This window comes from Asterias amurensis, chromosome 17, assembly GCF_032118995.1.
Source record: "Asterias amurensis chromosome 17, ASM3211899v1".
Lineage (NCBI taxonomy): Eukaryota > Metazoa > Echinodermata > Asteroidea > Forcipulatida > Asteriidae > Asterias > Asterias amurensis.
This window is the reverse complement of record NC_092664.1, coordinates 3,369,317-3,420,127: the sequence shown is the minus strand read 5'-3', so window position 1 is coordinate 3,420,127 and position 50,811 is coordinate 3,369,317. Positions and strand designations below refer to the sequence as shown.

The following is a 50,811-nucleotide window of genomic DNA, read 5'->3' as shown; positions in this document are numbered from 1 at the left end:
CAAAGGGGCCAACACAATGGAAACAAAAACAGACCGCCCATCAAAATGCCACTGCCTAATATTCTAATAACTGACCATGACCTACAATTTTAGTAGACTGTTAGACTGTTCAATTTTAGTAGACTGTTAGACTGTTCAATAAAGACAATGGACATTATCAATAATTGGTAACTGTCAAAAACCAGTCTTCTCACTTGGTGTATCTCAACCTAAAATGCATAAAAAAAACTGTGAAAATTTGAACTAAATTGGTGGTCGAAGTTGTGAGATAATAATGGAAGGAAAAAAAAGCCTTGTCACACGAAGTTGTGTACTTTCAGATGCTTGAATTCGAGACCTCAACTTCTAAATCTGAGATCTCGAAATCAGATTCATTGAAAGTTACTTTTTTTCTCGAGAACTACGTACTACAATGGGAGCCGTTTCTCACAATCAACAGCTCCCATTGTTTTTTTTTAAGTAAGTTTTATGCTAACAATTATTTTGAGTAATTACCAATAGCGTCTGTAAGTAGATCGGCGTATGAAGAAAAAACAGACATGAAAGCGCAACTAAGACATGGGATGGATGCCAAGGTGTTCCCACGACTTGAGCTACGATAAAAGTTTGCTGAGAAGCAATGGGAGCTGGTGCTCACAGGGGCATTCAACGCCTGCAAGACGTTCCGAACTCCAGGGTCACACAATCGTCACAAGGTACATTAGATGAAATGGAATGAGACGCATCAGACGTTTATTTTGCACTACGTAGAAAGAAAGTGCCACGGAAAAACAAACAATGTATTTTGTAAAGAGGCTTGGAGCGAACCAAGGAGTGAAGAAGGCTTGAAGCAGCTGCACACGAGAGGGATGTGCATGTAATTCTGGCATTGTGACAAGTAATTCTGACAACTGGTGACACTAGCAATAATTGACGTCTAGCCTTAACACAAACCTTGACCGTCATCAACATATTGCGCAAGAGTTAACTGATAAATGAGGTGCATGGTGGTCTAGCTAGCGATCAAACTTCATCACTTAGACCGGCATGCACCGCATTCCACGCGATAAGGTTCTTTGTGTGTTTGGCTGATTTGGCAGCAGGGATTTGATTATTTCGATTTGTTTGGCCTGGGTTTGGTGGCCACAGGCTAATGGGTTGTCGGGGTAAATTGTTTTCCGCTTCCAGGTTTCTGAAACATGTTCCAACTCTTCCGGCCTGGTTAATGAGAGATTTTGTAACACTAGGTGGCAGCAGACTTACCAGGGTAGTTTCCATTGTTTACGTAGCTCTGAGCAAGCACAATGAACAAGAACAATGGGTTTACCTGGTAAGTCTGCTGCACCCAAAAGGTTTCGTGTGGGTTACCGCGGTCTTTATTCTAGGATGGAGATTGTTTACATTTTGATGTTCAGGATGCAGTGATGGGAGAATTTATGCTGCGACGGCGCACTGAGCCCAAACATAAAATTTCACATATTATGATCCTGAAAAAGCATGGAGCCTCCATTTTTAAACTGGAGTATGAAGAATATTGTAATTAAGCCCTGCATTTAAAGTACAATGCAGACAATGACAATTGCAATGTATTTAAATGGAGCTACATGCTAACCATATACTTGTGAAAAAAATGACAATGTTTTAATGATTTTAAAATGGGGAACTGTTTTAAAAAGCACAAGTGCCCATCCGTTCGGAGGACCGAACTGCGCGAACAAGCCAAGCACATGGAAGAAGCTGCAAATCGGTGGAACATTTTGAAAACAGTTACAATTAGTTCTACGTAGTTCAGGTCCTCCGAGCGGTGCCAGAGCTCTCATCCCCAACCGGCTGGATACGCCCAGGGCTCGGGCAATTACAACGTGTATTGTGCGTGCTGATTTATCTAGAGGGCGCTTCACGGTCAAGTGAGAATAGTCGCCAATAATTGCGCCCTGCGGCTGTTTGATGGAACTAATCTACAGATAACACGCCGGAGCGTCATGTCGGGGCACAACATGGTTTGTTTTTGGGAGGTTTTTTTCTAAAATTACATTCGTATTATTTGGGAAGGCTTAGATAGCATCGATATCCAATCATCACGTAAGACCGATAATATCAAATATAGCAACAGAAAGAGAGCCAGTGGAGATAGCAGGCCACAAAAACAACACACAACTAATACTTTTAAAAGATGACAGCTGACATAGGGGAAACCTTGCAATTAAAAGAGGGGAGTGAGACACAAATTCACACAAAGGCATGACTGTTCCGTAAGGTCGGATGACTAATTCGTAAACATGGATTACTGTTTCGTTAGTACAGGTTAGTAATTGTTTACGTATGGGGTAATTTTAAATGTGGGTTATGGATTACTACTAATTCATACGTTAAACAGATAACTAATATTTGAGTCGCAAATTATTAATTTGTACGTAATGATTGATAATTTGTTTAATGGTTTATTAATATTGCGTATTCTAAACATTGCTTTATACGTGTGGCTTACTTTTTAGGCGGATTGTCGATACGTTGTCTTCAAAGAAAATAAGCTGTACACAACAAAATACACCGTGATTAAAAAAAAAAGAGGACGAGAAAACATATATTTCATCTTTTCTTTTCTGTCTTTTGGTTTTAGTACGCGCGAATGCAAAACATGTGAACAGGATTGGAAGTAGAGTGTTATTTTTAGAAGGGAATATTTATATAGAGGATTGAGACTATCGTTGTCACTTAAAGACACTGGACACATATTGGTAATTGTCAAAGACTAGTCTTCTCACTTGGTGTATCTCAACATATGCATAAAATAACAAACCTGTGAAAATTTGAGCCCAATTGGTCGTCGAAGTTGCGAGATAATAATGAAAGAAAAAAACACCATTGTCTCATGAAGTTGTGTGCGTTTAGATGGTTGATTTCGAGACCTCAAATTCTAAATCTGAGGTCTCATAATCAAATTCGTGGAAAATTACTTCTTTCTCGAAAACTATGGCACTTCAGAGAAAGCCATTTCTCACAACGTTTGATACCATCAACCTGTCCCTATAAGATTTATGCTAATAATTATTTTGAGTAATTACCAACAGTGTCCACTGCCTTTAAACCAAGAGAGCTTTCAAAGTATTTTTTTTTCTTTTTATAAACCACAGTCCAGTTGTCTCGAAGATATCATCCTAAAATGTCGCTCATTATTTTACATTCTCATGTGTTTGTGTTTCTCCCTCGGTAACTGGAAACAAAACAAGATGATTGAAAGCTCAAAATGAATTTGAAAAAAACAGTAGCTATAACAACCAAAAAAACAGGTGATGGGGAAAAAAATCAATAATCCCCTGAATGGTTGACACCCGACAGGATTGACGTTCCAGAAATCCATTTTTATCAAATTGCTGAAACTTTGCGGTCGGAAAATTATGTTTTCCTTGTCTCCGGGAATCGGGTCATGGGGAATCTAGAGCCGGGGCTCGGTGTAGCATGGCCAGGCGATTTATGTAGAATGTTTGTGAATCCCCGTAAACCACTGTTTAACCAGTACACCATATCACGTATGAGCTAACTGCAAATAAGGCAAACAAATATTTCCCTGCCCGCGTGTATTGCCCTTCTCTGTTTGATAGTTCTCCGTTTTGCTATGTATATAGGGCCCACTGCTTGATCCACTTTCTCAGTCTGTTTGTCATGTAAAGGAAAATTAGGGTTAGCTTAACTGACATGTCCTAATGTTTATACATTTGTCTTTGTTCAGTCAGCCTAATAATATAATAATAATAATATAAATAGTGGCTTCTTAAAATAAAGCCATCATATCCGTCACTCAATGACGCTCAAGGCGCTTCAACGGTCAGTATTTTTCTACAAGGTATGTTGGACTTAGTTTGAATTGTGGGACTACTCCTTTACTACATGGCGCCATAATGGTTTACAATGTGCTGTGGCGCAACATGCAGCCAATCAAACCAGGAACACCGGAGCGAACCCCTTCTCTTTTTGAAAAAATGCACTGGGTTATTTTACGTGCGTCACACAACACACGGTACCAACGGCTTTACGTCCCATCCGAAGGACGAATCATTATGGCTGTAAAAGTGTCTTGCTTAAAGACACAAATGTCACGACTGGGACTCAAACCCACAATCTGCTGATCAGAAACACCAGAGTCGAATGACACCACACATGGTGTTTATTTTAACAATTCAGTTTGGCAGTGTACTAGTTTACAGTACACTAAGAAAATTGAAATGTCGCGTGAGTGTACGAGAACGAGAACATGACCTAGCATAGACGGCAAAGCACAACAGTGGGGGCGAGAACGTGGGCAGTCTTCGAAAGGTCTCTTTATACGTTAACCCATATTTCAGTTGTCATCTCTATGCCTTGTCTTAAACCCTTTTGATTCCTTTGGGCTTGTAAGACCATGTAAGACCTAGTAAGTGCGCGCTATTCGACATAACCCAGTCCATTGGGAGTTTCCATGACTATTTGCACTGTGACTACTGCTGTGTATCGTCATACGATACCCGACGCCACGCAGACGTATTTCATTAGCTCCTCAACTTGCCCAGTCCTGCCTTTTGTTTGCTTCTCCGGCCCTCGTGCTTCTTCTTATTCAAACATTGCGCCATAAATCTATATTGCTGTCGCCCTTGGAAAAAGTTTTAATAACAGATCGGCTGCAGAAATCCGTGAGCATGTGGACTTTGCTTCCATCGCTTGCTATCGTCTTGTCTTTTTCTAGGTTACCTTAATGCTGCACTCAGTCAATGTCTAGTGGTAAAACTACCGGCTTGGCACGCAGCCGGAAAGTACAGAATAACATACAGAAACAAAATTAAATTGAGCTCTAAACAGACCCTGATAATTCTGATCCTACCTCTATGTTCTGATGAGTCACTGTTTAGCAAAGGAAGGTATTGACTGGATAATTGTGGATATGGCATTAAGGTCACGGTTGAATCAAAATGATACTTTTGTGTAATATCACGATCAAATTTTATTACCAGACTACCGTAAGGAAAGGCGAGCGTTCGTTTGTATGAAATTGAATTTGGATGTCTGTAAAGTGGACTGCTTATTTATGAAGCAAGGTAGAACAACACATCAGATGCTCGGCTAAAGGATCGCTTACTTCTTGGTTAACTATAAAGAGTCAACTCTTAATTACCGGCGGATCGTGTTGTGATCGAATACCATTTTTGCTGGCTTATATCAAATACATTTTGTCATCTATATCGGTAAATTTATTCCACAGGAAAAATTTAAGGTTTTGTTCCAATAAAAATGATCAAAATATTTATTTGCACAGAGTAACATTTATGTCAATGTAAAGGTTACATAAACAGGTAGTCTGTACGGCCACAAACCATTGTAAATGGATGAAACAAATCCCAATATAACAGTGTGCAAAGGATTGGTTGACAAGAATGTCGAGTTGGTATTCAAATGGACACGTTGCCTTGGACAGGCTAAGTTTTTATTAAAAGTTCTTTTTTTAAAGTTGTTTATTAAAAAATGCACGTGCTTAGACATATGTTTTACAAGTATTTAATACAATGATCCACACAACTATGCCTCGGAATTGCACGGTTTTCCTTTTTACTCTGCTACACTTACATGGTCGGCCATTTTGTGGAGTCAAAATGTCGACCATTATGGGTTATTTTGCCTGGTACCCAGGTCAATTGCACGCGCAGCTTACTATAAAGAAAATTGACTATAGTGGTTGACAAAATGGTCGCCACTCGAACTTGCACCTAAAGCAACTGCTGTTATATCCCAAAGCGCCCTAACCTGAAGTCAATATTGTCCTCTTAACCCTGCCTTATCTAACGCATTATGGCGAGTGATGACACGTTGCTTTTTCGTTTGAAAAATGAAAGATGTTATTAGGTCATAAATTTATGCGATTCATCCGTCGTCTATTTTAGAAGTTGTGATCGGATTTGCTTTTTGATAGGAAGCTGTTTTGATGGATTAACAGTAGAACACCCGGGAATAGATGCTCAAAAACAAAATAAGATGTTCTGAATCATTGGCCTAGATTTAGATGGTTTATATTAGGGAAGGATTACTTCACCAGTTTGTAATCCGTTTGTCTGAGAGGTTGCCTTGTTTTTATATTAATTTAAACTTGGTACCGTTTATCTCCTCATCTAATTTAACTGTATGGTTAAATTTGAGTCAATGAGGTAAATTACATTTTTCGTTTGCATCAATGGCCTGTCTGATGATATAATGTATGATTATCTCCTTAACTCGCTTTTCATTAACCCAGTTTTATCCCTCACTGTTTGAAACTTAATATTTTAATCCGCCCTCGCTATTGGTTGGACATATAAACTGAGACATAATCCAAGTCCGGGATAAGTGAATACGGACGAAGACGCGAGGGAGCTTTCGCTAAGTTGTTGACTCGAGTCTTGCTGTACCCCCATTGAAAATATGCACACGGAGTAAAATGTCCTTGGATCGTGCACTTACACATGCTCTTCAAAAAGTCTGCTCTATTTTTTTTTTCTCGAGATGAAAAGTCTAATCCTTCAACTCTGAGAGCATCAGGCTCGTGTCGTCGCAGCGCTTGTCTTGTTTTTGTCGAGGTCATGGACAAATCCTGTAGCTTAAGGACCGCAAAGCCTTTGTTTTTGCAGCTATTTTGGGGGCTCCATTTACCCTGTCTAGTTTTTCATCCGTGCCGGGAACCTTTTTAAAGTAAGATTTTGCCGGGTCAGTTAGGCACCAGACCTCTAGCTGTACTGGCCTGCTTTCTAAACCCTCTTTACTTAGTACTGGTCCCGTTTTGCCTTCCAAAACAATCGCCTCGAGTATCACATTGTTATTCATTTCAGTGAATAATTTTGTTCCTTCAAGGGAACGTACACGTTTGGTAATTTTCAAAGATCAGTCTTCTCACTTGGCGTATCCCAACATAAGCATAACATTTTAAATACTAAGCCTGTGAAAATTTGAGCTAAATTGGTCATCAAAGTTGCGAGAAAATGATGAGAGAATTTACGTGCTTTCAGACAGGAATAAAAGACTTCCGGCTAAAAGTATTTTATTATTTAGTGAGAAATAACCTCTTCCCTCAAAATCTATGCCACTTCAAAAGAAGCCGTTACGCACAACATTTCATACTGTCAACGGCTCTCCAATGCTTGTTACCAAAGTCAGCATTTAAGTTAACATTTGTTTTGAGTAAACGTGTACCTTCCCTTTAAAGACACTTGACACCTTTGGTAATTGTCAAAGGCCAGTCTTCTAACTTGGTGTATCCAAACCAATTCAAAAATTAACAAACCCTGGAGATTATTTAAGCTCAATTGGTCCTCAAAGTTGCAACAGAATAATGAAAGAAAAAACACCATTGTTGCATTACTTTGTGTGCTTTCAGATGCAAAATAAAAGGCTTCAACTAAAGCATTTTATTATTTGGGTGAGAAATTACCCTCTTTCTAACAAAAAAATGCATTACTTCAGGGGGACCCGTTTCTCCCACTGTTTTGTACTGTCAACAGCTCTCCGTTGCTCGTTACCAATTTAGTGTTTATGCTAACAATTATTTTGAGTAATTACCAATGGTGTCCAGTGCCTTAACTATTTCAATCATAGACGAGTCATAAACATTGATTCGAGTGGAAAATTACTACCACATTAAACCCTCACCCTTATCATTGGTCATACAAGAATCGTCCAAAGTCAACCCCACAAGGTTCTTTCCGTTCGATCTATAGATAGAAACGCGATCTAATCTCCACTTATCTCATTAGCTTGTCCAACTGGCTGCATCACAATACCCCCTCCCCCCCCCCCCCCCATATTATTATTCTTCTTCATCGAATGCCCGCAATAGTTATTCTTAATTTCTCTCGCCGACTGCACACAACGGTGTGTTACTGGTCGGATATAAAACGGCGAGGAGAAACGGTACATTAGAGTTACCATAATTGGTGGTATCTCCGATCCGCGCACCGTCATCAGCCAAACGGGAAACTGTACGGTCGTTTACCCACTGATTCTAGCTACCAAATTACACAGTTGATTGGGTCGTCTCCGTGGAGGTACCATTCACTAATTAGTTAACACCATCGGTGACATGTCATTACTTGGCATTGTGCTTCGTTGCACGTTGAACAAACACGTGCGGACGTACATTCTAAACTTAAAAGCAGCCTCGATAGCATGCAGTCCTTCGGATGGGACGTGAAGCCGTTGGTGCCGTGTGTTGTGTAACGCAGGTAAAAGAACCCAGTGCACTAATCGAAAAGGGAAGGGGTTCGCCTCAGTGTTCCTGGTTTGATTAGCAGCATATTGTTATGGATATACTTTCGATGACTATAATAGGTTTCTTGGTGTAAAGTATTATTACGGAGGTTTTCCACATCTCATGTATTATTATGAGCTCAGTGTTGCAAATAGGCCTACCCGCACAGGAAAAGTTTGTCATCAGGTTCAAAGGAGGGTTCACCGACAACCAATGTCCCAACATGAAAATGGGATTTGATTCACGCTTAAAGTGCGTCGTCCATGATAAACACAACAGGGAGTAAAACCACTTTGATTCAAGTTTTAACGAATCTTTGAAGGCACAACTGAAATGAAGTTTGGTAGAAATTAGCAAAATCTGTCCTCATGTGAGTATGTTTCACTATTTCGATTCTTCGATTTTGTTTCAACCCATCCACCCAACTACCCACACCAAAGTTCGATTTCTAGTTTGTGAACAACTAGTTATTATACATACAAAACTCAATAGAGAAAAAAAAAGGAGTGCACTTGGGTTAAACAAGGCAATTGACAGTGGGGCGGGATTGGAACCAGCGACCTCTCTGTCCAATCGCAAAATCACAACAAAACAATAAAAACAAATACCCAGTCAGTTTCCCTTGTGGGTTTTAACTTCTATTCATAAATACCTCAGAAAGTTACGCTATTCCTAATGGTGGAGAGCGCGTCACGTGTTTAAACGGTTGATAAAGACCAGCTGGAGCTGTTTATAACCGGTTGTTTTCGGATACGTTTAGATGCCTACCAGTCTAGTCTCGGTGCAAGACGTTTCTCGTTACGGGCGATGTGGGCGCTGTTGGTGTTTTTGCCGCGCTGTGTGTGAAAGGAAAACGAGAAACGTCTTGCACCACCACTAACTACGCGCACGAGTGCATATCCGAAAACTGTCTCAGTCATAAAAACGCAATACACGTACAGAGCTCAAGGACGTCGGAAAATTGATAAATTTTACAGGGTTTCTTACTTATTACGCCTTTTAAGCCTTTTAACCGTTTTAACCAAAGAGGCATTTATGAATGGGAGTAAAAGAGTAGTGACTCGTTCTTAAACTGCGGTTAAAAACCTTGCAGGGTCGTGGCCGTGCGATAAAGGCCCGAGCCTTTTATCGCACGGCCACGACCATGCCGGTTTTAAACGGCAGTTTAGGAACTCGTCGCTACCCTTTTTAATATTCCCTTATTAAAAATGTTTGAGAAGGTTTCCTTGTTACTAAGCACACTGATTTTTTATTTTCAGTTCACCTCAACCCACAATTTTGAATGAAAAAAAACCAAAAGATTTGTGAACATCGATTATCCCGAAAGTTTTATACTTAAAATGTATTTTGTTACGAGTGTCAACGATTGATAACAATAGAGGAGTCTTTTGTTGTTGCAATGTGCTAACTAAATGCCATTCATAAAATGTCCTGTTTTTGCCATTTGCTTTTTCCTTTATATGTTCTTAAAGTAGTAAGTTACACAAACAGTTTGTGTAGTTTGTATTAAAAGAGGTTTGAATAAAATTCCTCCTCCGGGGAAAAACAACATAAGAGGAGTCACATATACATGTACGTGTCTGTTATTTTAATTATCATTGCACAAAATACTTCTGCCAGACAGGCAGCTTGTAAGCTAATGATGTCATTTAGACGCCGGGAGCTGAAACGGGCAGAGACATCAACTATCTGTTTAGACTGATCATGATTGGCCGCACGCAACGTCCATTATTAAACCGTCTCTTAAAAAAAGTCAACGATGACGTTGTGTAAAATCGTGTAACGTAACGTAATATCAAGACCACTCGAATGATGGCATTTCTTAAATCGATGGATAGACTTGTGAAACATGTTTTGGACATTCTTTTAGGTTAAAGGGGCGCCTCATCATTTCCATAATGCTCTACATGGTTGTCAAACGGACGGACATTAATTTGAATATAAACTGTCAGAGTGAATTGTGACTAGCGAAAGTCAACAAACCAATACGTACAAGATTTAGGACTACAATTAGGTCCAAAGGTTGTGGCTGTTTTCAACTTAGGACCACATCAATTAGGGATAGGGTTGGCTCAACATTTAGGCTTGGACAACTTGGTATAAGGATGGGGCTATCACATTCAACTTAGGACTACAATTGGGTACAGGGTTAGGGCTATACTCAACTGAGGACTAACACTTAGGAACAAGGTTGTGGCTATATTCATTAAGACTACATCAGTTAGGGAGAGGGTTGGGTCTACATTATAGGCTTGGACTGCAATCAGGTCCACGGTTTGGCTATATTTGGTTTAGGGGTACAGATAGGTACAATATTGTGGCTATAACGTAGGACTACATCAGTTAGGAACAGGGTTGGGTCTACATTTAGGCTTGGACTACAATAAGGTCCACGGTTTGGGCTATATTCGGTATAGGACTACAATTAGGTACAATGTTGTGGCTATAACTTAGGACTACACTTAGGTACAAGGTTGTGGCTATATTCCACTTAGGACTACATCCGTTAGGGAAAGGGTTAGGTCTACATTTAGGCTTGGACTACTAGGTAGTAATAATAATAATAATAATAATAACCGTATTTATAACGCGCCTTTGCCAAAGGATACAAAGCGCAAACTACTATTACTGCAAGGAGTGGGGAAAATTTTGAGATATAAGACCTAATCCTTTAGCACCATGTAATGGTTTACAAGGTGCTGTGGCGAAATACGCTGCCAATCCAGCCAGGAACACCGGGCGAACCCCTTCTCTTGTCGATAAGTGCACTGGGTTCTTTTACATGCGTTTACACAACACATGGGACCAACGGCTTTACGTCCCATCCGAAGGACGAAGCAATGGTTATGTGTCTTGCTTGAGGACACAAGTGTCACGGCTGGGGTAACGAACCCACACTCTGCTGATCAGAAATACCAGAGTTTGAATTCGGTGCTCTTAACCGCTCGGCGACGACACTCCCAGGTTTGGTCTATATTCGGTATAGGACTACAATTAGGTACTATGTTGTGGCTATAACTTAGGACTACATCCGTTAGGGACAGGGTTGGGTCAACATTAAATGTTGACCCTGTCCCTAAATTTTAGGCTTGGACTGCAATCAGGTACACGTTTAGGGCTACGTCCAGGATACAGTTAGGTAAAGTGTTGGGGCTATATTCAACTTAGGACTACAGTTTGGGAGAGGGTATGTGATCAGCTTAGGAACAAATTCAGCATTCGTACACTATAAGGTGTCTCGCAAACACATACACAAGACACCATTTGATGCGGTCTGACTATCCTGGCACTTTATCTTATCTTGAATATTAAATGTGAATAACGACCACCCGGAAAGGTTCCAGTCAGTTCAGATGGATGGAAACCAAGTCTGCATCAGTCAATTGTAGATTGATTTAAAGGGAAGGCATTCGTTTGGCATCAATCACTCTCAAAATTAATGGCATTACAAACTATTGGTTAGAAGAAGCATACACCAGCTTTCGATAGTGTAAAACATTTTGAGAATTATTTCACTGTGAAGTATTGTGGTTTTGTAAAAAACATATAAGTTTACGCACTATTACAGTATACGTTTTTCATATTGTAAATTCCTATTAGGTATTATTCTTCCTGCATAGACATGTTCGCTTAGGATTTTCTACAATATTTTAAAAGCGAGACCACCTTTTGAAATGATGTTTTTACAGGTTTGTTTTATGGTATGTATGTACGTTTTATTCAGATTAAAACAACCAAACGTTTAAAAAAATATATAAAAATTATCGGCAAACTTTGACTTGAAATGCTTTATTTTTTTGACGTATGCCATGTTTTGAGACACTACTTTTCTCTAGGCTTTCCTATAATATAAAAGTCAACTACATAATAGAAAACCTTTAATGAAATAACATGTGCCATTTCACCCCAAAAAATTGTTAGGTTTGTATTTTGAATGGTTTAACATAAACGAGCGTTCACGTATTATGGTTGTTTTAAAATAGGGTTCATAGAAGATACCAAACCAAACATCGTTTTGAAAGAATGGCGTGATCCCAATAAATTGAAACAGTAATAATTGTAATGAAAAGTAATAAGCGTCCTGTGGTATTTTTTGTTCAGGACTCGGGAAAAGTACAGAGTATACAGTGCTAACACACATCGGTGTTATGGGTAAAAACCAAAATTAATATTCTTTATCCCCGATGCAAATTCAACATCTATTAAATTGAAACAAATTGTGAGTTCTGCTTGAAATCGGCGCTTGGTATGCTACGGTAAAATGAGTTTGCCTTATTTCCCCCGTTCGGTCTGCTAAATAAAACGGCATCATATTGATACAGTTTATACGTGTGAATGTAGGTGGGGGTGTTTTCTGGTTTGAGGTTTGGCCACAACGACTGGTGAGTATTTTTTCATTACATCGCCTTCCGAGGACAAAAGACACGGGTTCTTGCAAGTGTTAAAACTCTGCCGGCATTGCCGGTTTGTACGCGGCACTCACGGGCTCGCCTTAGCATCATGGCCTTGGCCGGCATCATTTCTAACCAGACTCCCGTCGCCTGGCAACCGCTCTGACGTCAAAAGAAGCCCTGGCATATTTGTGGGGGAGAGAAATTCATCATATTAGCATGCCGCGGAACGGGATTTTCCACGTGACCTTATGTAAACTAATGGACATAACATATTATATATCAGTCCCGCGGGATATTTTAGTTAGAGTATAAATAGTATCATTTCACTGGTGCGTGAACTCTGGGCTGCCTTAAAAAGACCGGCTCGTGTCTTAAGTTGGTTCGTGTGCGGGGCAGTCGCGTGGCCCGACGCCGGCTAGCTCTCCCTGGGAGATGAGCAGTCGCCACGATGTCATGAATGTAAATTTCATCATTATTACGCGCTTTCAAGCAAACCCTCTCGTAAATTGTACCGGGGAGCTCTCCCAGTGAAAACTACAACGTCAAAATGAATCCTGAGATAAATCGCTCAAACTGTGTGCTGTTTTGATGGCTACAGGGTTCCAACCTGACCACAATCCCTCAAATTTCCAAACCCGTCTCGCCACCATACAGGAAGAAATAAACTACTAGATCTCTGCGTGGGTGCTTTATCAAATTGTTGAATTGAATTAAGGTTTAACTGAATCCCCGCTATACGGACTTCAGGTCTCTGGAGGGTTTCTGATCAAACTCAAACGGACGGCATTTTACGGGCAATTTGAATCGAGGGTTACCCGTCGCTGAGGTACGCGCCGGTTGGGACGCTGCTAAGATGTCAGTTGCTTTTCCGATGCTGGTCTCAAACCACCTTTTACAATGACATTTACGGACCAAACAAAATGCTAATCTTACATGTAAATGGATAGGAACTGACAGACTTGACCCCAAGATGATGTGTCGACCTTTTTCAAACCTGTCGTTGCCCCTGACGATGACAATACAAGCACTTATGTTCACAACAAAAGGCACCAGCCTAAAGATCCCCGAGCCTCGGTTTGAATACATCAATACAACGTTATAACACAAGGTTACCGTACAATTACAAGTGATATTCCCGCCCCACAAACACTACCTTATAAGGTTAAATGAAATGAGTCAGACCTTGCAAGTAGAAAAATACAGGCGGTTTTATACTGACTTTAAAATACATCTGGGCCAAATTTCATAAAGCATGCCTTAATAAGAGCAGAGCATATTGCTTAAACAAGTTTCTGCTATTAGCAGAAATGAGCAGGATACCAGTCACGAATTGTACATGTTTCAGGGTAATTTGGCTGGTAAACTTATTCTCGTAAGCATAATGTTGTGGTTCAAAAGCAATACATGTTGTGCTTTAAAATAAAAGCAGCTCTATAAAATTGGGCCCAAGTTCAGCATGGATTATAGGATCAAATTCACAACCAAAAAAACTGCAGAAATGTGGCATTTATTTTCTGCAAAATGCAAACCATGTGAGATCAGCAGTACGACTAATACAAAGTGAATGGAGGCTGCAGGCACCATCCTGCCTGACGTGTTTAATGGTGCGGTAATAACCATAAACAAATGACCAGATGATTGAAACAACAGCCCAACTTGAAGTGTATAGTCTGCCTTACTACTATTTGAAGACGGCACCGGCTCAACTCAACCATGACGAAAAGGGTTCAACGATGAAAAACTAATAAAGGACATATAGTTACAACGTAAAAAACATAATGCACATGACGTAAAAGTGAAACTGATCCTTGAAAAATGTGACAGAATTTCCGGTCTTATCCTCGGCTTTTGATTTAAACATAATACAATTTTGTTGACATTGGTTGTTCAATTATTATGACATCTTCAGGAAAAGATACGGGTCCAGCTTCGATGTTTATTGTCACTGCTTATATAAAACTCTTCCATTCTTCACGAATCATGTTCGTGAATTATTCCCCAAAGCACACCTTCTACAAACGCGATGACTGTCTCTCTATATTTACAAACAAGAAATGCTGAAAAGTTGCTGGAAAAGGTTTAGTGCATTCTGCTCCATACAGCCAGGCTGGATGATACCCATACCTATAACGGACTGGGAAGGGTGTTACCCTGTTTCAGCCCCAGAATAGGTGGCACCGTGCCCCAGTGACAGTTCATTTAGGTAATAAACAACCAAAAATCAGCTAAAGTGTCCCTCACCTTGAAGTGGCCATCTGGACTTGTGATGTTATTACTATACAGGTTTTTGAAATATTTGATGAACACCTACTGGACACGGACAAACCTCAGGATTGAAACACTAAATAAACTGCCCCTATTTTGGATCTTTGACCCATTGCGGTGACTTATGGGTTAGGGTCAGAGATATAATTAGTGCTGGGGAAATAAGGTTAGGCTAGGGTTTGTGCTTATTTTAAGGCTGTGGTTGGTTCTGATAATTTTTGGTAAGATTAGGGTAAAGCGCTTCGCTTATTAGCACAGCCAATAAATCTGCACCGACCATTGGTGTAAGTTATTACCACGGTTTGGGATGTACCCCATCAATGCTTTGGACACGTTTTGATTTAACATACCACATCTTGTTCTAATCTTTGGTGAACCAAAAAAGTGTGGCAACAGTGCTATAAGAAAAAAAAAAAACACTTACAAAAACAAACGACAGAATAAATGAATCATGCTTTTACAGTGAAAAAAAAGAAGAAAAAAAGGGATACCTCACCCATGTTTGCGAGAAACAGTGTCCTGGACGTCCGACGGTAACTCCGTTGAAACATGTGTCCATGGCTGCTAAAGTCCTCGCTGAAATAGGTAAGAAACAAAAGAAATATCAATATTTAATAGATGTTGTATCAAAAGGGCACATGTTCGCTATAATGACTTCAGGTAATCATTGCGTTTATTGATGTTATCAAGAAAACAACTTCAGAAAGGGCAACCATAAACATAAATTGTAAAAACGACTGGCCCAATATTCAAATTGAGCACAGCTAATTCAAAACCAAGTGCAAATGGGACTACCGTTCAAGGCCTATATACATCATCCAAAATACTTCAACTTGGAAGCAAACCATCCCAAAGTCACGATTACGGTACTAGTACTATAAACCCCCCCCCCTCCCCCTCCGTTTTGAGGCTTTCATTTAGGTTTAGAAACAAGATAATCTTGAGGTTGTCTGTTTTTTTCCATGGCTCTAAAACAGACATAAATCAGACATCACTTGTCCGATCACGTGTCCCTGTGATCTCGAAGCCGTAAATGAAAAAGTAAGTTGACGTGGCACAGCTCCCGGTGGGGGCCAGACACAGTTCACGCTGCCGTCGATTTGCACTTCCCGCCCGAACAAAATATACCCTGAGAAAGGTTGTGATCGATACATGTTACCGGTCGCTTGGTGTGGCCAGAAGGTGCCCTGAAAGCCAACCCGAGATGCTGGGGGATGCTGCTGAATTTTCTCTCCAACATACAGACCAAGAAACTATGAATAGGCACAATATCAACTTTCAAGGTTCAATGTTAATTTATGCCCATCAAAAAGCGGAATTGTGATGTTAAAATAAACTAGAAGTCATTACCAAATGTAATAATTCTCAATATTCTATAGGTTTGAAAGACTATAATGCAAAGCAAAAGTGACACTGTCGATCGATGGATCCATTTAAGAAGCAAAGCTTGTATATAGGCAACATTCCTCCATGAGGCAAAGGGTTTGCTTTAATTTCTTACAAATCACTCTCGTCAATTGGGAACTATTTCTGTAGATGAGAAGATAAAATCGGCACACCCTCTTACAGTATTCAACGTTTGATTTTATTGACACAGTTCAAGTACAACGCTGTCAAAATGTGACAAGCCATTAAAGACTGTGTTCTTCGGCTACGAAAACACATCTTAGTGGTTCATTTAAGTGAGCTTTAGAGAGCATGAACGAGATGTGCATTTTTTCAGGGTTGAAACTGTTTATGGTGTTGAAAGGTCCGGCTGTATACTGTGTGTTGCTCAGGAAAAATACTAAAAACGAAGGACGAATTTCTTTGGCAGTATATTCTTCGCAACTGTGAAACCATTCTGTCATCCAAGGATCTTTGGGGTAAACTCTGGCAACATGAAGCATTCTTTTGCAACCTTATCATTGCCAGTGGATTGCTTTGTACGTAAAGTATTGTTATTTCTCACAGTGAATTTGGGGTGCTGTACCATTGTCACTGGATTTCAAAATAGAACATTCAGTTAAAAGCTGGGCCCAATTTCAGAGCTGTTTCAACACAAACATTAGCTCACAATTCCAATCTGCGACGGCCCTTTTGACATCTTTATGACATTCTCTGATCGTGTGTCCAATTCCATGCTTGTATTATCACAGGCACTATTCCTCATCAACATTTTTTGATCTGATATATCTGATCTACATACGCTATCCCCAAAAGGACAGGTTCTAGAAAGTCTGCAAAAGGTGTCTATAGATAAACGTTTCTGAACCAGCAAACTCAGTACCAACTTTATAAACAGTCTTTTAGTTAGAACTTAAACTCGAAATACCTTGTGGAGGTTAACTGTGTGGCCAATTCCAAAGAGCTGCTAAAGCACAGAAAGCAACTTTATCAACTACCCTAAGTAGAAGGGACCAGCTACTGCGAAGATATTCATTTGACAATAAACCCATTCACTATTTCAAAGCATTATAGGCAGCTATGTTTCATACAGGCGCCCTTCCTCGTGTCATGCACTTTACTTCCATTACTGCCTGGTCTTTTATTATAGTTATCAATTATTCAAGTGTAATTATGGGAGCAGTAAACAAAATTGATGTCGGTAATAGAATTGTCGACCGTCGATATGAGAGGGTAAAACGAGGAAAATTAAAGTGAAGACTTAACTAACCCAAATAAGCAAACACGTACCCTCAAAATGAGTGTACATGTGGCGCTCGATAAGGGAGCAAGGTGGACCCCCCCCCCCCCCCCTTGCTGAAATAGTCTTCATTGGTTAGAATCTCATGAATTATGTTCAGGTCTTGGGGTGGGTCTACTTCTTTACAATAGGAAAACTGTGTGTTAAAAAATGGGAACACTGTGGATGGAGTGCCAAGTGGATATTGGGGGCGCTGTTCATACTTAAGGATAGTATAGTCTTTGACTTGTTCAAAGTGAGGATCAGTTGCCGCTGCCTATCCCGTGTTAGACAACAGAGGGCTTCCTGACAACCGTACAGTCTGTGTGCACCACACTAGTCTTCATCATTCTAGTCGATCCCAACAATACAAATTTGTATCTTAGTAAGAAATTGTTGATACTGTTTGGTAAGCACAATCAACATCAGCTAAGAAATATACAAAATACCAAAATAAAGGGGAAACTGTGTCTATGTGTGCCCTCCCAGTCACAGCCCCCCAAAAGAACTTTTGAATACAAAAAAGACACATTTAAGTGTGGACGGACCCATTTATACATGTTTACCCATTGCTAAATTGCTCTTGTGTGAAAGGGGTTCAAGACAGAAAGGGGTTCACACAAACCTGGTTGATCACGTTATAATTGCGGACATTTTCGAGAGTATACAATTATTGTTGTTTGTCTTTACATGATACATTTTTTTCTGGATGTCATCCTTGGTCTAGGTTTACTCTGTCTACCATCTAATAGGGATTACAGTGATTTAACATTTTCAGTATTCGGGTATAGACCACGTGAACTTTGTTTACAATAAGTGTGACCTTGTACACTCTTTCAGTATTCTTGCGGGCAAGATACTACACAGGTCATACGGGAGAGTTGACATTTTGTGTCATAATTTCTACTTGAACCAAGAGATATGAAAGTAAAAGCTGGACAAGTTTTGAGATGTGCCCCCTTTCATCATATCAAAAGTTTATAAAAATTAGACAGAGCAATCTCCATAACATATAAGATTTTATGATTTCTTCCATTGAGCTGTGTACAAATCCTGCCCGCAGGAAGTCCAGGCTCTGTGGCTCTTTTGTAAACATGTGACGTCACAGGTCACAACGTCTATTTACAGCCAATAATTAATTACAGGGAATCTCAAAAGCACATCAAAATCCTAGTGTGTGTAACGACGGAATCGCCTTGCGCTTGGAATAAGTGCCCCAAAACAGATGGCAATCTCAGACGGGCGGGTAATTTAAAGACACATGTCACACAGGCTAATAAACTGGCTGCACAGGTGCAATGGCTGAAAATATAAACTGATACATGGGCTAGACCATGAGAAATGAAAAAAAAACTCTCAAGTGTGTTGAGAAATATAAATGTCCCTCCTTAAAACATGTTCTGAAAATAACAAATTTAATTTGTTTTTTCTGGTGCACACTTTTCTGTTTGTTTCAAATAGTCAATGTAAAACCCTACTTAAACTACTAAACATAGGTGCTCACTGAATTGCTGACCAAATTAAACCCAGAGGAGCCCAAGGTTTCTAAAAAATAGCGAGGGGAGAGTGTTTTAATGGAGGACACAAAAGCAAGAGGTTTAGGCTAAATAAAGGCTGCAAAATTAAAGCTGTGACACCAGAGGGCGCTAATTATGTTCCACAGATGTCACTTTGGGGATCAGTGGTGTTGAACTTATTATTTATACCCATTTCTTCTTCTTTTTGATTTTTCAACAGCAGTAATAAGATAAAAATCCAGCTCTCAATAATGTACTGCACTGTTTCAATGGACTTTTCCACAACCTTCAGATTTATTCGGGGGTTTGGCAGAATAATTTAGTGCCTCTTGAAGGATGAAAATGGTGCTGTGACGCAATTTGCAGCTTATCAAACCAGAGTGAACCCGTTCTCTTTTCAAAATGTGCACTGAATTATTTTACACGCACTACACAACACACAGAACCTCTGGCTTTATGTCCAATCCCAAGGACACATCAACCGGGACTCGGTTCAAGTGTCAGGACCGGGACTCGAACCCACACTCTGCTGATCAGAAATACCAGAGTCCAGTGGTATTATCCCATACGTCTTTGTGTATGTCTGCAGAAGATTGATTGCAACCCCTAAAAACAAGGAACTTGTAAAACATCATTTGGAAGATGCTGAGGAGTCAGTTCATGCATCACACAAACAGTGTCACAGGTCTCCAGACACGGTGTCGAGGTCGGTTTTGCCGGTCTCAGTCTCGGACCGTCAGTTTTCAGTCTAATGGTCTCGGACTATCGGGTCTCGACTACAACACTTACTTACTGAAAGAAACACTAACCTTTCTTTAGGGTCATTGTTTGGAGCTCCAATAGATCACAGTGCCATCCATCTGGTGAACAATCAACAAGCAGACTCCATATCAAAAAGTGTGAAGCAACTTGCTGCCCCATACAGTTAGATCGCCTGCTGTGGGTGCCCTTGCTGCAATTGACACCAAGTAACAGAAAAATAAAAAATGTAAAATTGGTAAAAACTTGACAGAGGAATATAGTGGTGAGCTACATGGTAGCACACTTTCTATGCTAAAAACAAACTTGTATTAATATGGATAATTGAGTCCCAAGTCACAGGCTTCAACTGCAGAAAACTTGTAATGAGAGCCATAACAATCTACAATGAGACAGGATTATGTTTAAATCAAAATGACGAAAAAGAGAGATTTAAGTATCAAGACTATAATTGACTAGACACGTGTAGGGGGGCTAGGTTTTAGGGCTAAGGTTTGGGCCGATGGCTAGTGGTGGGCCATGGGCTAGGGGTTTGATGGACTCTTGTCTAGGGGTTGGGTTGAGGACTAGGGTTTCGGTGGAGGGCTAGGTTTGTGTCGAAGGCTAGGGGTTGGTCTGATAGCTAAGGTTTGGGTCGAGGACTAAGCGTTTGGTTGAGGGCTTGAATTTGGGCCGAGGTTGGGGGTTGGTTTGAGGGCTTGGCCGTTTCGGCGTCAGGGCCAGGGTTTCGGCTGGGAGGGCTAGGGTTCAGGCGGAGGGCTAGGGGTTGGGTTAAGGGCTAGGGGTTGTGATAAGGGCAAGGGTTTGGGGTGATGAGGGCTAAGGTTTGGGGTGAGGGCTAAGGTTTGGCAGAGGGCTAGGGTTTGGGCTGAGGGCTAGAGGTTTGGAAGAGGGCTAGGGTTCGGTTGAAAAGTAGGAGGTGGGTTGAGGGCTAGGGGTTGGGCTGAGGGCTAGAGGTAGGGTTGAGGGCTAGGGTTGGGCTGAGAGGTAGGGGTTGGGTTGAGGGCTGGGGTTTGGACTGAGGGCTAGGGGTTCGGTTGAGGGCTGAGGGTTGGGTTGAGGGCTGGGGTTGGGCCGAGGGCTGGAGTTTGGGCCGATGGCTAGGGTTTGGGTCGAGGTTTGGATTAAGCGGGCTATATGGGCTAGGATTTTACAGGCTCAGCTAGGGCTAGGGTTAAAGTTGAGACCTCTGCAAAAGGAGGGGGGAATAAATACTGAGAATAAGTCATTACTTGAAAAAAAAATCAAAAACTATATTTTGTTCAGGGGGTGAAAAAAAAACTGTTCAAAAATCCATCAAAGACCTCTTTAAAAAAGTGTAAACTCACCTTACATGTAGGTTACGCATGAGATGTTGCTGGTCATTATGTAGCGTGATTGTGTGAGTCACTGGCTGGATCCTCAGCAAGGTTCCACATTTACATCTTGGCATTGAAGCGCCCAACACCAGTCCACAGTCTCTTGAGTCTCATGCCTGTTGATTCCTGACCGAAGTGCAAACCAATTCCTGAAGTGATTACAAATTTCAAATCGAAAATGATTACAAACACAGTCATAAATCTTACACTACTTGGTGCGCAAGTTAGCAATTGTGCCGTAGTAAATGAACAACAAAAGTTGTGTTTGACATCAACAAAATAACAAGATTTTGAGGGACAGTACAAAATGTCAAACTTTAAAATAATTTTTTTTTTAACTGTATACACTACCTCACACCACCAAGGCAATCCAAATTGGACAATGGTTCGGATTTGTAAATATGAACTGAAACTATATCTGACATGGCAAAATCCTAACAAAAAACACTTGCTATTCAGGTACATTTTTGTATCAGTTATTTGAATTTTATAGAGGTCTTTTTTAGATTTTATAGCATTTTTGACTGTGTCATTTGACTCCTTGTTTGATTTCTTTACTCATGTTTTTGTTGACTGTAATAAACAAAATATGAATTATGACAGTTTGTACAATGTACAGCCAAGTGGCATGGTACCAACAAAGGTTCCCCAACAAATACATGCTCGACGCTACCTCCGCCTGATAATGCCAATGTGTTTAAAAAGGCGATGTTGGGTGCTGTAACTAGGAAAAGGACTAAATGTAAACGCCCAACCCTAATACATTGTTAAAAACAATGTCCGGTACATTGAAGTACATCACGTACATACCTAACTGTTCACGTACGATGCTATAAATTTAGTGCAGTTGTGAGTTGAGCAAAAACAAACAAGTTGTTCACACTTTTGACTGAAAGGAACACCCCTTTACACAAATATAAACATAATATTATACTCTTGCAACAATACCACTTTACACTTCACATTTTCATCTCCTAAACTTTGCTTTAAACATTAACTTACCTGTCAATTTACTCAGACACGGACAATTCAAAACACACACTTTTTTGTAATTCGCACATGTGCCGCCGTATGTTTATAATAGTATTTGTCAACAACAATAGAGGGCGCTGTGAAACAAATTATTTTAAGAGATCAACTGGGGATGAGGCAACACGCACGGTAACTGGTGGGCATATTTTTTACAGTTTGTATTAAAATATTGTTCTTCTACTGCATATCGTGTCATTCAAAATATATTGGTTCGCACACCAAAACATTTACTTTCTCAATGAAATACAATCATGTTTTTGGAGTCTGTAACATGCATCGATGGTCCCAAAATTATTCAATTCGATTGTTCTTTGCACACAATAAAGTGTTGTTTGTCTTCAAAATGCCACTATCGAAATCTGTTGTAGGCTTCTTATGAAAAATTTGCTATTGGCTTTAATTTTAAGACTGATCATAGAACGTATGCCTTCCCGTTAAAGACACTGGACTCTATCGGTAACTATTGTCAAAGACCAGTCTCCTCACTTGGTGTATCTCAACAATATGCATAAAATATCAACCCTGTAAAAATCATCTTTTTCTCAAAAACTAAGTTACTTCAGCTGAAGCCGTTTTTCACATTGTTGTATAGTACCAACAGCTCTCCATTACTCGTTACCGAGTGAGGTTTTATGCTAATAAATATTTTAAGTAATTACCAACAGTGTCCACTGCTTTTAAAGACAGTGGACACTATTGGTAATTACTCAAAATAATTATTAGCATACAACCTTTCTTGGTAACAAGTAAGGGGAGAGGTTGATAGTATAAAACATTGTGAGAAACGGCTCCCTCTGAAGTAATGTTTCAGAGAAAGAAGTAATTTTCCATGAATTTGATTTCGAGACCTCACATTTAGAATTTGAGGTCTCAAAATCAAACATCTAAAACTTTCACAGGTTTGTTATTTTATGCCTATTTTGAGATACACCAACTATGAAGGCTAGTTTTTGACAACTACCAATAGTGTCCAGTGTCTTTAAGTCAGCAATAAATAAAAAGAAAGAATAAACAGCAACAACAACAACAACCATACCATCAACAACATACCATCAACAAGCAAAAACAAAAGCTAAGTTAGGCTTACTATATTCCCTGTAATAACTCAGTGGATAAATTGGTTGCAACTTTTTATTATAAGTAGCACACATTACTGCAGTCGCGCTTCTCATTTTAAATTTTGGGGCACAAGAATAACCACATTATTTTTTTGCATAACTACATTACTTCAAAGTGGAATTCTATGCTAACAAAAATCGTTAACATCGAAAGATGTATGTGCTTCTAACCCAAGAGTGCTAGCCAAACGTAGGGCCTATACCTGTCTTTTAATTCCTTGTCTTCCTAAAAGAAACCCACTTATATTTTGCTATGATTGTACATGCATAATATCACTGCTTCTTTGACACAATCTGACCCCGACGAGCTGAATTTTGACACTAGAGCCTGTAAGCTTTAGCCCGAGTGATTTTTGATCGATGGGAGAGCGCGAAAAGTGGTATCGCGTTCATTATTGGACACGAACGGTTGGTCTCATTACCATGAGAGAGCATCTCCCATTGGCCAACACCCGACCCTTCAATCAGACACGCGTACGGCCGTAAATTGCCGTCTGCTATAAATTCAGACCACTGTGCGTGAATAGCTAAGCAGGGCCGTGGCGCTCATATAACACCGTCGCTGATTGGACGGCGTGTCTCATTAGGCGGGAAACGGGCGAATGCAGGATTTAGTTACAGTGTCAGAGGGCTCGCGATGAGTACAACCAAAATATATGTCAAGTAGCGAAGCCCGCGCGGCAGTGTCCTCGCCTCAGCATAATTACTGGAGGTTTTGCACACGAGAGAACCAAAACAGACTGTCATGAAATACCAGTCTGTCATTTAATCAAACAGCAAGCGTACACTAGCGAGATATTTCTGTGAGATAACCATCCAGACGTTTGGCATGATGATGATGACGATGACGTTAACATGAGAAAAGGTAAGACTTATTATTCTTCCTTCAGACGTAACCTACCAGACAGGTTGCATGTTGTTTCCTTATAATATGCCTGTCTGAGGGGAGAGTCCATCTGACTGTGTACATAATAAATTGCCTTAGCTTTTCTCAATAGGTTCTATACACCATGATGTTCATTTCTCAAGTCAATGTAGTTGTTACCCCGTTGCAATTCTACACTGAATACCTATATTGTTTATTTTGTTGTTATACTGCTGAATGCCAAGCTTTATGGTTGGAAAAATACATAATAAGAAGAGCATGTTCCTATTCAGACGGAAACACCTGCCTTGTTTTGGCAAAACCATGATATGCTTTATCATTCTAACCAACACAGACACCAGTGTTTTCTATACCAGAATTTTGTTTGTGTGTATTGCTGCAAGTCCCTGCGACTTGTCTAAACATAAACGATTGAATTGATGCAATATATTTTCAATATCAAGGCCAACGAGGACACACTTCTGAAACACTATCATAATACAGTGGAGAAAGTAGCATTTTTTTTAAAACAACAAGTAGACAATTTTAATATTTTTTATTTTAATTGCCGCAAACGAAATATGCACGTAGTTGAACCTCCATAAAGCACATCCCCAACAACAGCAGGAACGGTTTGTTTATCAATTGATATTTTTTACTATGAAAAAAAATGTTTTGATTTGGTTAGTAAGCTGAAAACAGTCGGCTAAAATAAATCTTCGAAGAACCACTGTTGCACTAATACACTCTTAAGAACTCCAGGGTCAGGGGCCTTACCCGTGGGTCAACCTACATCGACTCGAGCCACAGGGGGCTTTGGGTCAAGCTGTCTCGACCTATGCTAGGCCACATGGGGCCTTTACCATGGGTCAGGATAACTTGACCCGAGACAAGGGGGGCCTTAACTGTGGGTCATGACTCGACCCGAGTCACACGGAGCCTTAACTGTGGGTCAGACTGACTCGACCCCGGCCACAGGGGGCCTTATGTGGGTCATGGGTTGACCCAAGTCACAGGGGCCCTAAGTGTGGGTCAAGCTAACTCGACCTGAGTCACAGGGGGCCTTAAACTGTGGGTCGTGACTCGAACCGGGCCAGATTGAGCCTTACCCTGTGCCGCATGACTGAACCGAGTCACATGTGCCTTCGTGTTTCAGGCTGACTCGACCCGAGTCACATGGGGTCATGGGTCATGCGTCAGATTCTACTTCAACTGGTCACAGTTTTTAGTGATAGTTTGAACAATATTCCGGGTCGTCTTGACCCATAAGTTAGTCAGGCCCTCTGCGACCCAGTATGAATCCGGGTAAGCTCTGACCCCAGAGTAAACAGCCGTTTAATTAAGCAACTTCCTTGATAGGAGCTCCAATTGACGCTTAAGTGTTTTAGTAATCGCTGTGGGATATACCGTGAGTCATGGATGAATAATTTAAGGTCATCCATAATGCCATGGCTGTCATTATAGCCGAGCATTCTGCACCTGATGATTCAATAGGTAAGGGAATAATGTGTCATGAAACTACCGTATGTAATCATAATATACAGAATGTGGAAGAATAAAGTGCCTCACACAGTTTATCGATGCCCTCACCCTCCCCGCCCCGTGTTTTGAAATTTTGACTTTTGAGATAAGAACAAAATACAAAAGTAAGTTATTTAAAATATTTAAAGGGAAGGCGGGTATACGTTTGGTAGTCACTCTTAAAATTAATGGCAACAAAAACCTTTGTTTAGAAGCCTGTATACAGAATCTTTCGAAATAGATCAGTAAAAGTGGGCTAGACCTGGGTCTGAGTGTTTGGACAAAGTGTACAAAGTATATGAGTGAAAATCTTTTATAAGCACCTTGCAAAACACACAAAAAAGACCAACAAATCTGAGGATGATCGAGAGCCCCTCTTAGATATGTGGATCCAGTTTGGGATATCAAAGACTTTGACCCCCTCCCAAAGGGCAATGCACTTTGGTGTCATGACTTCATGTTACCAGAGATCTCTGAAGATTTCAACGAGTATTCCATGTCACAAAAGTCACCAACACACAACATAGAAAGAAAAATTTACCATAGTTCAAGGATGAAAGAGCTTGCCTTGAACTTCATGATTGTAAACCAAACTCACCAACGCGACTCATTAAAAAAACTCTTGATAGAACTCATTACCGTTAACACAGTCACAAACAGCATACTGATCCAGCACCTGCTCCTTTGTAATTAACTTGGTGACTATCATTTGCATAAAATGATAATTTATTGCTCCTAATGGGAGACGCTGAAAGACTTACTCGCAGCATAACGTATCAGTAAAATTGCAAATGGTTTCCTACTCATGAACATGCGCAATAAATCCTGAAATTCTGCTGCCACCTAGCGTCCGCAAGTGTCTCCTAGATCGATCTCAAACTTCTACAGGATTGTCAGTTTGTGTATCATGGTGGATAACATAAAGTGCCTTTAATGTTCCTTTAAAGGCACTGGACACTGTTGGTAACTAATCAAAAAAATTGTTAGCATAAAAACTTACTTGGTAACGAGCAATGGAGAGCTGTTGATGGTATATAACAATGTGGGAAACGGCTCTCTCTAAAATAAAAACCTCGTTTTTGAGAAAGAATTCATTTTCACAGGTTTGTTATTTTGTGCATATGTTGAGATACAGACTGATCTTTGACAATTACACAAGGTGTCCATGCTTGGGATATTGCTCGGGATGTGGACAATACGTTTATCATCCATACAGTGAACTCTCTCATTCCCCGGTCAACAAGTTAGATGGCATTTCGAGAGCTCAGTATCAACGGGGTGGTTGATACTTTCTCCAGGTCCCATTCTCGTAGAGCTGCTATGCACAAAAAATTGCTTATAGCGTGAAATCTCTTCCTTGATAAAACAGGATTGCCAACCAAGTTTCCACTGGGCCCAGTTATGAAGTACATCACCAATGTATGCCAGTGTGAAACGGCAAACGCAGTTTCTTTTTTTAACCCGGGGCATTGAGCAAAGAACACTAGGGAAGGCAGAGTGTGAGGCCTACCCGGAACTGCCGAGACCCCGAAGCTTTATATTATTATTGCAAGAGTATTGTAGCACGAGAATTTGTTTCTTATATTATTGCCAACCCTGCAACATGTAAATAATTGTAATGACCTGCCTATGAACGCTGCCATCTTATTTCTCACGGTGTAGTGACCGATCAATTTAAGCCATACGCAATGTTAAAGGCAAAGTATACCATCGGTGTTTGTAACCGTTCTTATGTTTTAACCCTATCATTTAATGTAGATGTGTACAATAAAACTGACATCTGAAAATTAATTTCATTTCAAAAGATGGTCGCGTAGATGATGCCTCCATACTTATTTTGACTGCCATCTTTCACACTTACTACAATTCGCTATTATTTAGGTCTACATAACATTCCCGCATTTGCATTGTTCATTTTTTTTTTCTTCAAGAAAGTTTGAGTTGAATTGAGTTACATTCTTTTAATTTTCTGTGCGATTCCGAAGTCCCCAAACCTCGGCAGATCATCCAGGCACTATATAGGTACTATAGTTCATTAATGGCAGTGATATTTGTTACCTAATCACAATTAACAAGTTACCCCCGTATGCTCAGTGAAACACAAATTAGCGGCTCGTTTGACACCAATTCAAATCAACTCAGCCAGATTAATTATGTACTTTAATGAGATGTATAATAATGGTTCGGTGCGAGCTTGAATACAACCAGTAAATGTGTTGTAATATTATGCTGACTGAGTGATTTATGCAGGATGCATGTATATGCAGGGTACAGATGCTTAGTATTGACTGGGTTTTGGTTTTTACTTTTCTCTAAAGAAGTCCATTAACCAAAACTGAAGAACTGGAATCCATCTTTTGGTTGATAGTACAAAATACGGGGTAGGGTACTTCTACCCCACACCGGATCAAATAGGGTGTGTGTGCATTATACTAATCATGTATGTACATAAAGTTAGTGTGTACTTACATACAGTTATCATGTACGTACGTAAATTAATCATGTATGTACGTATAATTATCATGTACGTACATCTATTTGCAATGTACGTACGTACATGTATGTATAGTTATCTTATACGTACAGTTATCATATACGTACAGTTATCACGTACGTACGTATTGTTTGCAAGTAGGTATATATAGATGTACGTATAGTTATCATGTACGTATGTAAAGCTATGACGTACGTACATATATTTGCAATGTATGTATGTATATTATCATGTATGTATGTATAGTTATCACATACGTACCGGTACGTATTGTTTGCATGTTATAGTTATTATGTACGTACAGTTATCATGTACTTATGTATATAGTTATCACGTATGTACATATATTTGCAATGTATGTACGTATTGTTATCATAATCGTGTACGTATATTGTGTCGCGTAGAGATATCGTGTACGAAATTGAGTAACACGAGGAAGGTATACGACCGTATGGTAATCACTCTTCTGAATGGCGATGCAAACTATAGTAAGAAGCCAACAACACATATTAATAGTAGTATAAAATATCAGTTTTTGCGCACAAACATTTGAATCTGAGAAGCGTTGCCGCAGTAACGCTTCTCAGATTGTGTGTACCCCCACGGTCATATTCGCTCCGGACTTCCGGCGATATCTAAACAACGCGACCACCCCTTGAACTGAAATGTTCACATGTTATTTATTGTTCATTTGTATAGGATTAAAGCAATCGATCGGTTAAACGATTTAAAGGTATACTTTGCCTTTAAATGGACCGATTATATTTTTTCAAATTGCCGGAAAATCACCTCAAAGTTTTACAAACGTTTCTGCACGATACGTTTCGCGATCACTCACAGAATGGATATCGAAACATTCGATGTTTTGCCAGGAACATAGAGTAAGGAAGAGGACTTCACAGTTCGTGGGCGAGGAAATGTTGGTGTATCCTTTGCATTGACGCATTTGGGTAGGTGGGTGGCATTAACTCCAGTCCAGACATGTTTAGTAGATATGTTGGGTCTCATGATGCAAGCAAATCTGTATCACGTCTTTACGTGTTATGTCAGGGTGTTTTAAAACGGTCAGAACCGCTGGCAATCGAAGGCAATCAAATATTAAACCTTTAAAGGCACTGGAAATGTTTGGTAATTGTCAAAGACCAACATTCTACTTGGTGTATCAGAATGCATATACAGAATATTACAAGTCTGAATACTAGTCTGTTGCAAGAGAATAATGTCGTCTAACTACTGAATCACCATTTTTTGAACCAATGTTTGTATGAGAGAGATGGACTGTTGCTAGCTTGGTTCTGTGTGAGTTTGTCGAGTTCACTGGGCTCATAAACAGACAGTCAGATTGACTCATTCTTGTTTGCTCTTCTTGCACAGTTTTCTAAAAGCAATCAAAGACTGTGGACACTATTGGTAATTGTCAAAGACCAGTCTTCTCACTTGGTGTATCTCAACATGCATAAAATAACAAACCTGTGAAAATTTGAGCTCAATCGGTCGTCGAAGTTGCGAGATAATAATGAAAGAAAAAACACCCTTGTCACACGAAGTTGTGTGGTTTCTGATGCTTGATTTCGAGACCTCAAATTCTAAACTTGAGGTCTCGAAATCAAATTCGTGGAAAATTACTTCTTTCTCGAAAACTATACGAGGGAGCCGTTTCTCACAATGTTTTATTATATCAACCTCTACCCGTTACTCGTAATCAAGAAAACTTTCATGATGATAATTATTTTGAGTAATTACAAATAGTGTCCACTGCCTTTAAGATCCGATAATTATGCCTCACAGAGGTACTTTCACTTTGCCAGAATTTAACCTTCCTATAATGACTGGCAGAAAACTCTCACAAACTTTTACATTCAGCTGTCTTAAAACAAAATTTGTGCACATTAATTGCTTTCGCCCTTTCTCCTGTAACATTTCCTTCTTCGTTCCACGTACACACGACGACTCGGCACGAAACACTGGCAGATGGTGTGGTGTCAACTCATCTCAAACCCATCGTGAATCAATCCAAAACCCCTCTCTTTGAGATTTAATTAAAAGGCGGTGGAAAGACCGTCTCATAAAATCGACATCATATAAGTCTTCAAGCTATACCTGGTTCAACCAATATTGCTGAAAGGGTGACCTATTGTTCTTGATCACTTCCGGGTCAGAGTTGACCCGGGTTCCGTGGGATCAGACCCGTTTATGCGTCAGCGTGGCCTCGACTTATGTTACACTTTACGGCGTTTAAATAATGCAAGTCGAAAGAAAGGACTCTTATCTCGTGTTCGCCGTAATTTTCATGATCAGAATTTCAACTCAGGCTCTTTCTTCTGAGCCGTCATCGAAACCGATTGAGAATTCCGCGGGGCGATTGTGGTTGAAGGCTCCCCCGATGGTTGGGTCAAGTACTTGCAGGCATTTCCGTCCGTACAAAAGCAAGGAGCAGAATAAGAACAAAATCAACTAAAATTCTTCTCACGAGGTCTGAGATATCAAGAGCAATGATAAACGTACAGCAAAGACTTGGTTGCGGGTAAAGGGATGCCCGTACGTTAACACCATACATTATGCAAAATACAACTTAAGAATTTATGGGTGGGTTATATCAGTCATCGTCTATTATATAGCTCGAAGGTAAAGATGACACTTAAAATATTTGGCAATAAAACAGACTGTCTTAAAAAAAAAGACAGATTTAAAGGGTTTTGACGTCACAAATTTGCAACGAATAATTCCCTTCAGTTGAAATTTCCTCAACTCCTGCGGACAAAAGCCCTGTGACGTCAACAATTCGTATGCCATATGGAAAGGTTTTCGGTAATGTAATGACTATCTCTAAATGAGCTGGGGTGATTCTGAAAAGAACCGTTGGTTTCAACTCGACGTTTCGATAAGTATGCTCTAATCGCCAGAGCATACTGATCGAAACGTCGAGTTGAAACCAACGGCTCTTTCCAGAGCATAATGATCAAAACGTCGAGTTGAAACCAACGGCTCTTTCCAGAGCATAATGATCAAAACGTCGAGTTGAAACCAACGGCTCTTTCCAGAGCATAATGATCAAAACGTCGAGTTGAAACCAACGGCTCTTTTCAGAACCACTCCAACTCATTTAGAGATAACCATTACATGGTGTTAACGCAACCTTTCCATATTGTATTTCCATCCCATTCAAAGTTTCAAATCCTACTTAATTCGTATGCCATTAGAATTCGCAGGAAGTATGAGACGGGCTTCATTCTTTAAGTGCTACTACACCTTCCTTGTTTTATCTATTCTATCTTCTACAATTTTAATAAATCTCCTTGGCGGTATCAGGAGAAGGGCTATACCTGACCTGAGTTGAAATCACACTTTCCCCAGACAGTCCGGATTATAACACAGAGAAGGTGCCATTCGCGCATCACTGGCTTGCATTCTTCACGGGCAGCCTGTTCCAAGAACTTTAATAAAAGCCTAGTTCGATATTATCACGGTCCCCGTTAGGGCTTTTAGCGATACCAGGCGAATGAGAGAGTGCTTCTCAGTTATTACTCACCGAAGCGTATCAATTATTTATTACATGGCGATTGGGGGAATTACAGTTTTGAACGGTAACACATTCTGGTTCGAAAAGGTTGGCCCAGTTTTAATTTATTTGATATATTATTAGATATAAGATTAATTTTTGCAGCCTTCTATGAAATGTGATTTTCCACCGGTATGAGCTGAATATGAGCTCTCAAATGTATTGATTATCATTTATTAATAACGTAACCCCATGAATTCATAAGTATTAATAATATAAAAAAAACACCCAAACATTTTGTGTAAAATGAATAAACGCAACTTTGGTTATTTTAAAGGATTTGGGTACTTGTAACACAAAACACAATGTCCACAGATTTACATTAAACACCGTTTGAAGATAATTATAGTAGAAAGCTTCCCTGAAAATATTAGATGCTGAGGTGCTATAGTTTTTGAGAAATGAGTAAAACAATGTCATGAAAATATAATATATTTTTACATGCTAAAATAATTTTCGTCTCATGATCAGTGAGACGAAAATTATTTTAATGACATTGTTTTACTCATTTCTCAAAAACTACAGCACCTCAGCAAGTAATATTTTCAGGGAAGCTAACTACTATCATTATCTTCAAACTGTGTAAGTTTAATATAAATCTGTGGACATTGTGTTTTTTGTCCCCCAAAAAGTACATAGCCCCTTTAAGGCTTATCATTTATACTATATTATCATGCAGCCAAGAATAGTGTCTAAACCGTACAGTGAGTTATCAAAAGCTATAGCCAACGAAAATCTAGAAGAAAGCTTTATACTTATTATTTCGCTATGTCATGTTTCAAAAGGAATGTCTGCGTCATCGGCTAAGCATAAGCACATTTCAAATATCCAAAAATGTTCATTAAGTAAAGTTCTTATCAACCTAACCCAACTAAGCAATATCATTGTCGACAGTAAACGCAGAGGTCGCAACATAAGCAGCAGATATATAACAACACACACAAACAAGGTCCTATCAATGGGAAATTTTTAATTGCTTAGCATAATACTGTAAGAACATCACTATGTATTGCTTGGTCTTAAAATCAAATTACATGTGAAACCTTCTTCTAGTGACGGTGCCTCTTTCTCACACATCTACAGACATGTCTTTGCTGAAACAATGTTTACAATTCAAGAAGTTGCTATTTGTTCCCAATATGTTTGCATAAAGCTCGCGTGAAGCTAGTCTTGCATCCAGACGTCGCTTTACGATAGCTGCCTGAAAGGGTTCAGCGAGTGACACTTAACGTGTCAAACGTAACACCTCGCTTTATCAACCCAAGATAGTCTTGAATGCAGCCGTTTGTGTGGGTGTGATGCAGGCTTACAATCATAAAGTGCGTGGCGTGTATGAAACCTTCCCAGCACAAAATGTCATGATGCAATGCTAGCCGATAGTGCACCTTCTGTTTTTCTAAAGCGGGTTTTGGTCTCCCTGACGGTGAAAATCCGGGCACGGCGGAAGTGCGGCCTGCGGCGTTTCGTCTGCGCATCGCCGCCGTCACGTGTGAGCATGGGCTACCTCCCCCACCATCCCTTTCTCTCTCGCGCTGCCGCATTATTATTTTAAAGGAATACAGGGACAAGAATTTAGTATCGGATTCAGTCGATGCTATATTATGCCTGCACCCCAAGGGATATTCAGATAGGACATAAAAGCACTTCCACTATGTGCTCGTTTAAGTGGTGCAAATATTGTATTACTTTTGTTTTTTTGCTGAGAACAAAATTGTAACATAGTCCATTTTGTTTTTATACAATTATAAACAATACACACTCAATTTACACAAAATCGGAGTACCGTGGATCCTGACCAAGTCTTGGGTCAATATGACCCGGAATTGTGTCAAAGTGACACAAATAGGGTCAAACTCAGTTACTGATTCAGCAACACAGCTCGTAAAAAAAAACACCATTTTCTGGGCAAGCCTGACACAGTAATGGGTTAGCCCCCTCCCCAGGACCCCAAATCTGGCTCAATTATGGCCCAATTCTGAATGTTTACATCGCATAGTCTGCTCAAAGAAACAACAAAAGTAGCATGATTACACGTCTTTAATGACACTAACATTGCCCTCCAAACTCATTACATAAACGTGTGAATTTTAGAAGTGATAAACAGTTGATGTTAGAAATAATTGTGCAAAGAATTGTAAAACTGTTCAACAAAGCTTACCTCGGAGTTCAGTTGCACAGTCCGACAGCATGATTGTACCGGACTCACTCCACATGTGTGATACATAATAGGATTGCAAAACAGTTTGTCGACGTTTCATCCCGTGGTTTTCAACAAGGCCACCGTAAAACCAACCTGTAAGAAATAAATTACATTATTTGGTAACCTGAAAACGGCAAATAATGGGTCATGGTGCTAACCACTTTCGTGTCAAAACTGATCCGGATTCTGGGTCCGGACTGAGGCCTGACTCATTATGGGTCAATGTGACCCGGAATTTGTGTCAACATAATGTCAAACTAACGCTGAATCAGAGATGAAATCCATCAGGCTCAACGTAATATGGGTCAAATCTGACCGGGCAATTTTAGAGTGTATACATTTCTGTTGGGGTTTTTGCGCTTCTTGTAAAGTATTTTTCTTTTTCTTTTCCCCCTTTTTATATGTGTGTTTGCCATATTGCTTTGAAGCTATATAGCTTCATTTATTCACTTAAACAAAATCAGTATAACATCAATAATCCTCATTACACGAAATCCACAAAAAAATATTGCTATGCCAAGGAATTACAATGATTGACAGACATAGCAAACACAAGTATTGGTGTTTAAAAAAACAAATTCTAAAATCGCAAAAAAAGGAGACACGTCGAGAACATATTCGACATCATTCAGGAATAATAGATTAATTTCACCAATTAAACACATACGTATCCTCGACATTATTGCGTTCTTGGACCAAGAATAGAGTCTTGAAGGACGCCCGATGTGCTCATCGTTTACTCATCCAAAATGACTAATGACGTTGAGTCATTAACGCTCGTGACGTCATTCATTATTACCATGGTACACCATTCAAGCAACGTAGCTATCGTACATTGTGTATTCTCCCTAATCGTTTTGCTTAACGAGCAAGGTGTTCAAGTGGTTAGACTGTAGGACGTGCAATCGAAAGGTTGCAGCTAACTGCTGGTTTCACAATGATAAGTACGGTCGTCTCGTTCCTTAATTACAATTTACTGATTGGTGCATGCAAATCATCATATCAAGACGTTAAACAAAATGTGTTTGTATGAATGAGAGAGATTGGCTGTTGCTAGCTTGGTGCCGAGACTCCTTGAATGATCGGAAAGATCATCTTATTTCTGTATTGGCAAATTATTACCAAATTGAACTGTGCTGGAATGGTCTGCACCGTGCAACAAGATCCCATCATGTAATTTTTGTCATGAAGCAATCGCATTTTTCCGATCTGCAGTAGAATCAAACAATAAACCCATAAATAAACAAAACCTGAGTGATTTTTCCCCTGGAGACTGACTGTTTGAACAAATTTAACAGGTTTTTATTAATATGATAATAATGTGTTATAAAACATGAACACTGTGCGAGTATTTTGTCAGCTTCTACTAATCATGTAGGCCTATAACACATTCAATGAACATTTTGTACTGGGGGCCAACGTCACTAGTCAGTAATGTTATGTACTGTGACATCACACTTTGCTTAGCAAAGAACAAAGTCACAGTGATTTGCAGATAAGTACTGTCTTAGCCCTTTGAGAAACAAAACACAGGTCTATAAAGAAGAAAACAAACGGCAAAGTGCATGATTTCACCGTAAAAGATTGTAATTACTGAGTTGAAGAGCCTTGTCACACATGCAACTTTTAAAGACAATTTGGAGGCAACAAACTGGTGCAAGCTACATGAAGGATCACTTAGTACACATGAGTCAAGTTTCGTACAATTTCCTACGATCCACATAAAAAAGAGGCGATCATTGAAATGTGACCCATTTTCCTTTTTTAATGAAGAACTGATTGCCTGGAAATTGCCTCGTGAGAATTGGCCCTTTAAAAGTCACATAAACGGCGATACATCATAGAATGAAAGACTCTGTTTCTCACACCATGTATTAAACTTGACAAGGCATGTTGCAGAACTCAGTCCCATAAATTGCAGCCTCGATGTTAAATTAAACGCTGTGTGACGCGAATATACAGTCGCGAATCCAGCGGTTGCTACGGAAACGGCTTATAAATAATGCAAATTTTAATGCCTATTTTGTTCGAAACTTGTGTAGGTTCTCTGATGGGGGACTTCGTGCGTAAAATCAGAGCCGGCAGTAAATCAGATTTTAAAATTAAATGTTTGTTCTTGATGTCGTTTTTTAAGAACCATAAACCGGTTCTTGGGGATTTTCTCCTGCGAGTCAATATTTTGATGTGTCATGATATCTTTCGATCAAACAGAAAATATTGCAACTGTAATAAACAACTTTAAATGCAAAGTGTACCTTTGGTTTTCGATTGTGTATAATAAAACCAACCTGTGAAAATTTCAATTTAAAAAGTGGGTGCGTTTTTGAGTTAACACCCACTAAAATCCGGAGCGAATGTCCACACCAGGAAGAATAATCCCCAATAGTTATACAAAATTTGAGAAGCGTTACGATAGTAAGCGGGTCATATTCAAATTTTGTTGGATAAAAAGAATTGTACATAAACATAACTTCGAAGTGAAATATTTCTCAAAATGATGTATACACGTATCGCAGGCTACTGCGGGTTTCTGCCATTAATTTTAAGAGTGATAATCAACCGTGTACCCCACCCCCCCCCCCCCTTAAAGATCTTTGCTATAGGCCTATGTGTGAGTCGACGAACTGATAGGGATACGTTTTTAGGGAAACTAGCTGGCAGCAGACTCAGTTACCAGGTAAACTCACAGTCTCAGATTTGTGTGCAAGCTCAGAACTACTTCAACAATAAGTATACCCTGCTTTTAAAACAAGAAACACTGGCCCACAAAAAAAACAAAAAACAATTATGTGTTGAGCTATATATTTGTTTCTTGTGTGAAATTCTAACCTCCATTCAACTTCCATTCTTATTTTTAATTAAGTGAAAATGAAACATCTTGAAGGAACCCCTCAAGGGGTACCAAAGTTCACAATATCGCAAACAAATATAAAAACAAGAAAACTAAGAAGGTAAATTTAAGGCGGTTTTGTCTTGAACACTTCGCCGGTTTCAAGTGGATCGTGATGATGTTATCATAGAAGTATCCTTGCGCCTCGGGCTCGATAAGTTGTTCATGAAAATGTCAATGTCCCATGGAGGCACGGCATCCCCTTTTGTTAAAGACATAATTGAGTTTGTGTGAGTGTCGTGGGCTAAATGACGATCGGTATCTGAAATTTAAAGTATGAGGTAAATAACCCACACTTCAATTTGCTCCAAAAAATTATTGGTCAGACTGGTCAATTTTTTTTCCATTCTGATCCATTTTTATGTCAGGCTGATCCATTTCTGGGTCAAGATGACACCCGGAAAACTTAACTCAGATGCTGCGTCATTTTAACCCTTTTCTGTTGGTCATTTTGACACAGACTTCAAGTCATACTGACCCAGAAATGGGTCTATCCCAACGGGACCCGGATCCGGGTCATGTTGACTCGGAAGAGCTTAGAATGAAAGTATCCTCGTGAAATGTGTACACAAAATCCATTGCATAAGCCGATTTAAAATGTATATTATTATACAAATATTATACAGGAAAAACATTTCTTTGTGACCTGACCTAAACCAAAGCTGTTATTGTTGTTGTTGCCATTAAGTTTCAGATCATTATCAGTACATGTAGACACATTTTTAAGAAACAAATGTAGAAAAAAACTATCCCTTTAAATTCATGTCATACCCGGATGTTTTTTATTATTTTTTATATAGCCATGGATGATTTCCTTCCTCAGAGGTATAATTGCGAGCAAATAAGGGGAGCTATGAGACCCGTACTTGTCATGTGGACTGACATTTAGATTAGAAAATGTGACTTAATGACCTTCAACAAATTGTGAAATCTGAAAATAGAGTTTCTTACATACATTAATTGTCTTGTTGACGTCTGCGTGGTAATATATTGTTATTTGATAATTTGTTATTTGATATAAATATTTAACGAATAACGAAATACACATTGTGTCATATTGTTTACATTTAATTTATCTTGTGGTTTATTGTTTGATATTTTGCTATTTGACATATTTATCCAACTTTATATACTTCTTACATTTGCTATACTTGTTAAATTTCCTATAAAATGTATTAAATTGCAACGTGATATTCAAATTATAGTTTTAACATTTTAACATTAACGACTTTTTTAATGAGTTTCTACATGAAGTAACAAATCACAAGGGGGACTGATTCTGGAGTACATTTCGAGTGACATTTAAGGCAATAACATTTTATATGACGTCAGACACTGATACATCATTCTATGAATTGATATCTGCATTAATTAGCTACGTCATGCGTGGGTACACATGAGGAAAACCATATTGTACGAAATGCATCACTGCTAATTATACCACATTAGGGATTTGGTCTGCTCAAAAAGGGGAGTAAACCAAAAACGTGTTCAACCCACGATAACAAAAGTAACTGTACGTTTTACATCCTAAAACTGAGACGAAAATTACTCCTTACCTCAGCAAGTGATATTTTAAGGGAATCTTTCTTCTATCATTCGTCAAAACGCGTAAGTTTAGTTGGAATTTGAGGACGCGTTACAAAAAGTACCCAGACCATTTAAGGGCAAAAAACCTGCGGCGTTTTTTATTTGATTCTGTATGAAGGATTACAATATATATTTGACTAGCAAACTGTGTCTTAGGGAGAAATGTCAAGTTATGATAATTTAATCACGAGGAATATTATTGTTATCGTTTGAGTCATGTCCCATAACAATTTCTGCAGCCGATTTCACGAAACGCTAGGAATAATCCTATCTCGAGTTAGGACGAGTAGCTCTTCCTAACTTAGAATTAATCTTAAGGTCTGCATGCTACAGTGCAGGGGTAGGACTCGTCCTAAGTCCTAAGATTGATCTTAAGTTAGGAAGAGTTTGGTGAAATCGACGGCAGGACATTTATAAATACATTGTATTCAAATCCTTTTAACTATAATGTCCTTTTATTGTTGATCGAGATCAGTGTTGATCATTTCCAGTGTATTAATTTTTTACCATAAGATTTACAGTGACTGATTTTTTTTCTTCTTCAAATGGACGGACTGTAATTTATTAATGAAGTGGTTTATGCACAATTGTTCTTCATGAGGTCTTCTTGATGCTGCATGCTGTAAATAATGATTCCCCAATAGAGCCTTAATTAAGTCCCTGCAATGGCTGAATTCAGGAATATCTGTAACATTATTTATACATGTTCTCTTCGATCGCTGTTTAAGATGTCACAGATAATGGGATGCAGGATACATAAAGACAGGGCGATATTCATCGCGAAGCCAGACACTTGTATTGGTGTGCGGGATGAAAGGTGAGGGAGGCAACCATGGGGCAAGGTTGAGGTTCACTAATACCTTGAAGAAATTCTTCAAATTAGGATTTCGTGACAGAGAGAATATAATAATTCCATCCTAAGCAGATTCACTTGCGTTTAAACAAATTATTAGGGCTAGATAGCTCAGTTGGCAGAGCGCCCAGTTGGCAGAGCGCCGGCACGTTAATCCGGAGGTCGTTGATTCGATTCCCACTCTTTTATCAATTCTTTGTTCAACCCCCAAATCAATTAAAAATTATTCAGTTTCCCTTGTGGTTTATATAGATAACAAAATTATTAATCACAAAATATGTGGATTTGCGTCAAGCACAATAATAACACGGGGGTTGGGTTCTTGAGAAAAGTAAATAAAAAAATAGATTAAACGATGTCTTGGGGGCGATGAGGATGACTAAACGTGCGTCTCCCTCCATCAATGCTCCACAATTACGTTCAAGGAATTACCAAGAAACCCGCCTGATGTTTTATTAAGTATAGACTTCAACCCACCCACACAGGTGGTCGACCCCCTGCAGATATCGAACAGGGCGTAATACGATACTTTGGGCACGAGGCTTAATTTATGCCGTGGTCATTGCCGTGAATCACGATGAATGTTTCGGGCCGTTTGGAGGACGTGTTCGATTCAGACGAGATCGCTCTGTAGTTTTAAACGTTTGGTGAACAAGATAGTCGATAAAAAGCAGGATATTTATTTTCAGAACTGAGAAGTCTCAGTTCAAATAATGATGTTTCAAGTCATCAAAATAATGATGTAGCGTACGTGACCGTGAGGATCTTGGCGTAGGCTCAAAGCCAATCTCTGGTGTAACTCACGAGGCTCGAAGTGTGACGTCAGATGTTCAGTCTAAAGGCAACTTCTTGCCCATGTTCCATTCGATGAGATTACTGGATTTGCCATTAACAATTTGTGTCTCCATTTTCTTTATGTGTACAGATCTATTGGTTGTAATTCGTATCATGTGACAACAACGTGGAGCACCCATCGACATTACACTACAGGGCGAAAGAACCATGAAACTTCATCACTTAATGGAAAACAAAATCAGTAGAGCAGAGTTTCGTCTCGGGTACGATGACGCATGCGCAGACGGCGTGGAGTTCGACATGGCGGGAAAAGTCGACTACCTGGAAGTGAACGCAAATGCACCGCCTTCCTTCTGTGCACACGATTCTCTGACGTCACCGAAATCACCGTATGACGATGCCGGTTTTGTCGATAACAGCAGGAGTGAGGATACCTCAGTGTGTACGGACAGCTTAAAGGTCTGCTCTGTCGTCACAGAAGATTCGGGGATATCGGAGAATTCCTTCAGTTTGGTTGACGAAATAGAAGCGGACAAAAGTCTGTATGATATAACAGAGAGGGCGGAGTCACTGGATGAAGTTACCGACTCGGAGGAGTCCAGCTCGTCGAGTGTGAGAGACAGGGAGGAGAGGTTTGGAAACACAGCCAGTGGTCAGTGTTTCGACCACTCCAGAACCATAAACCAGATCCGAGGAAGCTTAGAGGAGAAAGTCAAACGCCTTCGCGACGAGAAAGCCGCCGTAGACGAAAAAATCCGCCTGGCACAGGAGGAGGAAGAGCTGCGCATGCGCGAGAAGACCAAACTCAAACAGCAGCTCGTCGTCCACCGAAGGGACCGTCTGAAAAAAGTCATTAGCGACTTGAAACGTAAACTTGAGGATCAGAGCGCACGGCTGCAGGTCACTTACAGTACTCTCATTTCGCTGCAGAGAAATGTATTTCGACATAGAAGCTTCTCGAGGCCAAATCAGGCGCCAGAATTTAATGACTCGTCGCTAGAGGCGCCCTTTTGAATCCGTCGCTTATACAAACCAAGAAATACTGTAAGAACGGCAGTCTTTACCATAAAAAAAAATGGACCATTACTAAAACAAGCAATCCAATCCAAATGAGAGACTTTGGAACGCTAGGTGGCAGCAAACATATCAGGCAAATGTCCATAGACCTGTCAAAGATACCCATTGTGCAAGCACTAACTGTTGAATGAGGTCATGCTGGTCTAGCTAGCGATCAAACTTGATTGCTAGCCAAACCAACATGCATCTCATTTCACGCCTAGTGCACGTACCGAGTATTTGCGATAAGGTATATTGTTCACGTGGTTGTGGCACGCGCACATAACCAAGAACACTAGATTTACCTGGTAAGTCTGCTGCCACCTAGCGTCCCAAACGTCCCCCATTAAAAATGTATATCAGTGTAAAATTTCAAGAAAGCAAACTCTTTGCTTCAATGGATTTGTTGTGCACAGATTTTTAAGTTACAATACATATTACGGACATTTAAAAGACAAAGAAAAAAACCAGGATGTCCCCAAAAGACCCCCATTTAACCTTTGGCTATAGTTTTCCATGCTCAGAACTTATTCAACAATGGACATCATATTACACAGTTAATCTGCTGCCACCTAGCGTTACCAAAGTTTCCCTAATAATATTAATTATAAGAATTAAAACTTTCGAGAAATATGTTTAGCGTGTGTAACAAGTTCGCGATGTTTTCTCGGCTATTTGAATTATTTGTTTCGCTCTTTGCCTATGCAATTTACGTTGAACGAAAAAAAAAAAAAAAAAAAATTAGGTCTTAAATTTTGAACCCGGGATGAAATACACAATTTTTGTCTCTTTCACACGAGAGCCAATAAGCAAGGGTTCCTTGCTAAATTTTAGCATATCTTTACAGTTTTACAAACTGTTCCCTTGTGTGAAAGGACAGCAATTTGTGTACTGTCCAAGGTCTCTTGTAAAATATTGTCAAACCATTTTTACAACCATGCTAAAATTAAGCAAGGGACCACTTTTAAATTGCTTTCGTGTGAATAGCACTTTACTGTGGATGTGTGTTTGGCATTTTACTCAGTACTTTCTCGAATACTGTGTAAAATCAACCATACGACTGTAACCATATGGGTTTGCGCCATTATAAACTGTACACAAGTTAATGATTGATTAATTTACTGCATGGGTACAATTCCATGGACAAAATAAGCACCGTTGTATGCAGAATAACATAGTCTCAAAGTTATTTTGTGATTTGTTTAGCTGATTTCAGATAGGAGCAGATCAATCTAATAATATCTATAACTTATGGCTAGTTGGTATGACACTGCTCTAGAGTTACAAAGGTCGTGGGTTCGAATCCGACCCAAGTAATATGCATGTGTTTTTTTTCACAGAACTCGGGAAAGGGTAAAGTACCGAGTTATACAGTGCTAACACACACCGGTGTATAAGGGTAAAACCAAAACGAAGTCTATAAACCTGTTAGTACTTACCAACACTGTTCCATGCTGGGTGTACTGTGGGGGCTTTAAGATTATGTTGCATGTTCCTTTTGTGGTTTTAAACGATCAAAGCCAAAGCAAGACACTGCAGAGAAATACAAACATTGCAATGTCGAATTATAACGAGCTTTGTGAAGAATTATGATAAACATGATCCTGTTTGACATGTTGCAGTCATCTTTACTACATTCCCCCCGTATGCAGCTAAGATATTCCGTATAGATCGAGAGGGAACCAAGCAACAAGTTTGTTGCACCCCAACCATTGTATTTTCCATATCTGAAGAAACGTCTGTAAAACAATACTTCATTTTCCCTGTGTGAAGCTACGTATATTCGGTATAAACTCGAGTATCGTAGTGTTCCTTGTCATTCGGTCTTTTTTTTTTTTTTTTTTTTTTTTTAATCAATCAACAACATCATTGCACCACATCATTGTATTTTCCATATCTGGAAAAAAAAATCAACGTTTTTAAAAACAACTCTCCCTTTCCCTGTGCAGCTACGAGTATATTCCGTATCGTAGACAGTGTTCCTTGTCATTCGGGCCAAGAGTGAACCAAATTTCATTTTTACGCCACTAGCATTGTATTGTTTCATATCTGAAAAAGTAAAGCTCGTAAAACAGTTTTACTGTTGTGTCAACCAGGCAATGTAAAAAAAAAAAGGTGTATTTTCAGTGGGCCAACTAAGAATGAAACAAGTTTTAAAGTTTAAATCAAACAATATTATGAAAGTCATTCAAACCTTTATATATAAATAAATTGTAATTAATTGTGAAGAGGGATGGCTTTAGAAAAAGGGGATAAGTGTGAAATTGAAAGGGTAAGTAGGTGAATGTGAATGACATGGTGTATCAGAAGTTGTGTTTTTGTAAAATTTGAAATTTTAATTTTTTACATTATCGTTCAGGTATTTTAAAATTGTACACAGTATCTCGGTTTTATTTTGATGTTAAATTGTAAAGAGATGAATTGGACAAAATGAATGAATTATTTTATATAAAGTTTACTGTTTTAGCAACTAGATGAAGGAGTGTGGGCTAGAAGCTGGTTTCTTGACAGTGCTTAGGAATTGTCTATTGACTGAGGGTGTGTAGAATTATTTAGTGTGTTTTCCTTGTTCTCATTTGCAGTGAGGACAACTTTTACATAAAAACTGTGTTATTTAAATTATTATGGCGCGCTAAGTTGACAAGCAATCCTGAGAAAAGGACCAATATTTCTATATTAGTATTGCTATTGCATGGCGACGTTCATTTTGCTAAGGTAGTCGCCAATAATTTAATAACAATAATTACTGGAGAAGATGTGTCACACAAAACGAACTGGCAATTTTGTATCCAGATTCGTAGACTTGTATCAGTCACACTCTAAACCCTCCCGTCAGAGTGCAAGAGGTATATTATAGTAGTTGTATTTATTGGAAACTGACATTTTCCAGTTCCTTATGGGACCATTCGTTTCTTTATGCATTTCAAGTCTGATGCAACTTAGGTTCATTTAATAATATAATTCAAATCTAAGGGGCAAAATATTGAAACATGTGTATTTGCTGACAAATAGTTAGAGGTCTGACGTTACCCTAGCAGAGTCTTTCTTTATGGCCTACAAGAAGACTCGCTCAGGGACTTCGAGGGAGACTAGTCTGCTATTGGCGAAACGCCAGGCCACTTTTACTATTTGTGGTTTTTTTTTCACAAAAAGAATGTTGCAACAATGTTTCAAAAGTTACATATTTATAACTGACAAATATTTAATTTTCCTCGTCAAACAATCTTTGCACGCCACAGAAATAAGTATATGACCATGATTGATCAACCTAATTGACTACACGAAGTAGAAACTGCCCTTAGGTTATAAAGTCCGTCAAACACAAAATGGGTTACGTCGATTGAGGACAAACATATATTCACTGACAAGATCTCGCGTTTTCTTGTTTACAATGTCCCAAAATTAGCATTGGCCTATATTAAATATGTATATGCATTTGTGCAAGCAACCATAATAAATGTATTGATATAAAACAATTGCCAAAATTTAACATTTTGATCCCAGCGTATTGATTTGTTTGTGATGTCGACATGATTATTGTGACGCAGTTGTTCAATAGATAGAGTCCTTATGAAAATGGTGGGGAGAAATTCACAAGTCTCAAACTTCATCCTTAAAATGGTGACCTTTGATGTGCAACTCATTCAGAGCAAAATTTGAAAATGATGTCATTGGAAATCAACAACAAATGGGACTACCTGAAAAGGAATGTCTGCGTAAAAGTTACCATGTTATCTATATGTGGCAGAGCGTGTCCCCCAATGTTCCCATCCTTTATCACATCTTACCCTTGTAGCCTACCTGTAGAGGGGTACACACTACAAAACTTGGCCAATAGTGTTGCCATTAGGTGTTGTCACATCTAAATACCGAAGAGAGAATCAAAATTAACAACATAGTGTGTTAAAAACATAGAGCATAGCTCTGGTTAAAAATTACACGAAGTGCTAACACACATCGGTGCATATGGGTAAAACCAAAACAAGTGTAAATTGTTTCGTCCGAAATGTGTGTTATTTTAACACCCTTTGGTGTAAAGGTTTCTGCATTTTTAGATTGAATTTTGTGACAATACCCATGGTGCAATTTGAACACCCCAGTTTTTACAGGATACCCCCAAACCTAGCCTTGATCAAGGCGCTACAGCCAGCCGCGATCTGCAAAATCCCAGTCCCCATCACTGAATTCCGCCAGCGCACCCCTATACATAACCCAGTGCATATACGTGTACAGCGTATGTACACATACGTACTATGTACATGTACCATCAGTATACGGTACACTTACGGTACATGGGTCTTCTTGTTTGAGCCACGTGTATGAGGTTGAAAATACAAAGACACGACCGTTCTCACGACTACGCTGTACTGTTCTCGCTGTACAATGTATGGTAATGTACATTTGTGAATGTACTGCATGCGTGTGCCGCGAACCGGGCCGGGGAACAGTACGTCAACAGCCTTGATCAAGGCTACCCCAAACCCCGACTACAAACCTGTAAAGAATTCCGGGGATTCTCACACCACAATGAAGATACAATAGAAGGTGGATGGGAGAAAGGAAGGGGGGGTACACCATGCCACATATCGACCACTTACTATATCAAAATACAATGTATTTTTGCATGTCAACGAAATACAGGGTTGAACTTTACAAAAATCCTGTACAAAGTGTACAGACCCATTTGTTTGAGGAAGTTCCTTCGTTTCGATGAAACTTGCATTGGAAGGGTATACCAATACAAATATGCATTTTACACAAGCCGACGTAAGAGACTTGTTACTTGTTCCCCATTTTCATAAGGCCCTCTATTTGAAAATGGAAGCATAAAACAAAAATTCTCATTGGAGTCGCTTTAAAAAAAATATAGAAACTCTGTTATACATTTTGTGATAAGTAGACGAGTCACAACATTGAAGTCGGACATTTGTTTGTGTCCTTGTTCTTGTGGTTTAATTTTGGCTTTTTCAAGAACAAAAACATTGACGATGTGTGGTTTTCCAGCAAAGCCGTAACCAAAATAAATATAAAAAAACCTTTCCACCCTACCCCAAACAATTGAGATTGAACAAAATAATGCACAAATACACGGTTTGATATAACCCCCCCCCCCCCCCGCCCCCAATGTGTCGTCGTTGCCCCCGCTTGCCTCGCCCCCGCAAAGTCGTCTGGCTATGGCACTGCTATTTCGGAAACGTATCTAAAAATGTTTTTAAACAATCATTACAATGTGTTGAAATTAAATCATTAAACTACATAATATTGTTCATAAAAGAATGTATGTCGTTGTCTTATTGTGTTGTGCAGTACTCATAATATGTAAACTGTTTGGCTGCACACTCTAAAATCTTTAGAGTCCCGTCCATGATGGGACCAGACCAGGGCCCAATTTCATATAAGGCTGTCAGCCTTAAAAGCTTGCCAAGTACAGACAGAATATTGCTTAGCACAAAACTGGTTACCAGCCAAAATTCCCTAAAGTTAACACTGTTGTGACTGGTGCCCCACCTACAGGAATTTTATAACCAGTATTTTGTGCTTAACACTAAAAGCTTTATGAAATTTGGCCCAGGAAGTTTTTGCACACATTTCCAACAACATTGACAATTGTGATGAACCTTAAATGGGGAAGGGTGGTTGTGGAGGGGGTGTCTGATGGGAGAGGGGGGGGGGTCCTGCATGGTTGAAGTATGGGAAGGGAGGCTCCTTACGCCAATTACCAGGCATATGTACCAGTAAAGGGTTACACACAGAGCTAAAGCAACCCAACCACCAAGCCACTCAGCCCAGATGATCAATGCACTGTTATAAATGTTGTACTTAAAGGCAGTGGACACTATTGGTAATTGTCAAAGACTAGCCCTCATAGTTAGTGTATCTCAACATATGCATAAAATAACAAACCTGTGAAAATTTGAGCTCAATTGGTCGTCGAACTTGCGAGATAATAATGAAAGAAAAAACACCCTTGTCACAAGAAGTTGTGTGCGTTTAGATGGTTGATTTCTAGACCTCAAGTTCTAAACTTGAGGTCTTTAAATCAAATTCGTGGAAAATTACTTCTTTCTTGAAAACTATGGCACTTCAGAGGGAGCCGTTTCTCACAATGTTTTATACCATCAACCTCTCCCCATTACTCGTTACCAAGGAAGGTTTTGTGCTAATAATTATTTTGAGTAATTACCAATAGTGTCCACTGCCTTTAAACAAACAATGCTTAAAGTGCAATATTACGTAAGATTTATTTGTATTCTTAATTCGAAGCCGCAGCTTCGGCTTCGTCTTCGTTCGTATAGGCATAGAGTAAGGTATAGGCGATTTGTATAAATCGTTTAACATAGTGAGCCCCTCAGGAAGGCATACCCGATATGGCCGTGGGAGCAGAGAGTATACCCCCCCCCCCAACTGTTACCGTACTTTTCACAATAAGAATTCCTTAGATTCCAAACGCATAATGAAGACACAATCGAGAATAGAGTTGTGTTGGGGGGGGGGTATCACCATGCTCCATTCGAAGGCTGGCGTTCCCTGATCGGGAAGAGTGTGAAGTGAGGGTTTTGAGAAGTGTCAACCGGTTTTGTGTTAGGGCGCCCTCATCGAACTTCATGAACAAGGCAAGTTGATGCATCCGCACATCGGTCGAGACTCAAGAGTGGACATGGATGGTGTCCCCCCCCCCCCGCCTCATTGTGTGCTTTTGTGTCTTCATTCGTACAGAACCAATAACGATTAATAAACAAATCTGCTGCATAATGCTCGGTGTATTTTGGTGTATTTTTTATTTGATTGTTGATCTATTGTTGTTTACAACACCATTGTTGTGACTGGTGCCCACTCAGCTTTTGCTTAGGAGAGAAAATTTTCAAGCAGTACTTTCCACTTAACAGCCTTATGAAGCTTAGTGGCTGATTTTGTGCATAAGTATACTGTGCGAGCTTCCATTTGATAGCGCTGCCAACCGTAAGCATGCGAAAGGCATGCTAACCTCGGTGCTTACACTGTATTTGGTTACAGTCAAGCAGTGCTATGATTTTATTTGAACTAACATGGGCTGGAGGAGGATGACTCAAACGAGGGCGCTATCAACAGAAGTTTGTACTCCGTTTGTCGTTTGAGGACAGATCTCCGGGGGATAGAATCTCCAGCCACACCGGTCATCATAGACTTGATTCAAGTCTCTAAGAAGTTTGTACTCCGTTTGCCGTTTGGGGGACAGAATCTCCGGGGGATAGAATCTCCAGCCACACCGGTCATCATAGACTTGATTCAAGTCTCTAAGAAGTTTGTACTCCGTTTGCCGTTTGGGGGACAGAATCTCCGGGGGATAGAATCTCCAGCCATACTGGTCATCATAGACTTGATTCAAGTCCCTAAGAAGTTTGTACTCCGTTTGTCGTTTGAGGACAGATCTCCGGGGGATAGAATCTCCTGCCACACCGGTCATCATAGACTTCTCTGATTCAAGTCTCTAAGCATACCGCGCCAACTAGCAAACAAGCCGTTTAACAGTGCGCTCGCCGTCAAATTGTGGTCCCGCGTGCGGAACAGGTTGGGGAATGCAGGCATCACACACACTGGGGGGGCGGATGACACAGGATTGGGACTTTACGGTCACCATGTTTTACTTTGGGGTAGTACCGTACACCGGCTACGTATACTTTGGTGTACTTTGGGTGTTTGGAACCGTTCAATTAGTGTAATCCTTTATACAGCGGATGTACACAATAATAGAACACAATTTAATTTCAAAAGGTGTTCACGAAAGAAAAAAAACACCCTTGTTGCACAAACTTGTGTGTTTTTTAGTCCTTAGGACGGCTTCATGCCTGAAGTCTTTCTCAGATTCAAATATTATTTTTAGTGGGACATTGTCTCTGTCTCAAAAACTATTATTTCTCACCATGTCTGATACTATCAACAGCTCTTCATCATTGCTCAATACCAAGTTAGTTTGTATGTTTGAGTAATAACAAAACTTGTCCAGTCCCTTTAATACAAATGGAATGTTTGGCAAAGGGAATCCTCCAGCTGGAGAGAGAAGGGAAAACCTAACTTTAGATGTTGATGAATTCAAGATGAGATATTCCCCGACAGACGGGGCAGGATGGGAATCAATTGGTCGGAAGTTAAAGCGCTTTGCACATACACGCTGCCAAATACGGAACACTTTACAGGAAACGCTCCGTCTCCGCTTTCAATTAAAGACGGCCCATCAGGGATTTCGCAACTCGAGGGAGCTAGATCAAGGGATTGCTCCGTGTTCGGATGAAATCGATCAAGTGATGACATTCTATTTGTATTCTGATATTAGCGAACAGTCGTGTATTTTATTGATCAACCGCAAAGCAGTACTGCAAGTGCAGTAAGTGTTATACGATGACGGTAATTAATTGTCATTCTTAAGTGTGCATACGTATTTGGTGGTGGTGGGGGGGGGGGGGGGGGGGGGGGGGGTAGGAATTTCCTGTGGATTAGTCAATCGCCTCTATCATCAATCTTATATAACAAGCAGATTATTCTGCCGATTCATTGTAGTGATGGTGTGTCCCAGGCCTGATACTTCATGGAGGCAACGAAGGTGATTGCCTCCATGCTCCCTTGTCCATTGCATTTGGTGGCCCATGAAATGCTCCAGTAGAAATTTACAGTTTTCTCATAGGGTGCCTATACATAAGAACATGCATTGGTGCCCTTACCATTTTAAAAACGAAGCATAAAGGCCTGGAGGCAAAAATAGTTTACTTTATACTATTAGACGGCATCTTTTTTCCTGCACGGGTGATTGGCTGACGATGACATCATCGATGAATATGGCAGTAAGCTGTTTTTCGTTGGTATGGTAAAAGCGCCTGTCTAAACTATGAGCTGAATGAGGATCAGCTCATTCACCCCAAATTATAGGACTGGCTCTTTTGTTATTGACTAACGCTGCCTTTGCGGTCAGGGCACCATACCAACTAAAAACAGCATGCTGCCATATTAGTCGATGATGTCACCGTCAGCCAATCACCGTGCAGGAAAACCATGCTGTCTAATAGTTTATTTTTTCGTATAATGGGAGTTTTGCATTAACGGTGGAAATCGCTGTATCCCGACTGGGCTAGGTACGATCCGGTCTCGCTTTTAACATTTTCGGGGTAGAATATGAAATAATCCATTCATAACGGGAAAATTTGCCGTGTTTTTGTGACTTGTTTTCTTCCTTTTTGAAGCAATTTTGTATGTACAAATTTCTCTTTTTAAATTTGTTTTCATACAAAACGGCAGATATGCTGTTTATTTCATCGTACTTCTACATTATTTCTGTCAATACTTTTCACATAAGGCCGAAAAAGACTGAATTTCAGAAGTCCTTTGGACCTATTATATGCGGGTAGACTGGAAGAAAACCCAATATTCGTTGAGCCGCTGTGTCCCTTTAATTTGTACACATAATTAAGCGTGTGCTGGTTAAACTTTCATCAATAAAAGTTTCTTTAAAGCTTCAATAATAAATCTTCCTTGAAATAAATGTTTCAAAACATATGGAAGGAATATTGCCTGGGACTATTTTGTTCAGTAACTGACATTTTCTCTTATCTTGTGGCTGTAAGGGACCGTGTTCATATAGGGACCGTAACAAACATTTGAGTTGAAATGATTTAAGGTTGCTGGAACTT

The 50,811-nt window shown here is 39.7% G+C and overlaps 1 protein-coding gene across 1 annotated transcript; it reads left to right on the top strand.

Annotated features, from left to right (window-relative positions):
• Window positions 1–24,033: 24,033 nt before the first annotated feature.
• LOC139949765 (uncharacterized) lies at window positions 24,034–44,650 on the top strand. The gene is made up of 2 exons (XM_071948300.1): window positions 24,034–24,194; window positions 40,227–44,650. Exon 2 carries the CDS (start codon window positions 40,304–40,306, stop codon window positions 41,108–41,110), a length of 807 nt encoding a protein of 268 aa, XP_071804401.1. The 5' UTR covers window positions 24,034–24,194; window positions 40,227–40,303; the 3' UTR covers window positions 41,111–44,650.
• Window positions 44,651–50,811: the final 6,161 nt, after the last annotated feature.

Coding starts and splice junctions, on each gene's coding strand:
- LOC139949765 (XM_071948300.1), top strand. CDS start 40,304: ATGAAACTTCATCACTTAATGGAAAACAAAATCAGTAGAGCAGAGTTT.